Source organism: Hypomesus transpacificus, chromosome 26, assembly GCF_021917145.1.
Source record: "Hypomesus transpacificus isolate Combined female chromosome 26, fHypTra1, whole genome shotgun sequence".
Classification (NCBI taxonomy): domain Eukaryota; kingdom Metazoa; phylum Chordata; class Actinopteri; order Osmeriformes; family Osmeridae; genus Hypomesus; species Hypomesus transpacificus.
The window spans coordinates 3,719,111-3,790,386 of NC_061085.1; the positions used below are offsets into that span (position 1 = coordinate 3,719,111).

At 41.1% G+C, this 71,276-nt stretch overlaps 3 protein-coding genes, 11 non-coding genes and 1 pseudogene across 14 annotated transcripts; all 15 read left to right on the forward strand.

The window, feature by feature from the left end:
* Nucleotides 1–9,821: 9,821 nt before the first annotated feature.
* laptm4a (lysosomal protein transmembrane 4 alpha) lies at nucleotides 9,822–41,604 on the forward strand. Its single transcript, XM_047049819.1, has 7 exons — nucleotides 9,822–10,036; nucleotides 16,588–16,708; nucleotides 37,845–37,921; nucleotides 39,150–39,272; nucleotides 39,784–39,879; nucleotides 40,026–40,124; nucleotides 40,767–41,604. Exons 1-7 carry the CDS (start codon nucleotides 9,908–9,910, stop codon nucleotides 40,839–40,841), a joined length of 720 nt encoding a protein of 239 aa, XP_046905775.1. The 5' UTR covers nucleotides 9,822–9,907; the 3' UTR covers nucleotides 40,842–41,604.
* On the forward strand, nucleotides 24,094–24,306 carry LOC124487658. Its single transcript, XR_006958428.1, has one exon. It is a non-coding gene; the product is annotated as a small nucleolar RNA U3 (small nucleolar RNA).
* LOC124487699 lies at nucleotides 24,726–24,938 on the forward strand. The gene has a single exon (XR_006958467.1). It is a non-coding gene; the product is annotated as a small nucleolar RNA U3 (small nucleolar RNA).
* Nucleotides 25,359–25,571, forward strand: LOC124487695. Its single transcript, XR_006958463.1, has one exon. It is a non-coding gene; the product is annotated as a small nucleolar RNA U3 (small nucleolar RNA).
* Nucleotides 25,992–26,204, forward strand: LOC124487689. Its single transcript, XR_006958457.1, has one exon. It is a non-coding gene; the product is annotated as a small nucleolar RNA U3 (small nucleolar RNA).
* LOC124487702 lies at nucleotides 26,625–26,837 on the forward strand. The gene has a single exon (XR_006958470.1). It is a non-coding gene; the product is annotated as a small nucleolar RNA U3 (small nucleolar RNA).
* LOC124487684 lies at nucleotides 27,258–27,470 on the forward strand. Its single transcript, XR_006958452.1, has one exon. It is a non-coding gene; the product is annotated as a small nucleolar RNA U3 (small nucleolar RNA).
* On the forward strand, nucleotides 27,884–28,096 carry LOC124487723. Its single transcript, XR_006958485.1, has one exon. It is a non-coding gene; the product is annotated as a small nucleolar RNA U3 (small nucleolar RNA).
* LOC124487703 lies at nucleotides 28,517–28,729 on the forward strand. The gene has a single exon (XR_006958471.1). It is a non-coding gene; the product is annotated as a small nucleolar RNA U3 (small nucleolar RNA).
* LOC124487685 lies at nucleotides 29,150–29,362 on the forward strand. Its single transcript, XR_006958453.1, has one exon. It is a non-coding gene; the product is annotated as a small nucleolar RNA U3 (small nucleolar RNA).
* Nucleotides 29,776–29,988, forward strand: LOC124487656. Its single transcript, XR_006958426.1, has one exon. It is a non-coding gene; the product is annotated as a small nucleolar RNA U3 (small nucleolar RNA).
* Nucleotides 30,409–30,621, forward strand: LOC124487706. Its single transcript, XR_006958474.1, has one exon. It is a non-coding gene; the product is annotated as a small nucleolar RNA U3 (small nucleolar RNA).
* LOC124487712 lies at nucleotides 31,042–31,231 on the forward strand (annotated as a pseudogene).
* Nucleotides 41,605–42,698: 1,094 nt separating the features above from the next.
* On the forward strand, nucleotides 42,699–54,671 carry matn3a (matrilin 3a). Its single transcript, XM_047049780.1, has 6 exons — nucleotides 42,699–42,928; nucleotides 44,596–45,171; nucleotides 46,726–46,851; nucleotides 53,599–53,697; nucleotides 53,952–54,018; nucleotides 54,094–54,671. Exons 1-5 carry the CDS (start codon nucleotides 42,769–42,771, stop codon nucleotides 54,005–54,007), a joined length of 1,017 nt encoding a protein of 338 aa, XP_046905736.1. The 5' UTR covers nucleotides 42,699–42,768; the 3' UTR covers nucleotides 54,008–54,018; nucleotides 54,094–54,671.
* A 10,674-nt stretch (nucleotides 54,672–65,345) lies between these two features.
* Nucleotides 65,346–69,038, forward strand: ttc32 (tetratricopeptide repeat domain 32). The gene is made up of 3 exons (XM_047049937.1): nucleotides 65,346–65,562; nucleotides 65,708–65,874; nucleotides 68,686–69,038. Exons 1-3 carry the CDS (start codon nucleotides 65,450–65,452, stop codon nucleotides 68,811–68,813), a joined length of 408 nt encoding a protein of 135 aa, XP_046905893.1. The 5' UTR covers nucleotides 65,346–65,449; the 3' UTR covers nucleotides 68,814–69,038.
* Nucleotides 69,039–71,276: the final 2,238 nt, after the last annotated feature.

The following is a 71,276-nucleotide window of genomic DNA, read 5'->3' on the forward strand; positions in this document are numbered from 1 at the left end:
CATTGCATTACATTGCAAATGTGCCGGGAAATTGATTCATTGATACATTAACTCTGAACGGAGTTTCACCTTACCCAACTCCTTCACCACTACTGTAACGAAGCTAGCTGCTGTAGCTGGAAAATCAAACTTTTCCCGAACCCCGGCCGTGGGGAGGAGGGTCACAACATCATGGCCATCAACAAAACTCAGCAAGGAATGTTCTTGCTCCGGCTTTAACTTATGGATATTCTGCAGCATTGCCACAACCGCAGAATCACTTCGCTCGCATCTTTCTCCGCCGCCATTACTGAACTACTCAAACTAGTGCACGACATTAACGTCATCGTTCTCAGCCACTCCCTCTGTTCGCTGATTGGACCTACAAAAAATGTGTTTCTGAAAACTGACTTCAAAGTCAAACTCCCAGACCTAATACAGAGGCAAAATCCAAATTGAGCGGAAGTACGTAGGAGGGCAGAGCCAGTCTAAGATAACTATGTTACACGTACAATACATTCATAAAAATAAAAAAAGGACAATGATTACGTTTTTTGGGGTCTCGAAATATGCCATGAAATTAGTGCCAAGAGAGCAAGCTCAGTAAAAACGATTTGTAACTTGCAAAAAAGATTTGTGTCTCCGTAGAAAATGATTTGTGTACTTGCAAAAAAAAGTTGTGTCTCCGTAGAAGAAGGCAAGATTTGTGTACGTGCAAAAAAGATTTGTAACTTGCAAAAAAGATTTGTGTACTTCTATTAAATTGGCAGAACTACGCTACCTGCTGTTCAAATGTGTACCTGCTCAGTAACTGTAGCGCAGCATTTAATTCCTCATAGCAATGGAGGATTTTCTGAAAGGTAACGATGTGAATGCTTGTGGAGGACAATATAATGAAAATAACGTGAAAAGTATTTAAAGGTTGACCCAGGTGTTAGGTCAAAAATTTTAAAATTGTTCATTGGACACACAATTCTGCCTGGTGAATTTGTGAATAAAACCTTGTACAATAACAAAACGTTCAATGAAATGGTACATTTGTGTAGACAATATATAATGCAAATTGAACAAACCTGGTGTATTCTTGGCCTTAGACTATACCAAAACCTGTGTCACAGGTTGATATGCAGGACTCCAGTGACAAACTGAACATGGCATAATTGTCATAGTTTCCAGGCATCTTCAGGGACTGACACAACATGGTCTGGTTGTCTAATTAAATATCCGTATACATATTTACATTAAAAAAATATTCAACTTACTACAACCCTCATCCATTAGTTTATACTATTAAGAGTGTGTTAACTGAATAATCTTTAAATGTCGCATTAAAGATACATGCCCATGGATATTTTGAACTACGAAACGTTACCAAATGATTCGCCATTGAAATCATCAGCATTCTAGTTTTGTTCTTATTCGCTGACGTTCTTTGTGTGATAGACTGACAAAAATGTCCAATGATACTACACACACAAAGTGCTATATTTGATTGGCTTAGACGGTTTTGGGAGCAGTTTTCCCAGAGAATGTCTAATAAAGGGAGAACTCCCACCCTTGGGAAACTTCCGGGTTCTGAACTGGTTGCAGTTCCACTCTAGTTCCATATGAGGGCGCTAACGGTCGTGTGCAGAATGAATGGAGGTCTATGGAGCTATACCCCTCAAAATCCACTTTTCTCAGGATATGATTTTTTGTCTAGTAATTTGAATTCTGAATTCGAAAGAGGAGGCAAAAAAAATTAACACCACTGGGTGTTAGATTTTTTTTAAGTCGCCTTTCTGTTCTAAAAAGCCTTTGAAAATGTCATTGACGTCATACACATCGTACGACCGGAGCTATTGCTTGACGGCAAGCTCTGGTTACTTCCACTTTTCTCTCGAGGCATCGACAACACAGCTGACAGGTTAGGCTCTCCCTGTCAATACACATGCTAGAAAGAGTTTTGGCTTGCTAATGTTGTTGCTAATGTTGCTAATGCTCCGACATTTTGGTTCTGCTTCGGATGATCAAGCGGGATCTCTGGTCGTAGGCAGTCCTTCACTAACCAATCAGCATTTGTTAGCAAAATGCTAGCATATTATGGGCAACAACGACTTACCCTGTAAGAAATCGAAAGGACATAGGTTCTCGTTCATTCAACTTTTGACCTGTAATCCATGTTGAACATGCAAAAACTACAATCACATCTGAGATTTCTCTCAAGGACAATCAGGCGAAAGAGACAAATTTAGCCGTTTAGCTCCATAGACTCCCATTCATTTTGCACTCGACCGCGATCACTCCCAGTGGAACTCTGGTGGAACTGCAACAAAATTCGGTACAATGGGGCTTAATAAAGAGTGGGCAGGCTCTCCTTAAACAGGCTCTGAGTGTTTCCCTCTTCTTCTACGGAGACACAAAACTTTTTTTTCACAAGTACACAAATCTTTTTCTTCTACGGAGACACAACTTTTTTTTACCAGTACACAAATCTTTTTCTTCTACAGAGACACAAAACTGTTTTTTTTACGAGTACACAAATATTTTTCTATGACGGAGACACAAAACTTTTTTTTACAAGTACACAAATATTTTTCTTCTATGGAGACACAACTTTTTTTTACAAGTACACAAATCTTTTTTGCAAGTTACAAATCTTTTTTGCAAGTACACAAATCGTATTTGTCGAATTTTGGATATCAATAATTCATTGTTTAAATGATAAAATGGCTCGCCATAAGAGACAACACAGACATCATTGGCAAAGTTTGTCTACATTGTATGCTTTTCGGCAGGTGTGCCGAAAGGTGTGCAGCTGCGTTGGTCTGAAGATAACCACGCCCCTCTCGTTTGCATGTGAGATCGGAAATAAATACAGCACAGTAATAAATGTGGTGTTGAAATAAATGTGGTGTGGAAATATATGTGGAAATAAATGTGGTGTGTAAAAGTCTCAAAACATTTCTAAATGTGGCATTAGGAAATAAAAGTCCCATGAAATAAATAAATATTGTCTTTGCAAAAACGTCATTTTGAAATAAATAAATGTACTTATTTATTGATATCAGTAAATGGATTTAGCTATATAATTATTAGGGCTGTCAAGCGATTAAAATATTTAATCACGATTATTATCGTACATTATTTCATTTGATTAATTGCGATTAATCGCAAAATTATTCAATCTATTTAATATGTTAAAATCTTACCCCAATAAATGATTACAAAAAATATAACATTAAAAGGGTGTAGGCCTACTTAAAAACTTCAAATAGGCCTAACTGGATGATAATGTCCATATAACAAATTCAGATGGAACACAATTTAAATTGTGAGGGATTTTGATTCACTCACAAACTACTGCTGTAGGCCTATAATAAACATAATCCACAAAATTATACTTGTTCTGGAATACAAAATACATTTAAGACATGTTGTCTCATAGCCTACTACGATATCCTGCTCCACAATATTAAAAATCTCACTCAAACATACTTTAGATACTTTAGCAACCACAGATTGACCTTAATTTTGAACAATAGTTTCTATTTTGTTGAACCCAGTCAGCAGCTCGCTTCTTTTGTGAGTGTTGTCTGCCTTACATTACCGCAGCGAAAGCTGCTGCTACCGCTAAGGCTGCTAACGTTGCTGTAGCTGCTAGCTGTGTGCTTTGCTTGCATGTGATAGTTTAGGCTGGAAGTACTCCGGTGATAACTAAACTCAGCCTGACAATCAGTACACACAGCCTTAGTTTTGTCGACCGAGCCGTCACGCTACTATTTGAAATGAAACTTCCCATCTAAAAGCCCTCTCTCTCATTCAGCTACCGTCGGCAGTCGAAGTCATGTGACAACAGCTGATTCCCAGGGTCAAAAAGAAACATGCGTTAACAAAAAAAAATATGCGTTAAAGTGAGATTGCATTAACGTGTTATTAACGCGTTAACTTTGACAGCCCTAATAATTATATATTGCTATATTTATGTATTTATTGCCATCTTTGTTTTATTTCAGAGTTTATTTTCATAGCCATATTTATGTTTCTTATTTACTAGTGTAATAATTGGACCAATATGCTGTTCCTATTGGTCCAGAAGACGTTATCAAAAGTTAATAAATCTGTTTATTGACCTGCTGAATTTTGGAGAGGTAAATAAACGTTTTTAACTAACCAGAGAGTTGTTATATTTGTTATTGAAACTCCACAGTTGTTGATATGTTGCCTTGGAGATGTAGTGATGTCACCAACTTTGACAGCCCTAATAATTATATAATGCTATATTTATGTATTTATTGCCATCTTAGTTTTATTTCAGAGATTATTTCATAGCCATATTTATGTATGTATTTATGTATTTATTTACCTATTTATTTATTTAATTTTGTCTAACTCGGCGTTCCATGCTGCAGCACTCAAAAGAGCAGGCAAACTAAGCATTTGATTTGACATGGCTTGAAAATCTTGCTAGCTGACATGTCCAAAAACCGTTGAAATTAACAGTTCATAAGTAATCATGTACTTTTTGTACATTAAAAACATACACATAAAAATCTCAATTTTGACAGAAAACAATTTTCGATCCTTCATGGCTTATAGCCAACAATGAGCGGCCGCGACATCCATGGGTTGCCGCAGGCCGCCACACATAATTAAAAAATACAAGTTTATAGCCTGTTCTAAAATGGCCGTGGGGCAGTTAGGCTACATGACAGTAAACTAAAGCTGCAAGCCACCCAATGCAACTGCCAAGAGACTTGCGTACCACTATCGACAGAACAGTAACTGTCATGTACCAGTGGAGGTGCTGTCACGTACCACTAGCTACTGTCATGTACCAGCAGAGACACTGGCATGTACCAATAGCTACTGACACGTACCACTAGCTCCACTGGCACATACCACTAGGTGCCAGTAGAGGCACTGTCACGTACCACAAGCTACTGTCATGTACCAGCGAAGGCACTGGCATGTACCACTAGCTACTGGCATGTACCACTAGCTACTGTCACGTACCACTAGCTACTGTCACATACTACTAGCTCCACTGGCACGTACCACTAGGTGCCAGTAGAGGCACTGGCACATACCACTAGCCACTGTCACGTGCCAGTGGGGGCACTGGCATGTGGGTCAATGACAAATAAGGTTTCTAAAAAAGCAAAGAGTTTTCAAAATGGATTTCGTGCATATGTTTACATCTGGAGCAGTGTGTCTAAGCAACTTTTGTTATTTAAATAACATTTCAAAGTGGTTAAATTCCTTTTTTTCCTGTATTTTTGACTTCACTACCCAAAATATGTCAGGTGGCGCAACCAAATATTTGTTAATATATATTTATTTTCCAACTATTTATTTTAAGTAAATTATTTTCACAAGTATCCATTTGAATGTCTATAGTCTCTCACACATTATAATTTTGAGTTGGTGTTTTGTATTTATAACAATTTAAGATCATTGCATTCTAGTACCCCGGTATTTAGTATCTTTAGCATCTTATTTTGACATTTAAAGACAAAAAAAATATTCTACAAATCTATTAATGAATGCATTCAGTACAATAGCAATTCACATCATATATATCAACCATTTGTTTACTTTGACCTATTATTAATTGGTTAAATTTAACATTTTACATGGTCGCACCACCTGACGATTATTAGTTGTGCCACCTGACAACATTAGTAATGACAGAAAATATGCTGAAAAATATATTATAATTTTTTCAAATAAGTGAAACAAGTGTTTAATTCAACAGTTTCCATTAAAGTAAAAGTAGTAAATTGATCAAAAACAGGATACATCAGTATACAATAGATGCAATAGATTACATTCATACATTGTAATGGATTGAACAACAAATTCATGTTTCGGTTTGATTCACTGGAAAATAAACATCAGCTTCAGTTTAATCATAAAATTCATTTGAAATAAGCATCATAAAAAGTATTCCTAGAATTGTTTTATTTTTAAATTCATGGCAAATGGAATGCAATACTATGTAATAACTACATACAATCTTTTGCAATTGTGATTTAACAACAATGTAGTCATGTTTGACTACTAATTTCTAAACATTTTTTAACTGTTTGTTAAACACTTATTATTGCAGTTAAAATATCAATTATAAAAGCAGTCCCAGTCTGCATGAGTTAGCTGGGTGTGCCGTGAACTAAAAGACTCTGGCTCAGAGATTGCTAATGTCCGCTTTACTGAAACACATCGGGGAAAGGGGTTATAACATGCCGAAAAACACGATTGTCAGCTTTTCATTTGAGAACATTTACATTGTGCTGTGAACAGTATATTGTGAAAATTAACATTGTGTAGAGTCCGTAACGTCACATCCATATAACACATCATTAGAGTTTTTAAAAGCAACAAAGGGGCAAGATTTGTTAATTAAACTAACCATTGGTATAAAAAGCTTTGCACAGAAACTTTGGATGTTGTAGCATCGGCACTGTTTGAATGACATAAACTTATTCTACAAAACGTTACAGACGTGACTTGGCCATGGAACTCACTGACTCCTAAAGGCTTAATGCATTTAAGGAGTTGTGCTTTTAACTAAAGCTGAGCATACACAATGCTCTATCATTCCCTTGTCAATCAGGAAAATTGTAAAATTGTATTGAAAACTGGAGTCCATTTACCCCATTCTTGAAACGGTACAAAACTGCCATTTAAAAATGTTTATTTTTTTGCATGAGTGCACAACTTGTATATTATGTAAAAGAGTGCAATTGTCTATACATTTCGATCAGACTGGTTCCATGCAACAAAATATAGACCTAAGTGAACATTTGTGGTCTATCTATGGTAAGGGTGACCTTTGCATGGAATTGCCCATATGGCATGTGTACCAATAAACAGTAAACAAAGCAGCAGTTTTGCCACCTGACGCTGGTTGCGCCACCTGACTTTTGCAACTAATTTCAAATTAAACAGGCTTCTACCTGGACGCCTGTTTTAGCTTTCACCATTGCTAGCAAATTAATACACATAATTTTAAAATAGAAGAAAGAGTTTTATGGTAAAAAAAAGTTTTCCTTGTTATACATTGGTTGTACCACCTGACATGGAAAGTGTACCAGCCTACTATGAGGTGAAAGTACCTATTTTTATAAATTTTTGAGAGAGCTCTACAAACCTTTTCACTCAATGACTCGGGTCATTTGAGGTCCTCTAGATATAATGCAATATACTGTTTACTGTTTAGCCTGTTTACTTCACAATAAAGGTCCCATGTTTACGGTTGTGCCACTCTGACATTTGAGAACATACAAATGACCGGACAAAAGTTCTTCAGTTATCTCAATGGCTTAAAAACTATTGGTATTTAAAAAATGTGGTTCATTAAAAAGGTTTCAAACATAAAATCATGCCAAAGTATTTTATTTTGAATTCGTTATCATAAAAATATTTATATATCGTTTTCTTAGTCCCCTTATTTGCATGGAGAGTTGCGCCACCTGACATTCTGGAGGTTTGAGATGCCAAAGCATAAAATTATATTTATTATTTGAATGTACTGAAATGTATGACAACTAATAAGGTTTTAAAGAGTAAATTGATATATGTCATGAATTGATTACATAAAAAAAAATATATATTTTTTTTAATAATGTACTCGGACACCAAAATATGCATGTCATGTCATTGACAAATGTACCACTAGCCACTGTCACGACCACTCGCTCCACTGACACGTACCACTAGCTACAGTACAGTACAGTTTCGGTTCTAAGTGCCTATCCACAAAGTTCACATACATAGAGATTTCTTTTGAAAATCTTTTTATAATAATTGAGGAAATTTAACACGCCATAAATCAAAACAATGTAACGTATAGCTTCACTGAAAGAAGACCCTGGCCTCTCCAGCAGTGCGCACGGACCAAGCTTGCACCCTTAAAATAGCATCTGAATAAAGGCCGATTTATACTTCTGCGTCTCCGTTAACGGACAGACGCACGCACGGAGTCGGGCGGAGTCGGACGGATTGGTTGAATTTATACTACTCCAACGGCTCTGCGTGCTGAAAGCAATTCACCGCCAGAAGTAGATGGCGCTGCACTGCAATGCTAGCTAGGTTATCGAAAAGTCGGAGCAAATTTACAAATGAACCGTTTCATCAATAAAATAAGCACATTTTCAGCAACTACACTGCCCATTTCTCGTAACATTTTAATTCAGATGCTGATTTACATGTACTGTTAAGCTGAAATATGAATTGTAAAAACTTACAACAATGGCGGTCAAAGGATTCTGTTGTCTTGTTGGTCACGGCAACCCCGCCCCCACCCCTGACGCAAGCGGTTCTTAATACGGACCAATCACAGCCAAGGGGTATCCGTAAAATGACGGACAGACGGATAGTCAGGAAAATCAGGAGGTGCACGCAGAGCTCTGTGAGGGGCTCGGAGAGGACACGCAGAGGGCGTTCCCCGTGTGTGTGCGTAAAAACGCAGAAGTATGAATAGGCCTTTACTCGCCATTGACTTTGGACTACGTTTTTCCTGGTCAGAGGCGGAATTGTTTTTCTGAAACTGCAAAATAGCACCAGGGAACTTTTGCGCCGGAACACACCTCCTTTTTTCGCTGAACCGCCCCCGGGAGAGCAAAGTCATTCCCTAACTTACTGACGTGCGTCTGTGGAGGGTAAAGTCCGCTATGCGTCGAGTGCAAACTAGGAATGATACTTGCGTCATTGACAAAGTAAATTGCGCTGGGTGCAAGATATGGCCCTATGACTTGCTCCCGCTCCGCTTTTCCAAAAGAAAGGATCCCTTAGCTGCCGGAAGTGCCTGTCTGAGACTCAGCAATTGCAACCCTATTTGCCTTACAAAAATATTATGGTTGACATTATGAATGAACAAAACAACAGAAATTAACAAACACATAGTAACAACAATAGTATATCAGAGTAGTGGGGGGGGGGGGGGGGGGGTCCCATGCCGATTACTCCAACCTCACTGTGGGTCCCACACAATGCATCCCTGGCAAAAGCCTCCAGAAACTGAACTATATCCAGAACAGTGCTGCTAGAATCCTGATGAGGGTGCGCAAGCATGACCACATCACCCCTATCCTCAGGTCACTCCACTGGCTTCGTGTTTAATTCAGGATTGAGTACAAGGTCTCCCTCCTCACCCATCAGTGTTTCCACGGAAATGCCCCCCCCCCACCTCAAAGAACTTCTTACCCCACAAATCTCTACACGGACCCTCCGATCTGCTGCAAAACATCTCCTTAAACCTCCAAGGACTAAGCTATGTACCATGGGGCTTTCTGCTCAGCCGCTCCCAGTCTGTGGAATACTCTCCCTGATCACCTGAGGACACTACAGACTGTGGATGCTTTTAAACATGGCCTAAAACCCATCTTTTTAACAGAGCCTTTGGCTGATTGACTATTTTATTCTGTCCTATTTTCTTTTTAGTTTGACATGATTTTTTGGGGCCCTTTCTTGTTTTAACCTGTAGCACTTTGAGATTTTAGCTAAATATAAAGTACATTACAAATACTATTATTATTATTATTAATTAGTCCAATTGTTTGTAAACATACAGTTATTTAATCATTGAAACATTATTTGGCAGTTGTTTGAAGAAGAACAAAACCTATAAATTACTACAAACTGTCTAGTCCTTCAAAAGTAAACTGAGGATGATGTAGGACTTCCACCATTACAAACATCTGGATGAGCCAGCCTTCCACACGGGACAAATGAATAACTATTGATTAACGTAAAAAGAATGAGCTGTAAAGCGGACAATTGTTTCAATGCTGCTCAATCCTGCATGACTATTGGTCAATATGATGTTTGTCAAATAAGTATCACTAAAGTTCTCGTTTTTTCAAAATCGGGGTGGTCATAAAGTGGGCGTTCCCATATCGATGTTGTTGATGGTGAAGAAGATTTTCTTCATAGCGTAGATCTCCCGATGTTTCTCCCCACTTTAGAGGACGACATGCATACTTTTAAACCAAGTCGGGACAGGCTCTACACCACAAGATGTTGCGGTTGTTGCCATGTGAGGACGGGAACAATCATTCTTGGGACATGGTACATGGTACGTAAAATGGTCGACTAAGCTACAGTAGCTGTTCGGTGCTAGCAGAATAACGAGCTGCTTACCTTTCCTTCCTGTCCTGCCTTCTCGGTTCAGGCTACCAAAATCTGGCTCAGTTTTCACCATACATCATCAAGGATAGGCCTACTCTGTCTAGCCATTCTATTTGCCGTGCTAATCAAACAAAGTTTATAAATGTTTAGTTATTGCTACCCAATCATTCATTTTTAGCATATTCGATTTTGGATGAAAGCTATACTGTACTGACAGTTGACTGGCAGCTACCAAACTACTGTAGACTATATTATAGAGCTATATCTAGTAATAATCATCGATAATTTATTGTTAGTCTAGTAGCAATGCTATCTGCAACATGTCTCTAACGTTTACAAGACATTGCTTTGTTAGCCGACTACTGTATTTCAGTGTAGTTAGGGCTGAAGTAAAATAGCTGTCGATCTTCAATATGAGTGAGTCCCTTCCATATTTGTCAGATTTTTTACGGTACATGGTTGTCTTGAATTAACATTACGTGAAATACACCCGTGGAAAGGCACTAGCTAATAGTCGGACTGGAATTTATTATTTAATCCTAAGGGCATCCTATGTTACGCAACCGCTGCTGGCAGTATACCCTGCGTTTTTGAAACTCGTCTGCAGGCCTTGAAATTGAAGTAACTGTAGAGCCCATATGTAGTTGGTGGGCCGAAGCTCAAAATTGTGCATTTGATCGATCCCTGGCGATGGAGGAGCTGGATTTTTCTGTATCGCTTAAAACTTTTCTACAGCCCTTAAAAAATGTGTTGGCATGTCCAGTTCTTGCACAATTTTCAAGGAACAAACATGTTGTTTCTTTATCGACACATGTTTTCCGGACAACTATGGTCCGCATCCAATAAGAGGTCATATACATGACACCTTCATACAGAGGCGGCCTTACCTATGTTTCACCCGTTTCAATTGAAACGGGCCCCGCCCTCCAAGGGGACCCCCAACAGACAGCCAAAAATCCCATTCATTTTCTCAGCAAGATATTGATTGTCTGCCATAATGTTTAAACCAGTGCTTGAAGTTGGTGAAAAAAGGTGCCGGTACTCTCTTGCATTGGCAAATCGTTATGAAATTTGAGATTCCTACAGTTAAAAACAAAACTTGGAGATATTGCTGGTACAACAACAATTTATTGTTATTTATCAACAACATAAATGCATAGCCTCGGGAATATATTTTATCAGGGGGGTGGCTTAATGTTGCGGGACGGACTGGGAGTAAAATAGCCCCTGGACTTTGATCCAGACCGGCCCACCAGAACCGGACTTAAGAGTAAAATGTAGAGGTGCCGGTACTGCGTACCGGTGAGTACCGGCCCACTTCGAGCACTGGTTTAAACCATCCAAGGTAGACTAACCATGAGCTACGAGGTTGTGAAACGAAAGTTTCTGCTCCTATAAAAGCCAAGTCCGTATGAAATCAACCTTGGTATTTGCGATCTTCTGTTGAGATACTACACTACCCACAATCCTAAACATAACAACACTGACTGATATCTGATTGGTCAAACTCGCGGTTACCATGGCGACGTTTACCGCGACTAAGGTTAAAATGTTTGTTTTGAGCAGGAAAATAAATGAAACTTACGGTACATATGCCAGTGGTGTTGAAAAATTAAAGATATCGGACAACAATAGAAAAGCTTTATTCAGTCTACCAAAAGTGACCTCTTTCTTTGGTCCAGCATCTAGTAATAGTAGCTAGTACTAGTAGCGTTAGCCTAACCCTACTGGCGACAGCAGTGGTGCGCCCCGTGAGCTGCTCGTTGTAGAGTTATTAGCGTTAGATAAGTTTGGTTTAGTGTCACGTCAGACTCTTTTTCTTCTTTGCTTTTGTTAGATAGCTAAACATAATATAATTAATAATATAATATAAGTTAATAATATAATATAATATAACATAATATAATTCAAGTTGAGGGGATGTTTGAGCTGTTTTTTTTAAAAGTCAGCCCAGACAACTGAAAATATACTGCGCTAATCAATTAAGCGGTGAAGTTGCCGTGCGTGAAAGGGCGAGGCTTATTCCAACGTAAAACGCTGTATAATTAGTAGTATAATTAGTATAAGTAAACATTTACATGTGCATTTTGGTGAGCTGGTATATTGTCAGTGGTCGACTGGGCTTCAAATCATGTATGGAAAAAAGTAAAACAAATGGCTAATTCAAGTATTCTCTAAAGAAACATTGCAACATTCCACTTAAACGAGCATATTTGTTATATTATTGCGCTGCTATTAGTCATCAGAGCAAGTTAACAGTTAAGTGATAATGACATGTGCAGAACAGTGTTCAAATAAATGTACAGTATTGTTTTATGTGTGTGTTGCCTAAACATCAAAAATGACATGAATCAATAACATACGTAATTATAAATTAGCTAAGAGTAGGTATACGACATCACACTTATCATTACATATTGACAGCTCTGCAGAAGCCTGCTTATGACCAGTCATTTGAATCAGGTGTGTTGGAGCAGGGAAACATCTAAAACATGCAGGACAGGGGTGCCCTGAGGACCACGGTTGGGAACCACAGTGCTAGGTAATGCTGGATTTCACTAGCCTGACGTTGTCATACTCATAATTCTAGTCAGAATATGAGTCTGAGAACTCTCCGTTGGGCTTTGACTACAGGGCGTGTTTCAAACGAGCCTGGAAAACAAATGCCTCTTCGCTCAATTGGATAGATCTACAACCAATCAGAGCAACAGAGTATGTGACGTATGTTAAGCACCGCATAGTTGTTGTCAACAGAACTAAACCACAAGCAGACTTGAAGTATGCTTGAGGAATGAAAACAAACGATTTTTGCCGGTGTTGTAAAATTAATTTAAGGGTAGGGAGAGTACTTGTTCACACGGTCAACCTTTTTGAGCGAAACAATAAAGGGCAATGCATATACGAAGTTCTCCGTTTAGGATTACAACTCCATTGGGGCCAGCTGATAAATTAAACTTTTACCGAATCCCGTAGGAAGGACGGCAAAAACATATTTTCCATCGACAAATGCCTTGATTGCGTCTCTCTGTTCCTCTTTCAAAATTAATGCGCTGTCGATGTCTTCTAAAACAGACTCGATGGCAGAATCACAACATCCCAGATCTCCAGCGGTAGCCATGTTTGTTCAAAACGAATTCAACTTAAGCGCTCTTTTGTGACGTGGGTGATTACGTTACTGTTGATCATCTGTCCATCATCGTATAAAGCCCGCCCTGGCAATTTAATTGGTTCGCCCAGATTCTGGTTTTCTGTAGTTGGTCCCCAATACGAGACCCTCCAGACCCAATTTCCCGAACAAATTTCTTTTGGGCGGGGAGAAGTTGGGCTGGCAGCCAGGCTAGGATTTCACAGGGGTGTTACAGTAACTTCACCAACACAACAAATATAGCTAAAGCACGTAAGAGTGAAAATGCAGCTCTGGAGAAGGTTTCCTGTATGGCAAGATGTACAGTGGGGTCAGTGTATACAAATAACCTACTGTAAAATCTATTTTGCTGTAACAATCTAAATCCACCACATTTTATTTGAAAATTAGTTGATAGACATTGCATGCTTATTAAAAGCACAGACAGGACTAGGGATGGGTATCGAGAACCGGTTCTGTAAGTACCCGGTTCCACATTTCTCAAAACCCGAATATCAATAAGGTCCAAGCTTATCGATACCGCTATCGAGACTAAGTAATATAATGTAACGTTGACTTATGTCTCGAGAAATAAGTAATGTTATTTAAATCAAATCACTGGTGCACAAACATACAACGTTTGACTAATAAAATGACTAAATTCAATTGAATGGCCTGCCAACCGCCTTTAAACTAAACAAAGATGAATTTAATTGCCTCACGCGCTACTTCGCTTCATTTATCATTTTGTTGCTAGCTACGATGGCAGAACGGACGAAACGGTCAAAAGGCTTGGCTACATTTTATTAAAGCCAAAGATAAAGACGAAGCAAAGTGCAATATATGTTCTAAAGTATTTTCTTGTAAAGGGGGGAAAACAACTGCGATGAACAAGCACCTCAACGTTGTGCATCAGATAAAGATGAAATGCAGTACTTCGACTGTCTCCGAGTCGCAATGGTGCCAACTCCAGCTGCCTTTGCAGTAGCTACAATCCTCTGGTGAGCGCACCCCAACTTCGTAGCGAGTCTCCATCGTTGACAATAATAAGCCAATTCAGGGCTCAACAGTGCAACTATTTCACTCGCATATGCCCCTTAAATTTGATGTGTGCACGAACTGCAAAAATGATTTACGAGCACAGTGTGTGCGTAAAGACAAGGAACCCCCCCCCCCCCCCGTCACTGCTGATCATTCAAAACAGTCACCGCGAGCATGGCTCTGTGGGATGCTTAAGCATCGTGTTAAACAAAAACAGAGACAGAAGAAAATAGGGATAAGATAACGAAGGTTTGAGTTTGGTTAGCTGGTCATTTAGCTATATGCCATTTGTTGAAACGTGTTCAACTTTTCAGGAAGTCGATGTGCTTGACAATGCCACTTTTCGTCAACCAACCAATCACAGTCTAGTTACTCATCCAGGTTGTGGATAGTACATCTGTAGTGGAGAGATTTAGATTTAGCCAGAGTCGGGATCCATTGTCCCTATATATGCTCCTTTTAGCCAGCCTCCTCCTGAGAGCAACACGTTCCCCTTGTTCTATCTGTTTTACTTAAGAAATAGAAAAGTATCGAAAGTGGTATCGATAAAGACTCGAATCGTTAAGCAGTCTCGAAAATGGTATCGATATCGATAAAAATTAACGATACCCATCCCTAGACAGGACGGGCAGGGCAGAGAAGAGGATGGGCAGGACAAAGAAGACCTAGAATCTGATGTGGAATACCATGCCACTCTAGTCGTCCGAGTGTCTGCTCCCATGTTTTTTTCCATACGAGAAGGTAAACTATGCAAGATGCCTTTCTTCTTACTGGCTGGTTATGAACAGTCTGGAGGACACACATTTTGCATATACCTAAAGGTACAATCTGGGGATTTTGTTGCTCAGAGACAACAGGAGTATGGTTTTGCAAACACTGCCTGTGATCAAATCAAAGAGCAAACAGCCAACAGAGACTCAAACAAAAATTGGACTTGGGATTCTCCCGAAACAAAGATGCAGTGCATAGATGCACCGCATCACTCCAACACAGTGAACCATGCTTCATAAAAGAAAAGATAAAAAGGATATTGAAAACATCATGTTAACAATTAAATGTATGATCGACTGATTTAACCAGACATTGGAGGGAGAAAGTCACATAACGTCATGAAAACTAGCTTCAGATGCTGTTGTCAGTGACCTTTTTGAGGCTGAAGAGAGAGGAGACAATGCCTTTGTGGAGTTTGTACAATAAAGGCTACAGACTGAAGAGGTTAAAAAAATATTATCTTTAGATGTTGAAGGACAGCGCAAGAAAGACAACAAAGCTTAAAGGTCGGAAAATAACTTTTAGACCAGACCGAGACCTATCGCTCGTTTGATTATGTTGACACAGCTCAGTCTCCCATCTCCAGTTAGCTCAGGGTCCCTTCACCAGCCAGCTCAGTCTACCATCTCCAGGCAGCTTAGGGTCCCATCACCAGGCAGCTCAGTCTACCATCTCCAGTCAGCTCATGGTCCCATCACCAGCCAGCTCAGTCTACAGTACACTCAACAAGAGGTAGACACAAGACAGGTTACACCCTCTACCTGGAACACATTATAGCATTAGATGTTTAAAAACAGTCCAACTCGGATGTTGTGTATTACTTTTTACAGGGTTTTTGGGGATCACTTGCAAGGGCTACCCCATTCAGGGTCAGCCAGTGTCGATTTTAAGTCTCTACTAAACACAAAAGGAAGAGCCAAGACTGCATAAACACTTTCACCATGCTACATATTATGGTATTCGTTGTATAAAAACTTCTAAATAATGTTTCTTTGTGTTTTTTGGCTATCCTGAGCACAGCCAGCTAAGTCTCCAGGTCAGTTAAAGCTCACTGAGCTACCATTGTGGTGCCGAGACTCTTAGGCTTACTAGGCTAGCTACTTGACGCATGGTCACCTAGGTTGTTTTTACTATACTACGTATGTTTTATCAGCTGATCCTGTTACGACCCATTCGATTACCTAAAAAGATGATACACAAGTTCTGGTTGGTTGGAGACTTAGGTAGTTGAGACGATTGCCTGATAAAGTTGCTAACTTTGAACTAAGCTACAGAAAAAATGTGCAAGAATTGGATGTGGCAACAAACTAAAATGTTTCAAGGAAAAACAACGTTGATAATATCAAAAATCCAGCTCCTCCATCGACGGGGACAGGTCATTTAAAAAACTAAAGCAGATACGCGGGCTCGGCCCCCCACCTAATTGTCTTGTGTACCCGTTTGATTCTTGAGCCATGATACGATATTCCACCATAGACAATTATAATTTTAGTTGCGAGTCATTTAAAGATTTTGAGTTGGTAACACTTTATTAAAACCTCTATCAAAACCTGTCTCTCCAGGTGGTGAACCTGTTAATGGGCATCCTTCTAACAGTGGCAGTGACCCACCCGGAGAACGTGCCCACAGTGGACCTGCAGTATGAGGTCATCGAGCATTACTTTGCCTCGGACAGGGTGTCTGGTAAGTGAAGGCACTTCGACACTATACACACTCAAACTGTGTGCCACTGCGGTTGGGCGACATGATGAATATATTGGGATTTGACAGTGGGCTGAATCCATCGGTGTGTGCATAATTTTTTAAAATATATATAATACATTTTTGTTGGTTTTTTAAATGTAAATATATATCTTTGGTAGTGGTGGTAATATATGTCCCCCCCGCCCCCCCCCCTCCCGGAGACAACCTTTCACAGGTGTTCGCGCGTCTATCACTGCGTTAACATGGATTCAAATTACTGGCTTATTTGTCTGAAATAGAATTATCCGTTTCCTGTAAACACCTTTGTACGAATAATTGAGGTCCGACTACGATCCGATCAACACCCCGAGATAACTATCTGAGTCGGTTGATAATTCGGACATTGCATGCTTGTAGACGGTGAATTGGACTATGAACTGGACTCTGCGTCTTTGCAAATGCTTGAGATCCCTTCGCCCTCCCTCCCAGGTCGTGACCTGGAAGTCAAAAAAGACGATAAGTTGTCGCAAACAAACAACGCGAGCCAATAGCGCTGTTTGCATTCCCATTCTGATTCGCAGTACTCCTATTGTCATCATGCACGAAATGTAGAGGGACGTAGCTTCACCTTGCTCTCTGTTCGCCATCTTTCTCGAAATGTTGATGTTGTTGTTGGTAGTGGTGAAAAGGTCAAGCGGAAAGGGCTGTATCACCACTAGTTAAAACAGTGCCACGTATCGTACTGAGATATGACATGCTTTCGGCCAATGATTCAGTTTATTCACTGCCATATATATTCGGATAATAGCAGTTGCCCCAAAGATTTCGCATTATCCGAATAAAGCTAGATTCGAATTGATACCATCATGTAAACGCGGTGAGTTGTAACACTCACAGACGCGGGATCATTTTTCTGCATAAAAAAGAAGACATAACTTTGCTTTCCATGTATTGGGATATTACTAGTAATAACTTTATGCAAATACAATTATTTGGAAGGCATTTCAAGTTCGACATGGACTGCGGCTGCATGAAACGACCGGCGAGAGTAGCCGTTTGCAGTCGGGAGGAGTTAAAAACGGCTCTGTGAAGTCGGACATTTCAGCATCCGGTGGTTTGCCGCGTTGACGTCAGTCACGGACGATTAAGCGCTGTTTGTTTACTTTACTTTTTTTATAATTAAACGTAGTCTTACCGTTAGTGAAGAGGCGGAGTAAAACCTTTTCTTGAACACATTTTTTATTCAATTAAACAGTTTGGTCCGGATTTGAACATTGGCGAAACTGAAGGTGTCAGAATAATTACAAAACACGCATCAAAGTTGTCGTGGCCAATCATGAAATAGCTGTGTCATCATTAGAACCCATGCGGTTGCTCTTGAGAAAATGCGCTCTGCTAGCCTGATGTTGTCATTCTTATAATTGTAGTCAGAATATGAGTCTGAAACCTCTCCGTTGGGCTGTGTGGCGTCTTTTAACCGAACTCGTAAAAAAAAATGCCTCTTTGCTCAATTAGATATACAGTACTGTGCAAAAGTCTTAGGCACAATAAAAATAAAGTTAAAGAAAAATGCTTTAAGAAATAATGAAATACATTTTTTTACAAAAGGTTTAGCAAAATTGCACTTTTATACTGCTGCACAAATAAAAAATTTATATTACATATATTTCTTTGATTAAATGTTGCTTTCAAATCTGATACACTTAAACGAAAAAATTTTGCAACATTAAATTTAGATTTACTATAATTAATGTATTTCAACTACAAATAGGTACGGTACAAAACTTTCTGCATCACTATAAGCATCCTCATCTGCCTCCTCACCGACGAGACACCAGAGATGTCGCCTACTAATTAATAAACTGCGTTGCGCAATTCCTGTGTTCTTAATTACGAATGAAATATTAATAATAAAAGCTGCCTTCGTGTACACACCGCCCTCATCGAAACATGTAATTCAAGAAAAGCTGTAGCATTTCATTGAAGAAATACATTATAAGACATTATTTGTGTAAAAAATCTTGGGTGCCCAAGACTTATGCACAGTACTGTACCTACAACCAATCAGAGCAATGTGGTATGTTGTTTGTTGAAAACGAATTCAACCCAAGCGCTCTTTGGTGTCGTGGTTGATTACGTTACTGTTGAACATATGTCCATCATCGTATAAAGCCCGCCCTGACAATTTGATTGGTCCGAACAGCTCCTGTTCGGACATACTTTTCCCCAAAACTAGCGACCCCAGACCCCAGGCCGTCTCAAGTCAGACAAAAAGTCTAACCAGAATTCACTGTTTCAAGTCAGCCACCTGCAGCTGGCTGCAGCGCTGCATGAAGTCAGTCCATGTCGAACGCACCTATTAAAACATCTTTGGTGAACATCACGCGAGTAATTTGGCCAATCACAATCAAGATAACGGCAGCGTCTTCTTTGAAAAACCCTTGGCTGCAGCCATGGTCGGACTGGCCATCGGGAGACTCGGGAGATTTCCCGAACGGCCGGTCAAACAAACGGCCGCTACGGCCACGGCACTATTCAAGAAAACTAAATCCTAATAGTTACGCTCACTTTGAGGACCATTCAACTGTTTAACTGGAGTGATCCAAAATCCAAAGGGTGGGCATTTCCCCCGTGTAAACTTGAACGGTGTAGTCTACTTGTCCGTCCATTTTACAGATCACGATTGGTCAAAAATCAATCGTTTTCCGGGTACAGCCAATTCATTGGAGATATTTTAGTTAACATCGTTGTTTCTTTAGCAAAGAAATGGAAAGGAATAGAAAAGGAGGAAAAACAACGGGCACTGCAAGCAAATGCTGCACAATGTATAAGTATAGAATACATGTTTACGCCGTCAAAAGACGGAAAGAGTTTGCAGCCCGAAGATGCGGCTGTGCCAGAGGCGCCAAGTGCAAGCTGTAAGCTGCTGTATTTTCGACATTTAGTAAATTCAAATATCATTCCAAACCATATTGTTTTAATTTTTCTAAAAACATTATACATTTGGTATTACTGTTAGCCAATATATATGCTATACATTTTAAATGAAGTAAAAGAAATGAGCAAAAGAAAAGGGCACTCATCTAAATATGCACAACATGTTTTTGGCTTTAAATAATAAATGTGCTATGTGGCTCAAATGCAATTGTCTAGATTTTTTGTTCTGTGTATTAAAGCAGGCACAGGTGACACAGGGAAAGAGATGGAGGCTGCTGTGGTGACAGGGTCTAGTAGAGAGACTATGACAGGTGCAGCACTGCAACTGTACACAAGAGTCAGTCTGTTAACAGGGTTATTATATGGAAATTAGTTTGTTGAATTGATTGTTATTATTGAATATAGTTAACTGATTGTTGTTCTTTTGCAACATCAAATAGCAGATGCAGAAACAGAGACAAGTATGGAAAAAAGAAAGTGAAGCAGAAAGTGTGTGTGTGTGTGTGTGGGGGGGGGGGGGGGGGGGGGGGGGGGGGGGGGGGGGGGGGGGGGGCGGGCCGGTCTGTGTTTCAAAGTCCCGGGCTGTTTTTCAGTCCCAGCTTTCCCTGGCTGCAACTTACTCGCAGGTGAATTCAACTTTTCACATTACCACTACCAGGCACAGGCCGTTTATGGAGAACGTTGTTGTTGACATATTTAACGTTATCATGGAAAGCAAGCTTGTCGGCAAACGTAATATCAGCGAATTGTGTTGTTAGCCTACTTCAATGTGAAGGATTTTGGCAAGGCTATGTTCTGCTGCATTAGTATTGTTACCTGATTTGTTATGCATATCTTGTCGTAAGAAATTAGCTAAATGAAAACAAACACGTAATGAAACAAGACCCATTGATGCCTAGTTTAAAGGGGCAATTGATTGCAAAACAGATTTGACCTTTGTCATAGTTGAAAAATGACTGTTTGGTTTATAAAATAGACATTCAGTGAACCTCAAAGTCCATTGACGCCTCTTTCCTATGCAAATCTCACAATTTGTAACTGCTGCTGTGAAACGCAGACCTCAGACACTAGTTTATCTGCGCGCTGCTCTGTGTAGCTTACGTCCACGGGAATTGAAAGAAGAAAGTTTTCCACGTTTTTCTAAGGATATTGAAAATGGACTATGGTCGTAAATGCAGTGTTAGAGGCTGTACAGGGAATGCTGATAGTCTTCCCACGGAACCAAACACTCGACGGACATGATGGCAGATGTTGGTCTATGAGAAGATCCCTGTAAAGGCTCGAACCATTTCACCAAAGACAGTTTTGAATGAAAATCTTGGACAATATAAAGAAGAATTTGCTAAGCTGCTGTTGCTGAAAAGAGGTGATGTTCCAACCGTATGCTCATCACAAACACAAGCTGCAAGTATGATTTTGTCGCTAACAGTTAGCCTATTAGCAATGCTAACGTCTCCTGTATCTAGCATAGGTAGAATGCTCTTTCTAAACACATCAACATACCTTACTTAGCAAATTACTCAAGCAACACTAGCTGTAGTCGGCATTAGAAGGAAAGCTTCCAAAAAAATTGCCAGAAAACGAATAGCAGTCTAGCCTATTGCTAACGCCTGTCTACTTTCTCTATTTGAAAGAACTGGAGAAAGGCAGGTGCTAGATACAGGATACGTTAGCTTTGCTAATAACTGTTACCGACAAAATCATACTACAGCTTGCGGTTGTGATGAACATAAGGTCGGAACGCCCCTTCTTTCAGCAACAGCTTCATAGCAAATCCTCCTTTACATTGTCCCAGGTTTTCAAACCCGTCCTTGGTGAAATGGTTCGCGCAAATGTGTCGAGGGTCAAACTGCACAGGGATCTTGTACGCTACGGTATAGACAAACATCAGCCATGCTCATCTAGTCAATGTTAGCTAAACTCTAGCTTATCTGCTTTTTATTAACCCTGATTTGCAAGGAATGCTAAATAGGGAAAACATCTAGACTGTAGGCATGTAAATTTGTTTACCTTGCTGACGCTAGAGCATAGGTAGAATGTGTGATGATTTAGCCTAGTTTATTGGCAATGGGGCTAACGTTATTTCATGTTCCTGATTGTGTTTCATTCAAATAAATAACCTGTGTTGTCATGTACAATTCAAGATGCATGTTTGTCCAGATCTATTTTTCATTAAGATAGCTAGAGCTAACTGAAGCTGAGTTGAACTCAAATCAAATCAAATTTATTTGTATAGCCCTTTTTACACGCAAGCATGTCACAGAGGGCTTCACATGCGCCCATAGAACTGCCCCTCAACCAACCTAAACCCTCAAGGAAGACAAGGAAAAACTCCCAGAAAAACTCCCACCGGGAGAAAAAATTGAAGAAACCTTGGGAGGAGCAATTCAGAGAGGGATCCCCTCCTCCAGAGACGGTTGGTAAGAGAGAGGAGCAGAACACCAGCTAAACATAGTCATACAGTGTCAATGGGTTTTGAAACACCAAAATCCATTGTTCGACTTTATAGACGTTGGATGGGACCGGGAAACTCGCTGTTGGCCGTCATGGAGACTGGATTCCGGGTGACGACCTGGTTCAGCGTTGGCAGACCGACGACCAAGCAGGTCCTGACAGCTCAAACCCCCCACACCACAGGGAATGTGTGGGGGGGGACAGAGAGGAGAGCAGGGATTAGAGAATGCCAGGAGCAGCTAACAGTTACAGTCATAATAGAATGAGATCCCCACCGGTCAAGTGTGGACTAGTGCAGCAATTTAACAGAGCAAAAAGGGTATTTGATGCAGCCCCACACACCAAAACAACGACAGCCCCCCTCAGTTGGAACATGAAATCTGTTCCTAGGGGAAAGAACTCTAAAGTAGGTTATACTTATACGAATAAGGATGAAAACAACCAGTCACCCGTTGTCTCCAACTAGTAATAAAAACTATAACAGTAACAATATACAGCAACGGAACTATAATAATAATAATACTAACAATATACAGTAACTGGTTTACTTAATTTGTAACATCTAGCTGGGCAATGTGAACATAAGCTATAATTAAAATTTAAAAGTTACATGTGATACACACATAGGCAAGCACACACCCCAGGTTTACATAGAAAGTACACACATACTTCCCTTTAACAATCATAGAATTGACTAAACAAGAACGTTTTTAATCTAGTTTTAAATGTTGAGACAGTATCAGCTTCCTTAATTGAGATGGGTAATTTGTTCCAAAGAAGAGGTGCTCTATATGAGAACGCCCTACCTCCAGCAGTTTTTTTCTTAACTTTGGGTATTACCAGATAGCCGGCATTTTGAGATCTTAGAGTCCTTGCGGGGCAATAGGGTGCAAGGAGACCGGAGAGGTACAGTGGTGCCAATCCATGCAGAGATTTGTAAGTTAGTAGTAGAACTTTGAAATCAGCTCTGGCTTGGATAGGGAGCCAGTGTAAAGAGATAAGAGTCGATGTTATATGATCAAACTTTCTAGTTTTAGTCAATAGTCTAGCAGCAGCATTTTGCACCCGCTGTAAGTTTTTTAGGTAGGTAATTGGGAGGCCAGAGAACAACACATTGCAGTAGTCCAATCGGGACGTAACAAAAGCATGTATTAGTTTTTCAGCATCATCCTTTGAGAGGAATTTTCGTATTTTGGCAATATTACGTAGATGGAAAAATGCTGTTCTGGTGATTTGCTTAATATGGTACTCAAACGAAAGGTCTGGGTCCATTGTGACTCCCAGATTTTTTACCAGCTGGCTTTGAGATACTTTGACGCCGTCTAAGTCTAAGGTTAGATGGGATAAATTATTTCGGTGTTTTTTCGGACCAAAAATTTGAACCTCGGTTTTATCCGAATTAAGAAGAAGGAAATTTGCAGTCATCCAAGTTTTCAACCCGGAAACACAGGTTTCCATAGCATGTGGAAATTCTCCCGGCTTTATAGACATGTATAGCTGAGTATCATCTGCATAGCAGTGAAAATCTACCCCAAAACTTCTAATTATGTTTCCTAAAGGCAACATATAGAGTGAAAATAACAGAGGGCCTAAAACTGAACCCTGTGGTACTCCGTATTTTACAATGGAGCTCCTGGATGAGCAACCATCATAGTGGACATATTGTGATCTATCAGATAGATACGATCTGAACCACTGAAGTGAAGTACCAGAAATCCCAACATAGTTCTCCATACGTTCCAGGAGAATCTCATGATCTACAGTGTCAAAAGCTGCACTTAGGTCTAGAAGAACAAGGACAGAGCTAAAGCCCGCGTCAGAGGCTAATAATAGATCATTGACTACCTTGGCTAATGCAGTTTCAGTGCTGTGGTGAAGACGAAATCCAGACTGGAGAGGTTCATAGAGCATAGACCGTTCAGATGGCTTTGGAAACCAGAGGTGCGTATGCGCTCCTCGAGATATAAAGCCAGGTTGTTCCCAATCCATCAAGCAAGACTATACTTTCAGGGATCATTTCTATAGTTTGTTCTTTGAGAAATGTGTTTCCAAGGAGTGGTCTCGCTATCCATGATGAAGATGCAGATGTTCCCTTCTGAGCAGGAATCTGGTGGAAAGGTGTGGCTTTGTTCACTGTCCTACCACCGTTGATGACTGTTCCGAGTTCTTGAATGGAACTTGGATGAAGGGATCATGTTCTGAGTGGATTTACATTGATTGTACAAACGAAAATCAGTCACAGGAATGTTTGCTCTGTCTCATGATGTGCTGGACTGTGCGATTTGCGACACGGCTGTGATGTGGAGCGATTGCGGTTGCAATAACGGCCTTGATGTTGATCGATACTTGGATCCGTGCCAAGTTTAGCTGATTCCACAATTTGGTTCTCTCTATGCAAGGAATCCACTGATCCAAACCAACACTTTGGTTCTCTCTGCAACGTTTTGTCACGTGGAAGATTTCAGAAGTCTGCGTGAAATGTCTTTGACCAAGAGACAGATTTGCCGTGTCGCGGCTTCTGCATAATTGATTGTTACAGTCGTCGACCGTTCAGATGGCTTTAGAAACCAGAGGTGCGTATGCGCTCTTCGAGATATAAAGCCAGGTTGTTCCCAATCCATCAAGCAAGACTATACTTTCAGGGATCATTTCTATAGTTTGTTCTTTGAGAAATGTGTTTCTAAGGAGTGGTCTCGCTATCCATGATGAAGATGCAGATGTTCCCTTGTGAGCAGGAATCTGGTGGAAAGGTGTGACTTTGTTCACTGTCCTACCACCGTTGATGACTGTTCCGAGTTCTTGAATGGAACTTGGATGAAGGGATCATGTTCTGAGTGGATTTACATTGATTGTTCAAACGAAAATCAGTCACAGGAATGTTTGCATCTGTCTCATGATGTGCTGGACTGTGCGATTTGCGACACGGCTGGGATGTGGAGCGATTGCGGTTGCAATAACGGCCTTGATGTTGATCGATACTTGGATCCGTGCCAAGTTTAGCTGATTCCACAATTTGGTTCTCTCTATGCAAGGAATCGACTGATCCAAACCAACACTTTGGTTCTCTCTGCAACGTTTTGTCATGTGGAAGATTTCAGAACTCTGCGTGAAATGTCTTTGACCAAGAGACAGATTCCACGTGTCGCGGCTTCTGCATGATTGATTGTTACAGGTGTCGACCGTTCAGATGGCTTTAGAAACCAGAGGTGCGTATGCGCTCTTCGAGATATAAAGCCAGGTTGTTCCCAATCCATCAAGCAAGACTATACTTTCAGGGATCATTTCTATAGTTTGTTCTTTGAGAAATGTGTTTCTAAGGAGTGGTCTCGCTATCCATGATGAAGATGCAGATGTTCCCTTCTGAGCAGGAATCTGGTGGAAAGGCTTGGCTTTGTTCACTGTCCTACCACCGTTGATGACTGTTCCGAGTTCTTGAATGGAACTTGGATGAAGGGATCATGTTCTGAGTGGATTTACATTGATTGTTCAAACGAAAATCAGTCACAGGAATGTTTGCATCTGTCTCATGATGTGCTGGACTGTGCGATTTGCGACACGGCTGGGATGTGGAGCGATTGCGGTTGCAATAACGGCCTTGATGTTGATCGATACTTGGATCCGTGCCAAGTTTAGCTGATTCCACAATTTGGTTCTCTCTATGCAAGGAATCCACTGATCCAAACCAAAACTTTGGTTCTCTCTGCAACGTTTTGTCATGTGGAAGATTTCAGAACTCTGCGTGAAATGTCTTTGACCAAGAGACAGATTCCACGTGTCGCGGCTTCTGTATTATTGATTGTTACAGTCGTCGACCGTTCAGATGGCTTTGGAAACCAGAGGTGCGTATGCGCTCCTCGAGATATAAAGCCAGGTTGTTCCCAATCCATCAAATAAGACTATACTATCAGGGATCATTTCTATAGTTTGTTCTTTGAGAAATGTGTTTCTAAGGAGTGGTCTCGCTATCCATGATGAAGATGCAGATGTTCCCTTCTGAGCAGGAATCTGGTGGAAAGGTGTGGGTTTGTTCACTGTCCTACCACCGTTGATGACTGTTCCGAGTTCTTGAATGGAACTTGGATGAAGGGATCATGTTCTGAGTGGATTTACGTTGATTGATTAAACGAAAATCAGTCACAGTAATGTTTGCATCTGTCTCATGATGTGCTGGACTGTGCGATTTGCGACACGGCTGGGATGTGGAGCGATTGCGGTTGCAATAACGGCCTTGATGTTGATCGATACTTGGATCCGTGCCAAGTTTAGCTGATTCCACAATTTGGTTCTCTCTATGCAAGGAATCCACTGATCCAAACCAACACTTTGGTTCTCTCTGCAACGTTTTGTCATGTGGAAGATTTCAGAACTCTGCGTGAAATGTCTTTGACCAAGAGACAGATTTGCCGTGTCTCGGCTTCTGCATAATTGATTGTTACAGTCGTCGACCGTTCAGATGGCTTTGGAAACCAGAGGTGCGTATGCGCTCCTCGAGATATAGAGCCAGGTTGTTCCCAATCCATCAAGCAAGACTATACTTTCAGGGATCATTTCTATAGTTTGTTCTATGAGAAATGTGTTTCTAAGGAGTGGTCTCGCTATCCATGATGAAGATGCAGATGTTCCCTTCTGAGCAGGAATCTGGTGGAAAGGCTTGGGTTTGTTCACTGTCCTACCACCGTTGATGACTGTTCCGAGTTCTTGAATGGAACTTGGATGAAGGGATCATGTTCTGAGTGGATTTACATTGATTGCTCAAACGAAAATCAGTCACAGGAATGTTTGCATCTGTCTCATGATGTGCTGGACTGTCCGATTTGCGACACGGCTGGGATGTGGAGCGATTGCGGTTGCAATAACGGCCTTGATGTTGATCGATACTTGGATCCGTGCCAAGTTTAGCTGATTCCACAATTTGGTTCTGTCTATGCAAGGAATCCACTGATCCAAACCAAAACTTTGGTTCTCTCTGCAACGTTTTGTCATATGGGAGATTTCAGAACTCTGCGTGAAATGTCTTTGACCAAGAGACAGATTCCACGTGTCTCGGCTTCTGCATGATTGATTGTTACAGGTGTCGACCGTTCAGATGGCTTTGGAAACCAGAGGTGCGTATGCGCTCCTCGAGATATAAAGCCAGGTTGTTCCCAATCCATCAAGCAAGACTATACTTTCAGGGATCATTTCTATAGTTTGTTCTTTGAGAAATGTGTTTCTAAGGAGTGGTCTTGCTATCCATGATGAAGATGCAGATGTTCCCTTCTGAGCAGGAATCTGGTGGAAAGGTGTGGCTTTGTTCACTGTCCTACTACCGTTGATGACTGTTCCGAGTTCTTGAATGGAACTTGGATGAAGGGATCATGTTCTGAGTGGATTTACATTGATTGTTCAAACGAAAATCAGTCACAGGAATGTTTGCTCTGTCTCATGATGTGCTGGACTGCGCGATTTGCGACACTGCTGGGATGTGGAGCGATTGCAATAACGGCCTTGATGTTGATTGATACTTGGATCCGTGCCAAGTTTAGCTGATTCCACAATTTGGTTCTCTCTATGCAAGGAATCCACTGATCCAAACCGACACTTTGGTTCTCTATGCAACGTTTTGTCATGTGGAAGATTTCAGAACTCTGCGTGAAATGTCTTTGACCAAGAGACAGATTTGCCGTGTCTCGGCTTCTGCATAATTGATTGTTACAGTCGTCGACCGTTCAGATGGCTTTGGAAACCAGAGGTGCATATGCGCTCCTCGAGATATAAAGCAAGGTTGTTCCCAATCCATCAAGCAAGACTATACTTTCAGGGATCATTTCTATAGTTTGTTCTTTGAGAAATGTGTTTCTAAAGAGTGGTCTCGCTATCCATGATGAAGATGCAGATGTTTCCTTCTGAGCAGGAATCTGGTGGAAAGGTGTGACTTTGTTCACTGTCCTACCACCGTTGATGACTGTTCCGAGTTCTTGAATGGAACTTGGATGAAGGGATCATGTTCTGAGTGGATTTACATTGATTGTTCAAACGAAAATCAGTCACAGGAATGTTTGCATCTGTCTCATGATGTGCTGGACTGTGCGATTTGCGACACGGCTGGGATGTGGAGCGATTGCGGTTGCAATAACGGCCTTGATGTTGATCGATACTTGGATCCGTGCCAAGTTTAGCTGATTCCACAATTTGGTTCTCTCTATGCAAGGAATCCACTGATCCAAACCAACACTTTGGTTCTCTCTGCAACGTTTTGTCATGTGGAAGATTTCAGAACTCTGCGTGAAATGTCTTTGACCAAGAGACAGATTTGCCGTGTCTCGGCTTCTGCATAATTGATTGTTACAGTCGTCGACCGTTCAGATGGCTTTGGAAACCAGAGGTGCGTATGCGCTCCTCGAGATATAGAGCCAGGTTGTTCCCAATCCATCAAGCAAGACTATACTTTCAGGGATCATTTCTATAGTTTGTTCTATGAGAAATGTGTTTCTAAGGAGTGGTCTCGCTATCCATGATGAAGATGCAGATGTTCCCTTCTGAGCAGGAATCTGGTGGAAAGGCTTGGGTTTGTTCACTGTCCTACCACCGTTGATGACTGTTCCGAGTTCTTGAATGGAACTTGGATGAAGGGATCATGTTCTGAGTGGATTTACATTGATTGCTCAAACGAAAATCAGTCACAGGAATGTTTGCATCTGTCTCATGATGTGCTGGACTGTCCGATTTGCGACACGGCTGGGATGTGGAGCGATTGCGGTTGCAATAACGGCCTTGATGTTGATCGATACTTGGATCCGTGCCAAGTTTAGCTGATTCCACAATTTGGTTCTGTCTATGCAAGGAATCCACTGATCCAAACCAAAACTTTGGTTCTCTCTGCAACGTTTTGTCATATGGGAGATTTCAGAACTCTGCGTGAAATGTCTTTGACCAAGAGACAGATTCCACGTGTCTCGGCTTCTGCATGATTGATTGTTACAGGTGTCGACCGTTCAGATGGCTTTGGAAACCAGAGGTGCGTATGCGCTCCTCGAGATATAAAGCCAGGTTGTTCCCAATCCATCAAGCAAGACTATACTTTCAGGGATCATTTCTATAGTTTGTTCTTTGAGAAATGTGTTTCTAAGGAGTGGTCTTGCTATCCATGATGAAGATGCAGATGTTCCCTTCTGAGCAGGAATCTGGTGGAAAGGTGTGGCTTTGTTCACTGTCCTACTACCGTTGATGACTGTTCCGAGTTCTTGAATGGAACTTGGATGAAGGGATCATGTTCTGAGTGGATTTACATTGATTGTTCAAACGAAAATCAGTCACAGGAATGTTTGCTCTGTCTCATGATGTGCTGGACTGCGCGATTTGCGACACTGCTGGGATGTGGAGCGATTGCAATAACGGCCTTGATGTTGATTGATACTTGGATCCGTGCCAAGTTTAGCTGATTCCACAATTTGGTTCTCTCTATGCAAGGAATCCACTGATCCAAACCGACACTTTGGTTCTCTATGCAACGTTTTGTCATGTGGAAGATTTCAGAACTCTGCGTGAAATGTCTTTGACCAAGAGACAGATTTGCCGTGTCTCGGCTTCTGCATAATTGATTGTTACAGTCGTCGACCGTTCAGATGGCTTTGGAAACCAGAGGTGCATATGCGCTCCTCGAGATATAAAGCAAGGTTGTTCCCAATCCATCAAGCAAGACTATACTTTCAGGGATCATTTCTATAGTTTGTTCTTTGAGAAATGTGTTTCTAAAGAGTGGTCTCGCTATCCATGACGAAGATGCAGATGTTCCCTTCTGAGCAGGAATCTGGTGGAAAGGTGTGACTTTGTTCACTGTCCTACCACCGTTGATGACTGTTCCGAGTTCTTGAATGGAACTTGGATGAAGGGATCATGTTCTGAGTGGATTTACATTGATTGTTCAAACGAAAATCAGTCACAGGAATGTTTGCATCTGTCTCATGATGTGCTGGACTGTGCGATTTGCGACACGGCTGGGATGTGGAGCGATTGCGGTTGCAATAACGGCCTTGATGTTGATCGATACTTGGATCCGTGCCAAGTTTAGCTGATTCCACAATTTGGTTCTCTCTATGCAAGGAATCCACTGATCCAAACCAACACTTTGGTTCTCTCTGCAACGTTTTGTCATGTGGAAGATTTCAGAACTCTGCGTGAAATGTCTTTGACCAAGAGACAGATTCCACGTGTCGCGGCTTCTGCATAATTGATTGTTACAGTCGTCGACCGTTCAGATGGCTTTGGAAACCAGAGGTGCGTATGCGCTCCTCGAGATATAAAGCCAGGTTGTTCCCAAACCGTCAAGCAAGACTATACATTCAGGGATCATTTCTATAGTTTGTTCTTTGAGAAATGTGTTTCTAAGGCGTGGTCTCGCTATCCATGATGAAGATGCAGATGTTCCCTTCTGAGCAGGAATCTGGTGGAAAGGTTTGGCTTTGTTCACTGTCCTACCACTGTTGATGACTGTTCCGAGTTCTTGAATGGAACTTGGATGAAGGGATCATGTTCTGAGTGGATTTACATTGATTGTTCAAACGAAAATCGGTCACAGGAATGTTTGCATCTGTCTCATGATGTGCTGGACTGCGCGATTTGCGACACTGCTGGGATGTGGAGCGATTGCGGTTGCAATAACGGCCTTGATGTTGATCGATACTTGGATCCGTGCCAAGTTTAGCTTATTCCACAATTTGGTTCTCTCTATGCAAGGAATCGACTGATCCAAACCAACACTTTGGTTCTCTCTGCAACGTTTTGTCATGTGGAAGATTTCAGAACTCTGCGTGAAATGTCTTTGACCAAGAGACAGATTTGCCTTGTCGCGGCTTCTGCATAATTGATTGTTACAGTCGTCGACCGTTCAGATGGCTTTGGAAACCAGAGGTGCGTATGCGCTCTTCGAGATATAAAGCCAGGTTGTTCCCAATCCATCAAGCAAGACTATACTTTCAGGGATCATTTCTATAGTTTGTTCTTTGAGAAATGTGTTTCTAAGGAGTGGTCTCGCTATCCATGATGAAGGTGCAGATTTTCACTTCTGAGCAGGAATCTGGTGGAAAGGTGTGGGTTTGTTCACTGTCCTACCACCGTTGATGACTTGGATGAAGGGATCATGTTCTGAGTGGATTTACATTGATTGTTCAAACGAAAATCAGTCACAGTAATGTTTGCATCTGTCTCATGATGTGCTGGACTTTGCGATTTGCGACACGGCTGGGATGTGGAGCGATTGTGGTTGCAATAACGGCCTTGATGTTGATCGATACTTGGATCCGTGCCAAGTTTAGCTGATTCCACAATTTGGTTCTCTCTATGCAAGGAATCGACTGATCCAAACCAACACTTTGGTTCTCTCTGCAACGTTTTGTCATGTGGAAGATTTCAGAACTCTGCGTGAAATGTCTTTGACCAAGATGAAATAAAAATAGGATTAACTAAAAAAGAAGAATACAACAGTTTAAATCAGCTACCACTAACCAACAAGAGCAACAGTCTAAGCAAGAGTCATTGTGAACCTTGAGGAAACTAGCGTTGGATTCAGCAAACCATTCCTAAGTACCATTGTACTCCCGGAACAAGTGCGTCTTGAGCCTTCTCTTGAAGGTGGAGAGACAGTCCGTGTCTCTGATGGAGGTGGGGAGTTGATTCCACCACTGGGGTGCCAGGCAGGAGAAGAGCTTGTGCTGGGACCGGGCGGTCTTGAGAGGTGGGACCACCAGGCGGTTGTCTTCTTCAGAATCCAACGCTAGTTTCCTCAAGGTTCACAATGACTCTTGCTTAGACTGTTACTCTTGTTGGTTAGTGGTAGCTGATTTAAACTGTTGTATTCTTCTTTTTTAGTTAATCCTATTTTTATTGCTTTCCTACAGGTACACCTGCACTTAGAGATCAATGTTGTGTAATTTTAACTTGTTTAACTACATGCTCTTATGGTCTCTTCCCTTTAGCACTATTTTTTGGTTGTTCACAATATGTACTTCTTGTCTTTGACTACCCGCAATGCTGTGGGGCTATCTTGTTGTTATTATCAGTGACCTATGCACTTTGTGAAGCTCTCTCTTGGAAGTCGCTTTGGACAAAAGCGTCTGCTAAATGAATAAATGTAAATGTAAATGCAAGAGACAGATTCCACGTGTCGCGGCTTCTGCATAATTGATTGTTACAGGTGTTAACCGTTCAAATCAAATCAAATCAAATGTATTTGTATAGCCCTTTTTACACGCAAGCATGTCACAGAGGGCTTCACATGCGCCCATAGAACTGCCCCTCAACCAACCTAAACCCTCAAGGAAGACAAGGAAAAACTCCCAGAAAAACTCCCACCGGGAGAAAAAATGGAAGAAACCTTGGGAGGAGCAATTCAGAGAGGGATCCCCTCCTCCAGAGACGGTTGGTAAGAGAGAGGAGCAGAACACAAGCTAAACATAGTCATACAGTGTCAATGGGTTTTGAAACACCAAAATCCATTGTTCGGCTTTATAGACGTTGGATGGGACCGGGAAACTCGCTGTTGGCCGTCATGGAGACTGGATTCCGGGTGACGACCTGGTTCAGCGTTGGCAGACCGACGACCAAGCAGGTCCTGACAGCTCAAACCCCCCACACCACAGGGAATGTGTGGGGGGGGGACAGAGAGGAGAGCAGGGATTAGAGAATGCCAGGAGCAGCTAACAGTTACAGTCAAAATAGAATGAGATCCCCACCGGTCAAGTGTGGACTAGTGCAGCAATTTAACAGAGCAAAAAGGGTATTTGATGCAGCCCCACACACCAAAACAACGACAGCCCCCCTCAGTTGGAACATGAAATCTGTTCCAGGGGAAAGAACTCTAAAGTAGGTTATACTTATACGAATAAGGATGAAAACAGCCAGTCCCCCGTTGTCTCCAACTAGTAATAAAAACTATAACAGTAACAATATACAGCAACGGAACTATAATAATAATAATACTAACAATATACAGTAACAGGTTTACTTTATTTGTAACATCTAGCTGGGCAATGTGAACATAAGCTATAATTAAAATTTAAAAGTTACATGTGATACACACATAGGCAAGCACACATCCCAGGTTTACATAGAAAGTACACACATACTTCCCTTTAACAATCATAGAATTGACTAAACAAGAACGTTTTTAATCTAGTTTTAAATGTCGAGACAGTATCAGCTTCCTTAATTGAGATGGGTAATTTGTTCCAAAGAAGAGGTGCTCTATATGAGAACGCCCTACCTCCAGCAGTTTTTTTCTTAACTTTGGGTATTACCAGATAGCCGGCATTTTGAGATCTTAGAGACCTTGCGGGGCAATAGGGTGCAAGGAGACCGGAGAGGTACAGTGGTGCCAATCCATGCAGAGATTTGTAAGTTAGTAGTAGAACTTTGAAATCAGCTCTGGCTTGGATAGGGAGCCAGTGTAAAGAGATAAGAGTCGATGTTATATGTTCAAACTTTCTAGTTTTAGTCAATAGTCTAGCAGCAGCATTTTGCACCCGCTGTAAGTTTTTTAGGTAGGTAATTGGGAGGCCAGAGAACAACACATTGCAGTAGTCCAATCGGGACGTAACAAAAGCATGTATTAGTTTTTCAGCATCATCCTTTGAGAGGAATTTTCGTATTTTGGCAATATTACGTAGATGGAAAAATGCTGTTCTGGTGATTTGCTTAATATGGTACTCAAATGAAAGGTCTGGGTCCATTGTGACTCCCAGATTTTTTACCAGCTGGCTTTGAGATACTTTGACGCCGTCTAAGTCTAAGGTTAGATGGGATAAATTATTTCGGTGTTTTTTCGGACCAAAAATTTGAACCTCGGTTTTATCCGAATTAAGAAGAAGGAAATTTGCAGTCATCCAAGTTTTCAACCCGGAAACACAGGTTTCCATAGCATGTGGAAATTCTCCCGGCTTTATAGACATGTATAGCTGAGTATCATCTGCATAGCAGTGAAAATCTACCCCAAAACTTCTAATTATGTTTCCTAAAGGCAACATATAGAGTGAAAATAACAGAGGGCCTAAAACTGAACCCTGTGGTACTCCGTATTTTACAATGGAGCTCCTGGATGAGCAACCATCATAGTGGACATATTGTGATCTATCAGATAGATACGATCTGAACCACTGAAGTGAAGTACCAGAAATCCCAACATAGTTCTCCATACGTTCCAGGAGAATCTCATGATCTACAGTGTCAAAAGCTGCACTTAGGTCTAGAAGAACAAGGACAGAGCTAAAGCCCGCGTCAGAGGCTAATAATAGATCATTGACTACCTTGGCTAATGCAGTTTCAGTGCTGTGGTGAAGACGAAATCCAGACTGGAGAGGTTCATAGAGCTGATTTGAGGAGAGGTGCTCAGTGAGCTGTTTTGCCACAGCTTTTTCCAAAATTTTGGAGAGAGATGGCAAATTTGAAATGGGCCTGTAATTGCTAAGACAACCTGGATCCAGGTTTGGTTTTTTAAGAAGGGGCTTGATAATAGCTTGTTTAAAATCGTCAGGGACTTGTCCAGTTACAATAGATTCATTAATAATACTAAGCATGGGCGGTCCAATAATATGGAGAAGTTCCCTACAAAGTTTGGCAGGGAGGGGATCGAGAAGGCAGCTAGTGGGTTTCGAGGAATCTATCAGCTTGATGAATGCTTCCATAGAAATAGGGTTAAAGTGAGTGAGAGTCTCAACATGCAGAATGCTGGGTACAGAGGGAAAATCAGTGTTGATGGCCACTCCTCCAGGACTAGTCTGTAGTTTGTCCCTTATTGCATTGATTTTTTGGTCAAAGAAATCTAAGAAATCATTGGGAGAGAGATCTGAACTAACACAGAGTGTACTTTTCTTAGTGAGTTTTGCAACAGTATCAAATAGGAACTTAGTGTTGTGTTTGTTCTTACTAATCAACTTAGAGAAATATTCTGATCTGGACCTGATGAGGACTTGCTTGTACTCTATTTGGCTGTCCTTCCAGGCCAGGCGGAAAACCTCCAATTTAGTGGTACGCCACTTATGCTCTAATTTTCTATTGGACCTCTTGAGAGTGCGGGTTTCCTCTGAATACCATGGAGCCAGTTTCTTGTCTCTTCTTTTCCTTGGTTTGAGTGGAGCAACAGAACCACGATAGTTTGTTTGCTAAGCTGTAGTGCTTTTATTTCATGTTAACCTTCGTTGTTTCAGTGATTGCTGTGGCCGTGTTGCGTCTTTGCTCCGCAGCTTCACTCAACCAATCAGCGCGCAGCTCATCTATATATTCATGAGCATACCATAAAAGGAGAAAACCTAGCGTTTTTTCCTGGGAAAATTTCACTGGATGTATAAGGGGGCATAGGACAGCACCAGGGGCATTTTCACCAATGTTACATACCCTATTCGGAGACCTCAAGGAACAGTGTGAAATACCCCAAAAACCCTGTCAATCACCCCTTTAATGTTAATGAGTGATTGAAACACCTGCCCAGGCCAAAAGAGTATCTAAGATTTTTTTTTTACTCCCCACTCGACCAGTTTTAATGTTGTTTTGTGTTCAGTGGTGTTAATAAATGTTTTTTTACCTGAAGATTAAAAAAAAAAAAAATGTATTCACTATTTATTATTACTTATTAATATATTATATTTTCTTTCCGAAGGGGGGGGGGGGGGGGGGGTGTTCTGTATGTGTCACCTTTTTCAGCCCTTCTGAGTTTGCTGGTATGCAGCTAGCCTGGACTGTGTCTGCACTTTTTTTTCATGCCCCGTTCTCAACACACAATTGAAATTTAACTAGCTCCCTCTGTCTGGTGGTCCACAAGAAATGCATGAGTGTACGTGGTCACAGGCGATTGCGAAGTTGTGCATTTTCAATTCACTCATTAGCGCTTCAGAGTCAAATACATTGTATTTCACATGATGGTTAAACTTTGCAATTACACTACCTACAAATTGGCCAATACACCTGCAGTCGACGATTTGAAGCAGTGACGGTTGTCAAAAAGGACATTTCTACACCTAACCTTACAACAAACAAGCAAGCACGCACATTCAAAAGCCATTTTGGTGTTATTCATTCAGCCCCTCGCTCTTACACTGCTACGCTCAAGAACCAAACTTCTTTTAATGCAGCCCTGATGACTAGAAGTAAATGCCCAGTTCCTAATTATTGACCATGTGCTGAATGATTTAGCCATCTAGAGAGTTTGGTATATGTCTGAAAATGTTTTCCTATTTTTGGGGGGTTGAGTGAGCTCGGTGGCAAAAGGCCTGTGAATTTCCTAGAACTTGACTTACTCAGAGTTTAAGAGGTTGGTAACTTAACCAGACTTTACCCTCATCCGGCCAGAAGCACAGGTGAAGGTTAGCATGCACCAGTGCTACACAATGTCAGCATTCAGCAATCAAACTCATTGAGATCTCATCAAAGCCTACTACCAGTAACCTTCATGTGCCTAGGGTTCCTCAGTCAGCAATCAGTGTCAAACTGATGATTATGGGAGTGTATTGTTTACAGGGAAACAATCGTAACCTCCTAGGGTCCCTAATGGGAAAGCACAAATGAAAAACAAAAGGGCGTTGCATCAGAGAGTAAAGTGTATGAGATTAAAAAAAGATATGTTCAAGCCCCAAACAATGTTTCCCACACTTTTTCATAACATACCAAATTCTCTGTCTTAATTGTACAATTTTGTTTAACCTGTCTTTCTCTCCACTATTATATTTCGCCCAGGCAAAAAAATGTAAATACAGTTACATCCTGTTGGAAATACTCGTCTCAGGATGTCTAGACATATTTTAGTGAATGGATGGGGCCTACGAAGAGGACAGTCGAATATATATGTGAACCGGCAGGTTGCACCTGCATGCGTCGTATTAGACATCTGGCTTCACCCTCATTTGTGCAAACACATTTTTGGCCCTGCACCTCTGTGGAGCAAACGGTTGTTCTTACTCATTTCCAGCGGTTTCCCTGAGTTGTGGAAGGTGCTAAGCTGACACGCCCAGGAGGATGCGGATTACTTTATCTTCGCTAGGCCCTTGTACATCCTATGTTGACGCTGAATGAAAGGGTGCGAAACAGTAATGGCTCCCCATAGCTGGCCTTTTAGAAGAGAGTTAGTCAGCAAGTCACAGCCTGAGAGACTATCCAGTTACATAGGGATCAATCCTCCTACATGGACACACTGGGCTAAGTACTCTTTGGTAAATTAAAAGTAAGTACACATCCCCAATCTCTTTAAATTAAAATAAAAAAATACATATATAAAAGTTGTAGGTGGGGGATTTTTCATGAATTTTCATTTTCGAGTTTTCTCAAATGCTCAATATATTAACAAACCAATTCACACAACCCCCTCCTTGGACACGCCAGAGTACCTTGAAGGGCACAATTTCTTCAAAGGTCTTTCACCACAAAAATAACAAGGATATACCACTAAATTAAACAAAATAAGAGTTTTGCAAAGATTTGTCAGAATTAAGAACAGGACTGATGAAATAAGCCTAATATGTTTAACTACAAGGTTTTTGGTGTTTAGTTACCTTTAAAATGTTATCAGCATTTTTGGGTACAGCGCATTCCATGTCTTTGTGCATGTCTTCCCATCTCACTGTCCCCTACATTTCCTGTCTGTTCTCTCACTAGCCCAATCAAGCTGAAAAAGGCAAACTTCATAAAAAATACTTAGCAAAAATGTATTAGCATTTTAGTTGTTTATTCAGTCAATAAGTTATTTGTGACAGCACAACCAATGGTCTCTCTGTCTTGCTTGTAGAGAATGCCTGTGTTGGATTTGCCATCTCTCTTCTGATGCTCACCATCAGTTCCATGATGGTGTATGGAGCCATTACCGTAAGTGTGTGCGTGTGCCACACTTTAGCACAAGTGTGTGCATTTATTTTTATTAGATTTTTGTATTCATCTACATTTTGTCCACATTGGAATTTATGACACCTTTTAAAATTCAATTCAGTCATAATATGTCAGCTTGGGGAGATGAGACCTGCAGGATCAGATTGTTTGTTGTTCAAAATTGACTCAAATACCTATAAACCATACTGTATATGATCTTTGTTCTCGTGTCATCTAAAAACAGCTATGTGAATGTACCTATTCTAAACTTTGCCCACCCTGGTTTTTGTTATTTTGTGATTTCAAGATTCAAACATATGAAGGTAAATTAGGGTATGAAAGATAACCTGTATATGAACTGTTTAATCCAACCATTCAGATGAAGGTTAAGGAGAGTGAGTTAGACTAGTGTCATGTTTATGATATGATCTTTGCTTTCCAAGCCTGCTTGATGACATCAACACACAACAGGTTGGATGGCTCCAGTATTTGATATAGACCTCATCCTAAGCGCTAGTTAAATTAGCCGGGTGCTGCCAACCCATGACATCTTGCTGCTGGTCTGGGTCAGTGGTCTGTGCTAGCGTTGTGCGTTTTCTGCGTCAGCTACATTCTCTTAGGTAACCCCTGTGGATACCCGTATTCACCATGACAAGCTCTGTTGCTGTAGAGTCAACGATTCCCTCCACAGTTGTGACCCATAGCACTTATAGACAAATTCCTTAAAATAATATCCAATGTAATGCTGTTCCATTCCTTTATCTGCTGCACTTTGTAATGCTCTTTTTAAATATTGCTTTGGATACAAACATATGCTTAAATATTGTATTTTTATTTATTGTATGTATTCTGAACTCTCAACTTTCTTCTAATACCCAGTAGCTGCTTCCAATAGAATTACGGTAGACTCCAGAATCTGACCTCACACTCAACACTTGCTAGAACCAATTAACATATAACAAAGCACTCATGCATATCAGTGTGGTACAGCAACATCTGTATATGCCTAGAAACTGACACTGAAAGCATGGTCATATTTATCCCCTTTTTCTTACAAAATCTTTTGTGGGTCAAGGATCTGTTTCTCTTTCAAAATACAAATAACCAAACTAGTTTGTTCCAGTTAAGAGCTTGTTAGTTTTGGTGACGTGTTGTACAGTAGGGCCATGGGTGTATGAAAAGAGGTTGATGATAAGATGTCTCCCTGTTTTCTTCCCCTTCTTCTCAGCATCGTGATGGCTGGCTCATCCCTTTCTTCTGCTATCAGCTGTTTGACTTTGTCCTGAGCTGCCTGGTGGCTGTCAGCTCGCTCACATACCTGCCCCGCATTAAGGACTACCTGGACCAGCTGGTCAGTCTCACCCAGACACGCATATGGAGAAATATAGAGTTGGAAAAAAGATTTAATTCCACAGCAGTGGTGCTCTTAGACAATGGATGTCTCTTATAGTGCAGTTTAACATGACTCTGTAACGTAGGAATGGACAGTGCATCCGGAAAGTATTCACAGCGCTTCTTTTTTTGCACATTTTATGTTACAGACGTATTCCAAAATTGATTAAATACATTTTTTTCCTCTGAATTCTACACACAATACCCCCTAATGATAAGGTTTAAAGTAGTTTTTTTAAATTTCTGCTATTAAAAATAAAAAAACTACAGAATCAAATGTTTCAAATATTCACAGCCTTTGCCATGGCACTCAAAATGGAGCTCAGGTGCATCCTGTTTCCACTGATCATCCTTTATGTTTCTACAACTTGATTGGAGTTCACCTGTGGTCAATTCAATCGATTGGACAGGATTTGGAAAGCTTATCGCTTGGTTATCTTTTGACTGTTTCCACCTCTTCTCCCCTCAAGCCGGATTTCCCCTACAAGGACAACCTCCTGTCCCTAGACTCCAGCTGTCTCCTGCTCTTTGTTCTAGTCTTCTTCGCTTTCCTCATCATACTGAAAGTAAGAGTGGGACATCCAAACCTGCCAGAGTCATTTCGTCATTAAATCATCTTCAAGTATCTGTTTAATAGTTTATGTTCTCAGGGCATGTAGCCTAGACTGGTCACTATACCAAGTCACTCAACATGGCTGTTTTTGATTTTCAGGCTTACCTGATCAACTGCGTGTGGAACTGCTACAAATATATTAACAACAGGAACATGCCAGAGATCGCTGTATACCCTGCTTTTGAGGCCCCCCCTCAGGTATGTTTCTGAACCTCTCCGGTTCTTTAGAGGCCAGTGCAATTTACATATTGTCAGTTAGCAGACGCTCTTATCCAGTGCGACTTACAGTAAGTACAGGGACATTCCCCCGAGGCAAGTAGGGTGAAGTGCCTTCCCCAAGGACACAACGTCATTAGACACGGCCGTGAATCGAACTGGCAACCTTCAGATTTCTAGCCCGACTCCCTAACCGCTCAGCCACTTGACTCCAATGGAAAATGTGTGATGTAGGCATTTAAATATATAAATGTATTGCCACCATTTTGAGCTGCCTGAGAATTCAAATGTTCCCTGATGGGCACAGACTCCAATTGAGTTCACACCGAATCAACTCACAGATATCTTAATCACAAGCTGCACCACAGCCAGTGTAACAGTAGATCAAATGAGAACAGTCTTTTAGGCAAATGGCTGTGTTTATCCAGTAGGGGGCATTCTTTTTTATCCTTTTGAGAATAACCCGTTGACATGGTCATATGGATTGATGCAGGTCAGCTCGCATGTAAAGATTGCTTTAAGGCGATTTGAAAGCTGAAGTTTGGGTCCACTGTGAAGCATGTTGTGTAATCTTAAAGCATTTGCTAATACTTTTGAATCCCATTTTTTCTTCTGCTCCCTCAGTACATCCTGCCCACCTATGAGATGGCCATGAAGATGCCAGAGAAGGAGCCTCCGCCTCCCTACATGCCTGCTTAAGCACCCCAGACACACACACACCACCACTTTCTCCACTTAGTGCCCTCCCTCACCCCCCTTATCACACCCACCATCTACTGTGTATGTGGCCAACAACTTGTTTTGACCCTGCCAATGCTGTTCTAGAGAAAAGGGTAGTTACCCTTCTGTTATTCAATCCTAACCTCACAGTCTTGTTGATATTGGAGAGGGGCAGAAGATGTGTATATAGTATTAAAAAAACAAGCTGTTTTATATTTTCCTCCATGTCTTGGTAAAAGGAAAAAAGGGGGGGGGGGTTTGTGAAAGTACCATCACTTGAATGCTTATTGTCAGTTCTTATATTGATATGAGTAAAACATATGAAAAGAACTACACAATCCACTTCTGATAACTGTTGAATCATGCGTTAATTATGTGTTAAGATTCTAGCTTTAAACAAGTTTGATGGGGAAGCTTGTAGCACTTTTTCCTTGTCTACCATTATTTAGGCCTACTATGCCAATATATGTCCCATCAGTCCACCCACTTGTGTGCCATGTTCATATTCTCTCTTTTGTGATCCTGTGTTGTGTGGCTAAACTAATGAGTAGTGTTTCAGCATTGAGGCCTTACACTGCTGGTTAAGAAGATAGATGTCACTGAAGTTGCTTCCCAGGAACCTGAAGGGGAACAAGTGTTGTGAACATTAGTGGATGCATGCAACGTTTTCTTCCTTTCTTTACTTTTCATGTGTTTCGATCTTTGTGGACAACAAATGGCTTTAATAAACATTTGTACCCATTGTCTGATTTATTGACGGATATTTTGTGTTAATTTGTGTGTAGTATGTTTATACAATGTACGGGGCTCCAGGAATTTTGGGCCCCATGAAAAAAGAAAAAACAATAAATCATTTCTAATAGACTAATAGATTTCTAATAGTTTTTCTATTTTTTGGGGCCCCTGTTAGATTGGGGGTATTAGTCAATCGTCCTAACTTTTCCCCCTATACGGCGCCCCTGACAATGTGTTACTTTTCAGATAGCACAACTTTATGGCATACAACAAAATAATAATCTACACAGAATCATGTTTTAGAGGATCTGGTAGAGCAGTTTTTCTATAAATGACAATCATAATCCTGCATCTTGCGAATTTGTGAAAAAAGCTAATTGACTGGTAAGGCATAAATTAACTAGAAGGATTAATTGTTGACTAAATGTTCAGTACAAAAATTTATTGAGCCAATTGTGTAAAACTCGAATGGATCCTACATCCATATGAAATTGTCATGCAAGACATTGAGTTTTGTATCAACCAGGAAAGTTGACTGGCACCATCATTTGGTACATACGGGGTTTATAATTTTGTGTGACAGGGAAACGTGGATAGCCTTTAGGCACAGTTGACCTAAAATGCTTGAAATACTTTGCCTTGCAAAATACTAATTATTTTTGGTCAATAATAATAATTGACCAACCTTTTTCAACATTAGTCTTATAAAAAATTATTACAATAAATTGTTCGATGACAAGGCTACCCCATATTGACAAAAGTTTTTGCCAATGAGACATTTAGTATTTTATTTTCTACATTTAGACTGCAAGATTGAAAAGGTTTATTGTTTGAAAGGGGGTGTTTTGCAAGACACAACCCTTAAAATTGGACAAAAGAGCTTATTCTCAAAAGGTGTATTGCAACCCACGTTATCAAATAGGTTGTCTCTTTGATGTTTAAGTGTTTAAGTTTGTTATGAAACTACATGAGAAGTCTCAGAATTCTTCTATCCTCAAGAGCAAGTGTGCGTCAAAACTTGTAATGCATCTGGATTGGACAAGACTTTCACACGTGCTATGGTCCATGACCTTCAAATTGGCCTCAACGGTACAGCTGGGTACACAGAGGCCTGCGTTTCTTGAGGAGACTAAGCTAGAAGTTGAGGAGACGTGAGAAGAGCGCTGGCACAATGCAGTCCTTGTTCTGGAGCCTCATCTACTGCTTCTCTGTGTCTTCTGTATCAGCAACGTACAGACTAAATGGAATGGACGCTCTTCAGATTACAGCTCAAAGTCATGCTCAAAGCAGAAATATTGCCCGACCACCGCAGAGGACATTGAACATTGCAAGTAAGTTTTTATAGAAAACTGTCACTCCCGTACAGCTTTCTATTATCATGTGTCACATTAACATCCAAAACTTGATTGTCTGTAGGTCTAGTGCTGGATTGTTTAGCCACAAATGTGTCATGAAAGCCATCAGTCATGCAAAGATTTAAATTGTTTAGAAAGTGGAAGTTTGTAAAGCAGTCATTGAATAACCTTAGTGAATAGCCTAAAGCTGTCCCCTTTTAGTGGTAACCATAGATAGGTTTAGGTGATATTGAATTATCCTGTAAGAGATGGTGATCAGTCCCCTAATGCACAGACATTTATGGATAAAGAAACATTATAAATGGACATTGATGTTAAATTGAGAGGATGCCATTCAATTGTTGGCTAAACAATTACACTCAAGTTTAACATACCACACATTTGACAAAAAACAAACAGATTGCATGTACATCATTTTAAGGAGCGTTTCACAAGTGCAACATTCCCTTGTTCGAAACGAGCCAAGCGGCTACCATCTGATATTTGTACTTACATGTTTGCTTTCTAATCAGTTACCTCTTCTCTGAAGTAGAAGACAAAACACAACAATGTGTTCATACAAACTCACTTCTGTCCCAATTGCTGACTTTAACTAACGCATTTGCCCTACCACTTCTTCTTTCTGGTGCTGGTCCTTAGTTCCTCACAATGGTTACAACTACAGATTTTATCACTACCGCCATCTGCCACCACAAATGTCCCCTCCAGTGGTTTACCATCACTCCCTCCCGCTTTCTCCACCCATGACTTACCAAATACCCTCTGCCCCCTCGCCACATGGGCCTTACCATCATCAATTTAAAGGGCCAGCACCACCGCAGGTGTACAACATACACCAATGGCCTTCTTCACCAGTAATCCATCACAGGTTCAAAGGTCCCTTCCTACCGCGTAGCCATCACAAATTCAAAGGTCCATTTCCACCGGTGGCTCTCCCAAAGCCTACAGTGTCAACTACACCTATGGTATACCTATACACCACCCTATCAACTCTGCCAGTGACTACTCTGGCGCCAGTGACGAACACCTTGCCAGTGGTGCCCACCACTCCCACTCCGCTGACGCTACCGGTCAGTACCCAAAGCGGCATCATCACCAGCGTCAGTGCTGTGGAGACAGGTAGAACCTTTCTAGTCAGGTTTTATTCAATTCAAACAATTCACACAGCAAGTTGTACACACACAAGCAATAGCAACAGGCAATTAAATTGTGTAAGGAATAAGAGATACTGTACACACCTTGATCATACATGGATTTATTTGGAAGTGTAAAAATACAAGGGGTTATTGTGGAGTGATCCTACAATGTTGAAGTGTCAAAGTTTGCTAAATTAGAAAGAATATGTTTAGTGAAAATATTTATCTTACCCCCACATGGGGCTCAAGATACTAGTAACCTCTGCTTCAGTCTAACCATCATAACCACTGAATCAATGCACAACTCTCCCCACTCCTGTTCTGCTAATCCCCAGGAGTATCCCACCTTGCTGTCTAACAGAATTGTTTTCATGGAACCAATACCCAGTAAATGAATGTACTTTCAAATGTTTCATTCTAACAGTAAAATTTTATACATTCTCATGTTTTAACTTGCTGTGGAAATGTTACGGCTTGTAAAGATCTTGTAATCTTTTGACCCTGTAGAAACAGACTCTCAGTGCAGGAGCCGTCCTCTCGACCTGGTCTTCATCATTGACAGCTCTCGCAGTGTGCGCCCCGGCGAGTTTGAGAAGGTCAAGATCTTCCTGGCAGACATGGTGGACACCCTGGACGTGGGCCCTGAGGCTACCAGAGTAGCCGTGGTGAACTACGCCAGCACAGTCAAGATTGAGTTTCTGCTGAAGGCCCACCTAAACAAGCCGGACATGAAACAGGCCATCTCCCGCATAGAGCCCCTGGCGGCAGGCACCATGACCGGACTGGCTATCAAGACGGCCATGAACGAGGCCTTCACCGAGCCATCTGGCGCCCGGCCACGGTCCAAGAATATCTCCAAGGTGGCTATTATAGTGACGGATGGGAGACCCCAGGATCAGGTGGAGGAGGTGTCAGCAGCTGCCCGGGGTTCAGGCATCGAGATCTATGCTGTCGGGGTAGACCGTGCCGACATGCGTTCTCTGCAGCTAATGGCTAGCATCCCTCTGGAGGATCACGTCTTCTACGTGGAGACGTATGGCGTCATCGAGAAGCTCACCTCCAAGTTCCGTGAGACCCTGTGTGGTAAGACTGGGGGGACATGAGATATGTTGTCTTTTTGGGTTTTTTCCTAGTACTGAAGTTGAAGTTTTAGTCGTAGAATGTGTTGAGGGCACCTATAGTCTATGAGGGTTGAGACCTCACATTAAAATGTATCCTTGATCATAAAAAAATGCTTTAATTGGTGGACAAAAAAGAATTCTGACTGGTGGACAAAAATGTTTTAGACATACAAACAGTATATTAAGAGATAAGACATGCATGTACAGTACCAGTCAAAAGTTTGGACACATTTTCCCATGTGTACACACAAACACACATACACACTTACATGCACACACACACAAGCAAAACACAGGTTGGCAAAGTATCACGTTGTTCACATCACGTACGGTACCAGTCAAAAGTTTGGACACATTTTCCCATTCCATGTGTCCAAACTTTTGACTGGTACTGTATATTAACATATTTTGGAGCAGACATATTGACACCCTCATGGACTGCAGATGTCTGAACAATGAGGAGCTGACAAGTATCTCATTAAAGTTTTTAAATGTCTCGACTGTTTGTGTAAATAAAATTTAGGCAGCTTTCCCTGAAATAAGGTCTTTAATTTTAAATTGTACTTCATCAACTGCGTGTTGACAGAAGTGAACAACTTGTCAACATTTAAAATAATTGATAAACAGAATATTTTATCGTATCATGTTTAAAATGATGTAATGCAAGTAAAAAGAAATGTAAATGTATTTTGTAAATGTTAAAAAAATACTAATATTATCTTTACTATTGCAGCATAATGGATCCTTAAACATTCTCAACATTAAGATGCTCGATCATCTAGCCTCATATTCAAACCTTCAAATATTAGAGAAAGCTCACTAGCTTTCTGTAATATTTAAAGGCACAGGCCAAGGCACCTTCCAATTAGCACTGATAATTAGCACTGAAATTTCAACATTATATTTTCTAATGAATATTTCAAGAACCACAACAGATTGGAGTGTATTGTTTGATTGGAATAGAAAGCTTAATGTTTAGAATGTGTGCCCAAAGATCTGTGAATGTTACAGTCCACTATTACTTGAGTTGCTTTGTGTTACCAAGGACACAGATTTAAACCTGGCAGTATGCAAAGGACCTTGGCTGAGGTACACTGAAGGTGTACAATTTACAGTCACATCATATGACATGCAAAAATGTCAGGAGATTAGATGTGCTTTCATACATCTTGTTAAAGCTTGCCAATATTGCAGTTAGCACTCAGACAAAACATGTGTCCATTGCAACTACTATTTCATCAAACATGGCTATGACAATAATTATTCAACAATATCCTATTCTATTCTGGTTCAATTTGTGATGCTATCAACACATCTTTAGAATTGCCACCCAAATATAGATGTGTAGGAACAGAAATGTACTTGATAACAATTAACTACATGAGTTTGAAACAAGATGTTTCAGAGTTTCAGCCCTTTCAAAGAATGCTTCCACACAAAAACAAACTGCCAGCCAATGAAATTGTACTCTTGCTGCATGCTTGACAGCTTCCTCCCTAACCCTGGCTTATTCCAGGTCTGGACCCCTGTGCCATGGGACACGACTGCGAGCACATATGCATCAACAGCAACTCATCCTTTTACTGCAAGTGCCGGAACGGCTATATCTTGAACCCGGACCAGAAAACATGTTCCCTGAAACGTAAGAGTCTGAAGTTCAGTTATGACTTCAGTTACAGTTAACAGTCCAATGTATTACACATGTATATGCATTTTAGAGGCTTATCAGAAGATGATGTGTTTGATGTGAATGTAGATATAGAATCCCTTCAAACATTTTCTTTTTAACTGGAAGTGAATTAAAAAGCTTCCATCAGCTCTTAAATCCAATTGGTGCACAGTCAAAAACACTTTGATTCACCATTTGTTTTCCATTACAAATTGTAACAGATGCAGAGTTGCTTCAACGTTAAGTGCAACATTGTTATAGCAGTGTGTTATTGTCATGGCCACGCAAATGGAGCATGCAATGGCGGGTCTAGAACATTTTACATGGGGTGGCAAAGGAGTGGCAAGAGGTCCTGGCATGGTGGCATTTGTAATCGGTACGTGGGAATCCCTATATATGAATGGCTTTAACAAAACAAACAAAAACAATTTTTTTAACTACAGTAGTTATTGTTTAATCATGCCCTTACACACCAGCGTTTTTAATTCACAACAGGAATAAGCCCAGTCAGGGCCAGAGTGGGACCCATTTTCAGCCTGGGAGTGTAATGGTCAAAACCAGCCCATCCCCACCAGGGGCCGAGCCATACGTTGAGCATTCTGGGCTTAACCCGGATCTAGGACCTAGTCAAGATTTTGATGTGAGGTAAAGTCGGAACTTTACATTAATGCGAGCGCGCATAGATTTTTTGCATTATTCAGTGCAAAATCGTTTTTGGGGCTTTATGTAATATAAAACATTACGTTGGACTCATATTGTTAGCTATATTTTTCGGAAAATACAACCCACATTTTTACCTGAAAGATTCAGGGCTTTTGAGAAAACATGTTTTTCCCACCCTTGCTGAAACCTAGATTTATGAAGTGACAGATCTTTCTTTTTTTACCAGGCTTTTTCAGTTCCTCCTGGAATCTTTTTCCCATCCATTTTATTCTTTTCGCATCAGCTTAATCTTGCTAACTCCCTCCACAACAATAAATTATCGTTTAGGGTTGTCTCCATGGCAACAACCTTGGTACACGCACTTGTGTTTGGGAAAGAGTGTCAGGAGTGCCAAAACAAGAAAACACATCGAGGGCCTCTGGTGGCCAACAAAGGGTCACAACCCTGACAGGTCCGTCCGTCCGTCTAGGAACGGCTCCTGACGTTCCTCCTAGGATGGTCAGGGCAACGTTCGTGAAAATCATGAATCAAGGTGGGGTCCAAGATGTCCCGGAAAGAGACCCAGGCACGCTTCTCTGGGCCGTAACCTTCCCAGTCCACTAGATACTGAAGAGAACCCCTTACTCTGCGGGAATCAAGTAGCCGATGCACCCTGTACGCAGGCCGACCTCCAATACACCGAGGCGGGGAGGCGGTCTGACTGCAGGAGTAAAAGGCAATGTGACTTCAGGCTTCAACAAGGAAACATGGAAGGTGGAATTTATCCTTAGAGAGTTAGGTACAGACGGTAGGCGACTGGGTTCACTTGTCTGGCAATGCGGAAAGAAACAAAACTTTGAGCAGAAGGGACTGCAACCTCCGCCTCCTGGTCGGGAAACAGTGGAGGTGCAAACCCAAACTGACACTCAAAAGGGGAGACATCAGACCATTGTGTTTGGCCATCAGAACCCAATTCTGGGCTAAGGCAGCCTCCTGACGAGCAACCGCTCCAAAAAGCTCCTGTGCTCTGGCTGAAGCCGCTGGGTCCATAGTGGCTTAGTTTTTCGGTCAGGAGTAGAAGTGTGGACCCAAAAGCAGACTCAAAAATATGTTCTTTCCTTCTTTTATTGGAAGTAGAAATAATATACAAAAAGCAGATCGTCAAAAAGCAAAACCAAGGAACTCTAACTCTGTGGCATGTGAGAGGAAAACACTAAGCACAGAACTAAGAATCCAAGCCACTTAAAAAGCACAGAACAAACAAGGCACAGGTGAAAACAATCTGTAATAATGAGAACAGATTAACTTAACCAAAAACAAGAAAACATAGCAGTGTTTCCCACGCATAGACTCATTTGTGGCTGTGCGCCCATATAATAAAGTCCTGTGTAACAAATTATTAACGAAGGGGTTGTTACCCCTCCCAGCCCCCCCGCCACAAATTGCTTTCTAATCTGTGGAAAACACTGCACAGCGAGGGCCTCTGGTGGCCAACGAAAGGTCACAACCCTGACAAAGAGAGCATGCACGACAACTGAAAACTGCCCTTTTTAATGCACGGTCTAATTATGCGTTTATTTAAATTAAATCAGTGTTGGGGGTAACAAGTTACAAAGTAACGGATTACACTAACAATATTACTATTATAGGTAACGAAGCAAAGTAACGCATTACACTCAAAATATTGGTAACTACACGACTTTACTAGACCTCAGGAACGCGCTTTCCTGCGTTACCCAAGCCATTTTTGCCGGTCTGAAAAGTTCTCTTTTAGTGGTGCTTGCATGCTTGCCTGTGTGCTTGCTTTTCTGGGCACCGTTGCCACAGAGACCGATTTGAGTGATGCAGCTGCTGGTGCGTAGACATTAGGCGCGTTCGACATGGGCTGACTTCATGCAGCGCCACAGCCGGCTGCAGGCGGCTGCCTTGAATCTGAGAATGCCATTGGCTGCTTCAAGTCAGCCGGGCTGCAGGCGGCTGCAGACAACGCCGGCGCTGCATGAAGTCGAACGCACCTATTGGCAACCCAGTATCACATGATGCTAGTTTGGCGTAGAAGGAGGGAAGCGGGAAAATGGATGAGATGGAGACAGGAGGGTTCAGCCAGTAGCGATATTCTCATTATTTTAACTTTGTTGCTCGAAAGGACAAACATATTACAGTAAAATGCACTCCATGTCCAGGCGAGAGGTGTCTTTCAACTGACTGCAGCAATGTGGGCCATGAGGGAGAGCTCGTCATCCATGGTAACCCCAAGGTTCCTGGCAGAGGATGAAGGGGTCACCGTCGCAGATCCCAGGGTGATTGAGATAGATAATACAACCTTATTTGATTAAAACGATTATGTATATATAATGTTACAATTATACAGCGTTTTACGTTTGAAGAAGCCTCGCCCTTTCACGCACGGCAACTTCAGCTGCTTAATTGATTTGCGAAGTATATTTTCAGCTGTCTGAAATATCTGTCCTTGGTAAAACGGCGGTGTGATTGGCTTTGTGGGAGGTTAAACTCCTTTATCTGAACGGGACCGCTCCTAACAATTCTTTGGTCATCGACAATATGCTTTGGCCAGCACCCCGGGTCTGTCTCTGTAAACGGGGCTTTTCTCCCTGGCATCTCCCTCACCTGTCTCATTGATAGGAACTTCATCGTCATGTTCTTGTTCTACTAACAATGTTTTGTCATCATTATTGCCAGCAGTTTGAGTAGAAGACGGATTATCTGTATTTTGGCTAGCATCCTGTGAGGGGGGTTTGGGTGCTACTGTCACTTTTGGTAGACCTCCTTGTGTTTTTGTTTTGTTCTCCGATATCTTTCGTTTTTCAGCCCCACTGGCACATGTACGTTTCATTTCTTTTCCTACTAAAACTAACATTTTAACCTTCAGATTGCTTAACGCCAGGGACATACTGGCTGTGATCTGCTGCAAAGCGCCTGGAAGCGCTGCCTTTTTTCTTTCGACGCCCATGTTATCAAATAGGACCGACCACACTGGCTGTGAAGCGCCACAATGGCGTACGGTGTTTATTTTAAGACATCCTCAAATCTCAGACTCAATACGGGTTATGCGCAACATTCTTACGGGTTCTACGAAACAGATGTAACTACTTCCGGCCGGCCGCTTTTGAGGTAAACACAGCGTAGTAAAGGCCACCTACTATAGGCGGTGTTTAAAGGAGCTACCCTTAATTACAATTTCCATGTACACAGGATTGCCAAACGGACTTCCAGAGCCCCGAGTACCCTGGGGAGTAGCCTTTTTTTTTGCTCGCAGACGATTAAAACAGTCAAACGAAGACTGTACCTGTAGAAGTCCAAGTGGACTCAAAGAATTCAGTGTTTGGCAATCAACTGCAACAACTACCAGTGTGACAGTATTTATTTACAGGTCAATTTTGTCGGTAGCGTAATCTTATACACCTGCTAACTTTAACGTTTTTTTTGGCCTAGTAGTAGGCTAGTAAACGTAATTCCTTCTAGGAACGATAGATCCTAGCTATAGAAACCAGAATAATGATATGGATATGACACTAAATTAAAATGAGCTTCTTAAATTAATTTGCTGAATTCATATATTTCATTGATAACTTAGCACTAGTTGTGTAGCTATGTAGCCTACTGTAACGTTGTAGGTAATGTGTAGAGCTAGTGTTAGTGCTACCTCCTGGGAAACGGTCTACCGTTAGGCTATTATAACGTTATATGAACTTATCACTTCATTCCTGTCACACTTACCCTAATGTAGAGAGTAATACAACTTATAAAATCCTTGAACTTCCCTGTCAATATAAGTTATTTGGATCACCTAGCGCTGCAGATGTGTACAGAAGTGAGAAGCGGAAACGATTACATCTGTTTTCCGGTTCGAACGCTGAGCACTCCGCATAACCCCTATTGTCAGACTCAAACGAAAAGGCGTCAGGTCTCAGACCAAAAGTCGTCAGACTCAGGCGAAACGGCTTCATTCTCAGAAAAACCTCTGTCATTCTCAGACAAAACGCCCTCAAACTAAACGCTGTCAGAAAAACCTGTCATTCTCAGACAAAACGCTCTCAAAACAAACGCTGTCATTCTCAAACAAAACGCTCTCAAACCAAACGCTGTCATTCTCAAACAAAACGCTCTCAAACTAAATGCTGTCATTCTCAAACAAAACGCTCTCAAACCAAACGCCGTCATTCTCAAACAAAACGCTCTCAAACCAAACGCCATCATTTTCAGACAAAACGCCTATTTCTTTTTGTATTTTTCGCCCCCGACAGCTTTTTTGCTTTAACCATCTTTTTCCATAGACGACAACTCACTCCTCGTACCTGCTCACTCAGCGCTCAAGGCGCCCCCGCTCCCAATGTAAAAATTCTATGATGGAATCTCATGAGATAGGGCGTCTACTCTGGCCTGTTAGTCCTCTAAAATGTTATATTACAGCAGCTACATATAGAAAATACAAAAAAATACACATGTGCGATGCTACGCTGTGGGGCCCGCTTTCGAACGATCACATATGTGCGACGCTACTACTTAACGGGTTAACGGCGTTAACGCAAACCCATTTTAACGGCGTACATTTTTTTTACTTAAGATTAACGTTATTTTTGTCCAAGCAAACTTTGTAATTTTTTACATGCTGTTGCAGCAACTACTGACGTTACAAAAACTATAACACCACACCGGATCTAGCTAGACCGGAAACAAAACAACAGGCTCGCCGCACACACTTGTTTGGGTTTGCGAGCCGGCTAAAGAGTAGTAGGCTAACGTTTTGAGTGGATGGCGAGCGCGAGACGCCAAAACGGATGCCAACAAAATTCTGAATGGAACATTTACTTTTAAAAAGTTGCCAAATGGTTCTATAAGACCAAAGTGATCTGTGTGTTTTGTCATTGTAAACTGAGCTATCATCGCAGCACGTCCAGTCTGAAATACCACTTGATGACCAAGCACACAGCTGATGCGAATTCTCTGCCCCCTCCTCAAAGTCAGGCGATTGCAATGTTGTTTTAAATTTAAAAAAGACATTTGCACTAAGCAATCCGATCCACTTTTCCGTGTTGATAAGAAAATATATAAAAATATATAATAATGATAATAATAATGGGACAAAAAGAAATCAATGGACATTTAGAATAGCTAAAAATTTGCGATTAATTGCGAGTTAACTATGACATTAATGCGATTAATCGCAATTAAATATTTTAATTGTTTGACAGCACTAATTTTTTCCTCACGGCCACACGCCTTACATCCTGCACGGTGCCGGAATACTTAAAGCCCTTCTTTAAGCTCTTTACAGGGGCACGTGCCCCAGTAAACAGGGTCTAGCGACGCCGCTAAAATACTGGCTAGCTAACTAAGAGAAATACTATATTTAAAGTGGATAGTTTATTTTAGTGAGTATAGATGGAAAGTTATTAGCCACAATTAGTTAGCAATGCTGACTTTCAGCTTAACATTGAATCAACTACTTTCCTTTATGGATGAAATGCTGGCTAGCTAACAGAACGACAATATAAAGTGGATACTTTCAGTAGCCTAATAGATCAGTCAATTATGTTATATAAATGAATGTGTTTACTGATGACTAAATTATGTTGAATGTGTTTACTGATGACTAAATTAATTTAAAATGTATCTAAATGTAAATTGTTACAACTGAAACGTAAAATTTTACTTGGGCACAGCAGATTTATACTGGGGCACGTGCCCCAGTAAAAAGGGTCTAACAATACCCCTGATGTGGAGGATTACACAATACTTCAGAGATGACAGAGAATTTAAATTGTGATCTGAGAAATATAGGTAGCCTACCAAACCCACTGAGAAGAACTATTATCACAAGCATCATCACGGGCACTGTGCCCTATCTATAATTCCAGGAATCTCTGTGTGTCCCACCAATATTATCACGGGCACTGTGCACTATCTATAGTTATTCTGTATTTGTGTGTTTCACTGGCATCTTAATCACCAACTGCATCACGGGCACTGTGCACTAGTTATGCTATATTATGATCGGTAAAGGGAGTGGGTGACCTGTTACATTAATGTAAAATGTGGCCTCTCACTGGTGTAAAGAGGTGAACGTGGAGGTGGTTGAGGACCCCTGTAAGTGTGAAGCCAGATTGGCCTTCCAGAGACAGACGCAGGCTGCCCTCCAAGAACTCAATGCCAGACATATCCTTTCTGTTATTCCACCATAGGTGGAGGTCAAACAAAAACAAACTTTCCCCACCGTCCCACCGTCCCAGTTTGCTTAAGGCATGGGCTGTTTTTTTAATGCTTCAGGGAATATATGCTACTTTTTCAAAAACTGATGTTAAAGATCAGACATATTAAGAATAATTGAATTACATTACAGTTATATGGGATTTTGTCAACTACTATAATTGTCATGTTCAATGGAATAGTATTGCCTTGACTGTTTTCACTAGCTGACATGACAGGCAGAGTGAAACAGCTGGAGGGGATGATGGGCCGTGCATAGAAGACACAGGCGTAAGTACTCACGATACACCTTTAGAAAGGAAATTCTCCCATATTTGAGACTAACCTCTGCTCTTTTATCTTCAGCTGGGTCAGGAACGCCTGAGACTTTCCTGCTAGCGTCACAGCCATGGACCGTTGCAACACAGGCATTTAGCCTCCCACCCCACCCGTCATGTAGAAGTAATCTTCCCATCCCCTTATGTGTCTTGGGCACTTGATTTCCACCAGAAAATCTTTAATGCTTGTTTGTTTATTATTTACTGTATATGTTTAGCAGTTAACTAAAAGTTAACTGCTAAAGTGGTTGTAAAAGATTGAATTTAATTGATTGTCTCAATAATTTCTTTAAGCTACATCTGTGCATAGGGCATTATGTTTGAATGGTGTTTTCGGAAAACCTAAAGTACAAACTGTATAAAAAGTAATAAAATATATTGTTTGTTTACATTGTACGCATTGTACATCTAAGAGTGAAGAATATACAAGGGAGGTACAGTTTGATCTGCCATTATAACTGTGTTCATTCATATGTAATAGCAGCATTACTGTGTATTTCAGGACCTACAGTATGCTTCTCTGTCAATATAGAAAGTCAAATATCTTCCTCTAGAAATGATTTTTCTGTTAATACTATGTTAAAATGTACTCTGAATATACGAAAACTGTGTATCTTTTCTGAAACCTTTGGCTCTGATAGTAGAAAAGGATTTCTCTAGTCAAATACCATAATCTATGTACATAATATTCACTATTCATTAACATTTACAACAATCGCATCCCGTTAAATCATGCTTTGCAGGTGTTCACAACTCAGTTAATGTGATATATTAATCTTGGCAGTGTACCCACCAGTGTACCAAACAGCAATACTGAAATGGATAAAAACTCAGTGTCCTTTTAACATCTTGGTTGTTGCGAAAAATCCTGAGAACGGTTCACATGTTCTCTCCAGAATGAATATTTTTCTCATTTGTCAGACACCCACTGGACAGTGGTTATTCTGTCTGTTATGTCTGTGTGAGGTACTAGGTCAATACTCTAACGTTTACTTTAAGTCTGCTTTGGATCCGTCTGAGTCCTCTCACTGACCATCAGATTCCCTTTTGCTCAAAATGTCAGGGGCTTCATATAGTTATATTTTTGTCTTTCTCTGTCTCATTATAAATCATTATGTATGTCATACTCCTCTGAGACGGGAAAAAATGCTGATAGTTTGACCTTGTAATACAAAGTGTTACTTAGGGTATAAAGTCTACAGCAGGGGATTTAGCATCCATCTCTCAAAATTCTTGGGGAACCATGACATAACTGTTATGGTTCACAGGCGAGTCTCACCTTTACTCTTTCCTTCACAACTCCAACACATGCCTCACAACCAAAAAACTGATGTTGCATGTCATTTGGTGAGATCTCTACAACAAATAAGGAGAGCAGCAAATCCCAAATTATAAACACATGGCCCCAACACAACAATACCAGCTTTAGCGCCATTTCATACACATACACTCACATTCTCACACACACATTATCACACACAGCAATGCCTTATTTCAATACAAGACAGCATAAAGGACACCAGAAGTTGTAAACAATTTTAAAACAATTTATTAGGCTGTTTTGTAGATGTCAGGAATAACATACAATGAAGCACATAAATAACAAATCTCAACTGGCTTCAGACATTCTGGCATCTTCACTACTACATTGTTTTGTAGATTACAGTTTTTCACGATTGCTAAAACACATTTCTTGAAACAGTCAACCATTTTCTCAAAACTGTAAACACAAAACCAAATATTCAAACTCAATTTCCAAAACCTCCGACTCTTCTGGCAAAATCAAACACTCGCCCATAAACCTTGTAACCTGTGCTCAAAATCAAACAATGCTGTCAGATCATAAACACAGCAAATCAATATATAAACACCATGGAGCAATCATTAGACACGACACATAAAAATAGAGAACACAACATTCAGGTCACGTAGTTCCATGTAAAGACACATTTGTTTATGTATACATAGTAAATGCAGTTACGTAGCAATAAAGAAAGTTGATTTTGGATTTTGAAACACTGGATTTTGGTGTTTCAACACCCATTGACACTTTCCTGATGTATGACTATGTTTAGCCTGTGTTATGCACCTCTGTTCTGCCAACCATCTCTGGAGGAGGGGATCCCTCACTGAATTGCTCCTCCCAAGGTTTCTTAATTTTTTCTCCTCTAGTTAGTTTTTCTAGGAGTTTTTCCATGTCTTCCTTGAGGGTTGAGGTTGGCTGGGTGGCAGTTCTATCAGCGTATGTGAAGCCCTCTGTGACATTGCTTGTAAAAAGGGCTATACAAATACTGTGCATTTGATTTGGTTTGAAAATATTACAGTAACCATCACAACTTAATACTGTCAACAAAGAAAAACTGGGTAAAAACCCTCTGGTGTGCTGGATCCAGCCTTGAAAACACTCCACACCTATGTCACCACAGGCCAATTCCATTGCCTGTAGGAGATTTACCCTGGTATATGGGTTTTGGTCATAGACCTTTCACCGCCACACAGAGAAATACTCTTCAATTGGGTTGAGAAAAGGGCTATATGGTGGAAGGTAAACATTTAAAGTAAAAAAAAGGCTATTCTTCTATATAGACACCACGGTGAAAGCTGACATTGTCCCAAACCACCATTAGAAACGAGTGTGAACAATTTTGAGTCATTGTGTTTTACAGATGACAACTGTGTGGTAGTTGTGTTTACTGTTTGCCCCCTGTGTTTACCATTTTGCGGCACAAGTGCATCACAGTGCAAAATGTGTTTAGTGAATGAGAATGTGTTTAGAGTTTTGCCAAAAGTGTCTGATTTGACAAATTGGTTTAGTTCACTGAACATTTGATTCAGAGAATGGGGTTTGTTGTTTTAGCAATTGTGAAAAACTGTAAAATGATTGTAAATATCTTCATGCTCATCCAAGTTGCTATAGACTCCACAGATTTGGCAATGCCTTCAGGCAGGTTGACCTCCACACCATAGGCAAGGGTTTGTGTGTCTTGTGAAGGGAGTTTTTTTCAGTACCCCCAAATATTGTCGTTTGCTGAGAGAATTAACATAGAGTGTCAATGTCCACTGCTGGTCTGCCAGAAATAAAGCAGCGCCCTAACCTAGGCAACAGCCAGTTCTCTGGTCTCTTCTTATAGGTGAGTTTTCTCTTTGATCAGCAAGGCAATTACACACGCCCGAGAATCGAACAGGCAACCTTCTGATTAATAGCCAGATTCCCTAACTGCCGATTCCCTAACCGCTTAGCCATCTAACCCCATATATAGTAAGTGAGAGATTACAGTTTTTCACAATTGTTAAAACACATTTCTTGAAACAGTCAACCCTTTTCTCAAAACTGTAAACACAAAAACAAATCTTCCAAATAAATCTCAAAAACCTCGGACTCTTCTGGAAAAATCAAACACTCACCCCTAAACCATTTAACCCGTGCTCAAAATCAAACAATTAAATAAATAAAAAATGCTTTCTGATCATAAACACAGCAAATCAACATATAAACACTAAGGAGCAATCATCTGACACAACACAAAAAAATGGAGAACACAACATCCAGAGCATGTAAAGACAAATTTGTTTATGTATACACAGTAAATGCATTTAGCAATAAAGAAAATAGATTTTGTTTAAACACCCATTGACACTTTCCTGATGTATGACTATGTTTAGCCTGTGTTCTGCACCTCTCTTTTGCCAACCATGCTCCTCCCAAGATTTCTTCAATTTGTTCTCCTCTAGTAAGTTTTTCTCAGAGTTTTCCTTGTCTTCCTTGACGGTTGAGGTTGGCTGAGAGGCAGTTCTATGGGTGTTGTGAAGCCTTATGTGACATAAGGCTATACAAATACTGTACTTTTGATTTGAAAATATTCCAGTAACCATCACAACTTAGGCCGAATCCCAATACTCCCCCTTACCCCTTCCCCTTAGTTTTGCACGTTCCCGTGAGAGCTAGTGGTGTACCAATACTCTTTTAGAGCTAGGGGTAGGGCTAAGACTAAGGGGTACACACCCCTTAAAACCAAGTAAGATCGGGAGCTTACTTGAAACCTAGGGCTATGTGAATACTGCGCGACCGGCAACAATGGCGGGCAGATCATCCAGAGTCCGATAAATACAATATTTTCGGCATAATTAATTGTTAAAAAAATTATGAAAGTCTTGTTTTGTGTTATACTCAGTCCTGAACATATATATTTGTAACAGTTTTCTTAATTGAAACGTTTCTAAAAATCGCTAGTTTTGGACGCTAATGTTACAGTGCTGAATTGCACAACAGTCTCGCATTTCTCTGACTAGCATGTGTACAGTTTTAAGTAAACTCCATTAGCAGCGAATTTCGTTTAATATCAGTGCATAACACTACTTGTTTTGGAGATATTGATGCGTGCTAGATGACGTACCTGTAAGCAAGTGGCGTCCCATTTCTTAGGGATATGTAGCCCTTACCCGGGCTACCCTCAGTTTCGAGGGCCAAGGGCTATGGGTAAACTAAGGGGAAGGGGTAAGGGGGAGTTTTGGGATTTGGCCTTAGTACTGTCAACAAAGAACAAAGGAAAAAAGGAGTAAAAACCCTCTGGTGTGCTGGATCCAGCCTTGAAAACACTTCACGCCTATGTCACCACATGCCAATTCCATTGCCTGTAGGAGATTTACCCTATTATATGGGTTTCGGCCATAGACCTTCCACGTCCACACAAAGAAAAACTCTTCAATTGGATTGAGAAAAGGGATGTATGGTGGAAGGCAAACATTTACAGTAGAAAAATAAGTTGATGTTGAACTATTCTTGTATATGGACACTGGTATATGGGTTTTGGTCATAGACCTTTCACCGCCACACAGAGAAAAACTCTTCAATTGGGTTGAGAAAAGGGCTATATGGTGGAAGGTAAACATTCCAAGTAAAAAAAGGCTATTCTTCTATATAGACACCACGGTGAAAGCTGACATTGTCCCAAACCACCATTAGAAACAAGTGTGTACAATTTTGACTCATTGTGTTTTACAGATGACAACTGTGTTGTAGTTGTGTTTACTGTTTGCCACCTGTGTTTACCATTTTGCAGCACAAGTTTATCACAGTGCAAAATGTTTTTAGTGAATGAGAATGTGTTGAGAGTTGCCAAAACAGTGTCTGATTTGATAAATGGGTTTAGGCCACTGAACATTTTTAATAAGAAAATGGGGTTTAGTGTTTTAGCAATTGTGAAAAACTGTAATAGCATATACTTTCTTTCTTTTTTAGAAGAAGGACATACTTTTTTTCACCTGGAGGTCAAACTGGGAATTGATCATGATAATGCTTATGAGGCTGAGGTGTTGAAGAACTAAGCAGCAGTTGAGTTGTGTTTCTTCTCTGGGAGTTTAATGTTTCTTTCCATCATCCTTCCAAGCCGGCAATAATTGAGACATAGCTTACAAATCTTTCTGTTGAGAAAAAAAAAGGGAAGAGATCATTTGTTTGGAAATTCTCTGCCACATAGCTGTCCTTGGTTCTACCGTGCCACCTGCTGGCCACATATTTGGAATATGGAGCTGCGTCACATCTTTCAAGATGGAGAAGTTACACAAGTTAACGCTAAATCCCAGGGGGGCCGCCATCATACACATAATAAAGAGTAGACGCTGCTGGGCGTGAGAAATGCGGCCACCATCTTGGAAAGGTCGAATTCATAGTTGTTTAGCATCAGAATAAACAAGATACCAGCACTGCGCAGCATATTCCTGCTCAAATCGGCGGACAATCGCAAACAGGGTCGGGGGATTACTTTTCACAAGTAAGATTTAACATTACCATACTATAGGTTTTATTTTGTGAAAATAATAACCATGTCCTGTATCATAGCTACATGTATGACCTTTGCAGCAAAGCAAACCCTGTGAAAATCAGTTCGGTATTCAGTTCGGTATGATTAATTAAATGCGCTGACAGCTCATTGCCCCAGCCAAACAGATTACACTGAGTGGAGCGAGTGACCTTTCCAAGATGGCGGCCCCACGGCTCGTCAGCGCCAGTAGGCAGTAGCGGTCAATGCGGCGTCTACTTATTATGTCTTTGGTTCTCCCTACATTAGACATTGGGTGGGTTCGACTTCATGCAGCACCGGCGGCGCCGACAGCCGGCTGCCTTGAAGCTAAGAATGCCATTGGCTGCTTCAAGTCAGCCGGGCTGCAGGCGGCTGCAGGCGACGCCGGCGCTGCATGAAGTCGAACTCACCTATTCTCTGAGTCTTTGATCGCGACTGGTTGTCGCAAAGTATGACGTGTACAGCTAGTTGCAAGCGTGCACGAGTAGGAAAAAGGCGAGCCAGTAGGTGCGTTCGACATGGACTGCGGCTGTATGAAACGACCGGCGAGAGTAGCCACTTGCAGTCGGGGAGGAGTTGGTCCGTGAAGAGGCGGAGTAAAACCCTTTCTTCCATAAATGTTTAATTCAATTAAAAAGTCTGGTCCGGATTTGAGCATTGGCGAAACTGAAGATTTCAGAATAATTACAAAACACGCATCAAAGTTGTTGTGTGTGAGTCTGGCCAATCATGAAATAGCTGTGTCGTCATTAGAACCCGTGCAGTTGGTCTTGAGAAAATGCGCTCGGCTACATAGCCGGCAGTTCTCGAATCGATCTCACGGTATTGTGATGGCTACGCCACAGTGACCCAGCCTCGGCGCCGTCTCAAGTCGGACAAAAAGTCTAATCAGAATTCACTGTTTCAAGTCAGCCGCATGAAGTCAGTCCATGTCGAACGCACCTACTGTTATACCGAGTCGGAAGTGGAAAGATGGCGCGGTCCGGTTTTGCGCTCTCGCTTGCCTCACTCATAGAGTTAATATAACTAGAGTAAGCTACTTTTGTCTTCCAAGATGGCGTCCCCATTCATTTCTATGAAAAGTGCTCAGTGGCGCAGTGAGGCAAGCGAGAGCGCGAGACTGGACGCGGCCATCTTTCCACTTCCGACTCTTCCGGTCTAGCTTTAAACAGTGGCTCTTTTTTTCCCTAGATCCGAGACCTCGTGCACGCTTGCAACTAGCTGTACACGTCATACTTTGCGACAACCAGTCGCGAGCATCGATTTATATGGTTACGAGCGTGTGAGCTAAGGCACTGCAGTGGCAGAATGGGGTACAAGTCCGATAAGAATCAGAAACATGATGCAAACTTTACGGAAATGTACGCTGTCACTGTATAGTATTCCTTTAACTTGGTTTTTAGAAATAGGCTATAGGGCTAAATATAGGGCTATTCTATATCAAACTCATCACTTATGTTGCTTTTTTCATTTTAATATGAGTATGATTTTCAACGCATTGCATCGTATGAAATAAACTGTTAACATGAACAGCTTCGTCGTTGTTCTCGCCAGGCAAAGAAAGCTAAATAGTTATTTTGATATCCGAAATCTTCCACAATGCAGACTTACCATAGCTTACTGTCAACTTTATATTCAAACAAAATGCCAAGAAATTCACACTGCCTTCAATTTAACATCACATGTGGCCTGTGTTTTATATGTTCATCCTACAAAACCAAACGCCTATTAATGGATATAACGTGATCTAACAAGGTAATAATGTAATAAATAAAAGCTTGAGAACTGTGTCTAAAATATACTTTATTGAACATTTGCCTTTGAAAGGGGCATATTCACAGAACCATAGGCTACAAGACGTTTCCATCAGATGTAAGTGGGGGTGAAACATAAAGTCACTGAGGACCTTCATTGTCCCACAAAAGCAGTCTGGCTTAATGACATGATCAAAAAAAGAATAATGGGTGTGTTTAACAAAAGCTTCTGAAGGCAAGACTAATATTATTTAAATATATATAATTTCCTATTGTGGTTAACAGTTAAAGTATTACTCTTCGTCTTTGCTCCAGACATGTCAACAATCTATGCTCGCGCTTAATATAATATATTTGCCATCATGTCATGAACGTTTTTACGAAATATCAAATCTGTTTTAAAATAAAGGGAATAAACTATATTAACAACATTTCATGTATGTGTGACAACCATTTGCTAAACTAGCTACAACAGGGCAGGCAACTCAAGCCATTTCTCCTTGTGCTCATTCAATAACACTCTGTTAAACCATCTGATGTATGCAGACGATTTGGCAATTATGACCCCCAGCACTGTTGGTTTCCAGCAGCTGTTGGATATATGCTCCGAGTATGGGGTCGATTTTGACGTACAGTACAATGCAAAAAAGAGTGTTGTATTGATATGTAGGACCAAGGAAGATCAGAAGCTACATTTTCCAATGTTTAACCTGTCAGGGCAATCCCTCTGTGTATCCAACTGTGCGAAATATCTTGGGCACATCATCACTGACAATATGGAAGATGATGCTGACATGTACAGGCAGAGACAAATTTGTATGTCCTTGCAAACATGTTGGTCAGGAAGTTCCACTGCTGTTCTGATTATGTGAAAGTAAGCTTGTTTCGTGCTTACTGCACCCCCATGTATGCAGCCCCTTTATGGGGCAGCTACAAAAAGGAAACCCTGCACAAACTTCAGGTAGCATATAATGACTGTCTGAGGATACTGCTGAAAAAGCCCAGGTGTAGCAGTGCTAGTAAGCTCTTTGTTGACTCAAGGCTAAGCACTTTACAGGCTCTATTGAGGAACCTGATGGTTAAGTTTATGTCTCGACTTGATGAGTCACAAAACTGTATTATAATGATGATCACGAGTCCCAGGTGTAGCTCGGTCAGATATCAATCATATCTGTGGAAACATTGGTATGGGTGCCTTTTAAAACTCTCATGAATAAGAGTATGTTTGTAAGTGTTTATGTATCTGTTCTTTTTTTATGGTGTATGTCTTGCTATTGGGCCTAGAGCCTGTAATAAAGTTTAATAATAATAATAAGTCTATGGCTCATTCAGCTCAATGTAAATCGGCTATCGAATAGGGTCCAATTGCAGTGCTCCCTCCTTAGGCCCGTCTAAACCGGAACTCTCTCCTTAGGCCCCTGAAGCCGGAACCAGAGCCTGTTTAAGGAGAGCCTGCCCACTCACTCATTTTCTCAAGACCAACTGGCAAATGCACTGGTTCAAATGACGACACAGCTATTTCATGATTGGCCAGACTCACGCACGACAACTTTGACGCGTTTTGTAATGTTCAGACACCTTCAGTTTCGCCAACGCTCAAAAAAGTTTAATTTAATAAAAAATGTGTTGAAGAAAAGGTTTTAGTCAGCCTCTTCACTAACGGTTAAATTATAAATAAAGTCAAGTAAGCAAACAGAGCTTGATCGGCCATGACTGACATCAACGCAGCAAACCACGAGAATCTGGAATGTCCGACTTCACAGAGCCGTTTTCAACTCCTCCCCGACTGCAAGCGGTTACTCTCGCCGATCGTTTCATGCAGCCGCAGTCCATGTCGAACGCACCTAATAGAATAAAAATGACAGGAAGAGTCGGGAAGCTAACCGTAAATGGAATACCACCTACATCCACCGGGGCCGTTGCTTCAAGCCGAGGGGTGGGGCCTGGCCTCATTGTGCCACTGAGCACTTTTCATAGAAATTAATGGGGACGCCATCTTGGAAAACAAAAGTTGCTTCTTCTAGTAATATTAACTCTATGGTGTAAACACAGCGATGTCGATGCTGGCTTGGGATCACGGTTCTACTACTTTGACTGGATATGGCATTACTCTCCCCCACCCGAATTCAGTGCAGAACTGGGAGGATAACATGACGACGTGGCCCTAACGTGCAGCAAGATTTGCTCCTACTTCGTGCAATCCATTAGCCTGGTCCTAACCAGACCCTCGTACATTTCATTTGTCCAGAGGGTCTGGGATCTCTCCATTGACAAACGTTAACTTCCTTGAAGGCGGGTCCTCTTTTGAAGTTTAAAACTATTGGATCCGCCCAGAGCCACTCTGATTTGCCATAACCAATCGCAAGCGTTCGCCTGAGCCAACTCCTTCACCACTACTGTTACGGAGCTAGCTGCCGTAGCTAGCTCCGTAACGTAGAAAATCAAACTTTTCCCGAACCCCGGCCGTGGGGAGGAGGGCCACAACATCATGGCCACCAACAAACCTCAGCAAGGAATGTTCTTGCTCCGGCTTTAACCTATGGATATTTGGCAGTGTTGCCACAACCGCAGAATAGTTTCGCTCGCATCTTTCTCCGCCGCCATTACTGAACTACTCAAACTAGTGCACAACATTAACGTCATCGTTCTCAGCCACTCCCTCTGTTCGCTGATTAGACCTACAAAAAAATTGTTTCTGGAAACCGACTTCAGAGCCGAGCTCCCAGACCTAGTACAGAAGCAAAATCCAAATTGAGCGGAAGTACGTAGGAGGGCAGAGCCAGGCTAGCAATCCATGGCAATAAATGGAAAAGCAATGGACTGCATGCATTGTATTTTTTAATATTATATGAATATTTTCATAGTGATGTAATTGTGTGGGCTGCTTTTGTATTTTACTTTTTAATACATGTTAGGATTAAACACGCAATCTTTCTTGTTGAAGCCATTTGTTTAGTTTCTTCAAAACAATGAATTCATCCAGTGTTATTTATGTACAGTATGAGTTTACTATGAATGAGGAACTGTGTTAAAAGAAATTGTGGCACTCTAAGGAACATAAAAACTTTATTTTTACTCAAACAGTACAGACACAGATATATTGCACAGCATAAAGAGATAATGTAAATTGTGCATTATGTAAACAACGAACATCTGTTGGCTCCTGTGGGCATGACTTAAATTAGGCAGTTTATTTTGTTTTTAAAATGCTGATATTTTCTGCAGAACTGTAACCTTCCCTCAGCAAAATCATCAACAATTTATGGGAGCATGTGGGCAAAGTAGAATGTGCGCCGGCTTATGATATCCCCCCGGATAAAGCCTTGGTTGTAGGGTAGGCCTACTTCGATTTCTAGGTGCTCAGTTTTGTTCCATATCACCAACTTGCAGTGCCGAAGCCCTGTGCAGTGCATCCCAATTTGCACCTGCATGTAGTAGCCTTTTGGACCATTGCAGGCAATATGGTTGCGAAAAAATGTAAACACTGGAGCGCAAAGACTTTGCCTTATCTTAGCTGGTTGGTTGTGGCACTCTCTATCTAACCACTCGTTCAGGTGTTTTCTCGAGTGTTTGCAACCAACTACTATACACGTCGTTCCCGAACCACTTTTCTTCATGTTGTAAATTGTATATCCTCTTTGTCACTGCGATATTAGTGCTTTGTCGGCACAACGGAGCTAGCTAGCAAAACAAACCCAGCCCGCTAGAACGGAAATGCTATGCATCGAGGGGAGGAGTTTAGGATGTAGAGCGGAAACGGCTTAAAAACTTGTGAGAAAAACAGTAATATTTGCAATCGCCTAAAAGGTTACCCGTTCTCCCATCATTTATGGAACAAGATACTCAAACTCTTGAACATGCCCACGTTGAGTTCAAAAAACGCAATTTTAAACAGGCAGAGGATCTATATACAACATTTATTTCATCCTGTTTGCAAACAAGGTAGGCTAGCTAGGCCAGACTAGCTAACTCGTGTCTCTTGTGTTACAGGCAAGTTTTAGCCTAGCTAAGCAATTGCTTCTCAGAAAGTGTTCTCGTCACATGCATGCACTATATCTATATATAATATATATTTATATATTCACAGAAAATGTGAGGCAGGTGCTCTCGCTTCTGCTCTAAACAACCGTGGACAAATTAAGTACTTCAGAGTGGACTTCAATGAGGCAATTGAAGACTACACTTCTGCAATTAAAGCTAATTCTCAGTTTGAGATACCATTCTACAACAGAGGACTCATTCACTACCGATTGGGTAAATATCTTTAGCTACATGTTATGAAAGAACTTGGAAAATACAGAACTCTTGCTCATATATTTTTGATATCCGTGTGTTCATACACACTCACATTGTCCTATATGGGGGGTGTTCCATCAACGTCGCTAACGCAAGTCGCGCTTACACGAATAAGTCTCACTTGGGTAAACGTCAACTTGGACTTAAGCCTCAAGCCGTTCTACTAACGTTCCGTTCCACTCACAGGCAACGCTAATTCAAGCTAGACCTCAATAAGCTTAGACTGTGCAGCACAGATCAGGCGATCGTCGAAAAGAGGAGTTGTGTTGCAAAAAGTAAAGCGTAAAGCAGCAGTGGGGGGTTGTTTCAGCAGCGTAAATCGATCTTTTGAGTTTTTTGGGAGTTGTCCCAAAAAAGGGCAATATGTTGCCGCAATTAACATGGCAAGGGAGACAACTTGTCAAACAATTACGACTGTTAACATGCGTAAATTGTAGACCTATAAATCAGGTCTACAATTTACGCATGTTAACAGTCGGAATTGTTTGACAAGTTGTCTCCCTATATCTGCATTTAGGCCTACTGATAATTAGCGTAATTTGCTGTCCGATATTCTCAACAGGAGATTGAGAATAGCACAAAAAAGAACGTGGCAGCAATTGAAAATTGTAGGATAAAATTACAAACACTGAAGAAGGCCATAGTTAATTGCACTTGATGTGGGCTAATAATGTTTTTGTCTTCACATCTTGAACAAAATCAATAAATTACTTCAAAATAACTTTGCCACACGCACTTATTAACTGATAGGCTAAATGCTGAGATTTAAGACAAAAGGGAAAGATAACCATGACTAAAATAGGGATTCACTGAAATGACTAGTATTGCACAGATCCAGCACTGACTTTTTAGATCAGAAGGTGACCCAAACTGCACACTTTGTTAGGCAGAACAGTCATTTAAAATTGCTCAGCATAATTATCATTATTATATTACGAGTATTTCCAATTAACATAGAATGCCTCCGCAGATCCAGAGGGGGCTTGGACAGTGACAGACTGTGGCTGTGCCAAGTGTTGTCACAGCCTCACTTTGGGAAAGCATGCCCTGCTGGGAACATTAGGGGAGACTGTTGGGCACAGCATCTAATTGTCTTCTTTGGAAAGGGCAACATTTGGGTTATGTAGGGGCAGCATAAAGGGCACTTCATAACAGCACCCTTTTCCATTGGAAGTAAGGGCATGGGAACAGTCCAATTTAGGCCAATACAAGGGCACCTTATCACTGCATCAGATTTTCTATATCATAAAGGAACTAATTAAGACATGTTTTTACATTTATAGAGGGCACACTGTCATTTATTGCGTGGGGCATCCTGGGCACTCAAGAATATTTCACAATGTGAATTGCAGACAGTAGGGCACTTGGTCTAATTTTTGCCACTCGAGGGCATTTTAGAAACACTTTCAACCATGGGGGCACCAGGCAGTCACCCCCTGAGTCTTCCAATGGGCCTGGATACACCACTGGGGACAGTATATTGCACCTATTTTATTGGGGAAGCCATAGGAGAGATAATATAGAGGCTTGTCAACATATAGGCTACTTTAAACAATGAAAATACTTTATACAATTGAATAAAAAGTCTCCTTGATTCTTTGTGTTTCAAGATTACCTGAAAAACTGATGATAATATTCAGGTACTGCTCTGGAGCAAGGCTTACCCATATTTTTCCAGGCATAGTTCAAGAACATCCCACATGCAAATACATAGACAGATGCAGACAGACTGAACAGTGTCAAGGCTTGGCTACAGTGGGTTTGCTTCCTTGTGTGTGATTTCAGCAGACGACATTGTCTAGGCCTACCTACATAGACTGCAGTCTACTACCCTACTTTGTACTATTATAGTCTACTCCCCTTTCTATTACTTTCTACAAAGGATGGTAGGCTTCTCTTATGTGTTCATTGCCATCCTTAAGAGTTGCTAAAGTGTTGTTATATATATATAATTATTATTATTTTTGTTTTTTAAGAATGACAATTAAATCTATCTAGATAAACTATGCTGGGTCTGCTGAACCTATACTTCTTCCACAGATACTGGTCAGGGAAGCATTACTTCTGTATCTGAAGACTCTTGGGGCTGGTGGGATAAACGCTCTTTGTATAATCTGAGCACCTTCATCCACCACAGGCTTGTCAAAGAAAGGATACGCCATAATTGATAGAAACTGAGCAGAGCGTCAAGACATGTTACAAAGGCCTTATTTTATGTCAATTAACCAATGGCTTTTGAAAACAGATAAAATGACATTATTTCTTAACTTGTTAATTTAAATTAATATATATTTTGGAGATTAAGTAGGCCTAAACATGTGAATCATTCATGTCTGCACTTCAAAAAGTCTGAATTTACGTTTCCGAACATGGACTCAAGTGCTTTGCGAGCAGGAATTTACTTGACGGAACTGTCTTTGGAGATTCTGTTTCCGCCTGTTTAAAATCATTTGCAACACATTTTAGTTTAGCTTGACTTTTAGCCTGACACGGATCAGGTTAAAAACCTTGGTTACGTAGCTAGAACTAGAATAATCCACTTTAATGGAACGGAACTCTCGCTAAAGTAAGTGAGACTTGGCGAAATAAGTCTCGCTTTCCCTTAATCGATGTTGATGGAACACCCCCCTGCTCACTAGATGGAGTTGTTCATTCATATTTGTCAATTAGGTTATTCCATGGAAGTGCCCTGACAATTATTCTGACCGTTGTAGTTTTGATTGAAACATTCATGTTTGTTATTGAATATGATTTAACTCTGTTTTACAGGTTTTTCCCAAAAAGCTGAACATGACTTCAAGAGAGTACTAGAGCTCAACGCTAATTTTGAAGATGCCAAAACAAGCTTAAAACAAACTTTATTGGACCGACAGCACAAGATTGATAGAGGATATTAAGATTGTAAACTTTTTGAAAATAAATCTACCCAATTAGTACCTCTGATACAACACATTTCAATGGGTCCATAATTGTAGAATGTTTAAATTGTTTTACTTTTTCTGAGTAACATAAATGCTATAACAATGGATAACTAATTGCTACTATGACTGTAATATACAATGCCGCAATTTAAACTGGAACAAATGCACTTTTAAATGAACATAAATACGTTTGACAAATTGCTATGCTCAAATCATTTCATAGTTATAGAATCCTCTTGCATGGGCAAACTCGAAAAGCTTGTCTAGGTCTGTAGGCTTGTGTAGTTTCTAATAGACAAACATGACAAGGGGGTAGACAGGACGGGAAGATAAGGTTACATTTCAGCATAACGTGAGGAGAGAGAGGAGAAATAAGGCAACCCCCAGACTATGCTCCTAGACGAGTACAGTGTGGGAACAAAAAAGCTAAAAACACCTCAGCACATAAGCACATACATTGTAAAACATTACAGAACCACATGACTTGCAACGGGGAAGAGGGGTGGGGTAAACAAGCAGCATCTGGACCGGCAGCCATAGTAGGCGCTGGTCACAGACCCGCCAGCCACACCGGGGGAACAAGCAGGCGAAGGCGTTGGATGGGGGAAGGGGTGTGATAGCATATCTGTAGTAGATGAAAGTTAGTGTATGAGTGTGCCTGGGTTGGCGCCTTCGCCTAGGCCACAATCAGTCAGATTCTCAGTTTGCAGATAGTATTGCCATGGAGACATCCTTGGTCATGACCCAAGACAGAGAAGCAATCCACAGGTGTCTATGGGAGGGGGAAGGGAAGAGACTACAGAGTCTCACTGCAGCGCTCTCCAGGGGAGTTGTTGTTCCAGCAACGGCCTTGGCCAAGGCCTGAGCTGGTTCCGGGGCCGAAAGTAGATAAGATTGGGGTAGTTGTTTGGTCAAGTAGGCGCCTTCAATTCCACGTCTACTCATCATTATGGTAAAGGTTACAGTACTACCATCCTATAGTATGTTAGACGAAGTATGCCCTTACAGTGCGTCGAAATATAGCATTTGGTTGCATTTCACATGGTTCAACCCATTAGTTGAAAAATGTATCCCCCTCTTGTCCTCCAAATATATACTTAAATATCATCGTACATATTAATAGTGCTTCCTGTCCCAGTACTGAAGGTGTGTTAAAGTACTTTTAAGTGATTACGCTTTCCTTTATTTTTTTTTTCAAGATGTAGCCTATGACGTAATAGGGCATGCTACGAATATGGATGCAACGGGTAATAATAATTATCTTGAAGACTGCTTAGTTCAGGGGTGTCGAGCTCCGGTCCTCGAGGGCCGCTGTCCTGCATGTTTTAGATGTTTCCCTGATCCAGCTCACCTGATTCGAATGAATGGTCGTTATAACAACCCTTTTAATTGAATCAGGTGTGTTGGAGCATGGAAACATCTAAAACATGCAGGACAGCGGCCCTCGAGGACCGGAGTTCGACACCCCTGGCTTAGTTCATCGGTAACGTGTACTTTTCAAGTCTGGAATGGTTGGCTTATCAGCGATGCCAAAACTGGACCTCCATACATTGGGCCTACCTTGGTCCCTCGTTTTCTTAATTCCTGTTCTCCTGTTGTCTCCTTTCAGATAATATTTCTAGGTAGTATATTATTTCTGGGTAGTAGTCGAAGATTAAGAGGAATCGGGAAAAGGTTTTGGAGGTGCCCTTAGTCAGTCCTCTAATAGTTAACTACTAAATCTGGGTTTCTAATTGCTAATGATCTGCACCTGTATGAACTGCTGCCAGAATAAAGTGTTGGTGAGTCACTGTAGCAATCAGTGTGGTGAATTTTGTGTGGGGCAGTGTTGGTATTTCTGACTAGAGCTCTATCTCTTACAAGCAATTTGCTCTGTCTAATTTGATATGATGCATTCATTTGAATATCAGTAAGTAACTTTTTAAACTACCTTTATTCTCGCTACAAAGAATATATCATGTATTTTGTACTTTCTTAGCACAACATGGATTGTGATGCTAGCTGTTGCAGTTTCTGGTCAGAAACAGCCAGGTTTAAGTCAGTCTTCACAACCAAGTAAGGGTCTGTTTTAAGAAGCTGCACACATCACATACACCATGGTAGCTATATTTGTATCTAACCCAACGATCTTCAGGCAGTGGTTTGCGGGCCAACTGTCTTGGAAATGTCATGCGGCTGAGTTTGGATAAGTCTCTGGCTGTTGGGAATCTTCTTGAAGTTGATGCTATCAGTAAGTATCTTGTGTTTTTATGATGTGTTTTGAGCTATGTCTGTTTTGAGCTTCACCCCTGTATGCTATCCTTTCAGATGGCACTGATGTCATACCGCTTACACCCAGACTGGCTGCACAGTGTGGATACAGCATGGAATCTGACCCATGGGGCAACACTAAAATCTATTCCTCCTTGTTTGGCTGTTATGCTGGAAGCAAGGTCATTT

What these genes read in the sequence shown, in the direction of transcription:
- laptm4a (XM_047049819.1), top strand. Translation starts at nt 9,908, where the DNA reads ATGTTTCTCCCCACTTTAGAGGACGACATGCATACTTTTAAACCAAGT. An exon ending in TGGTGTATGGAGCCATTACC is followed by an intron (nt 37,922 to 39,149) that starts GTAAGTGTGTGC and finishes CCTTCTTCTCAG; the next exon opens with CATCGTGATGGCTGGCTCAT. An exon ending in CTTTCCTCATCATACTGAAA is followed by an intron (nt 39,880 to 40,025) that starts GTAAGAGTGGGA and finishes TTTGATTTTCAG; the next exon opens with GCTTACCTGATCAACTGCGT.
- matn3a (XM_047049780.1), top strand. Translation starts at nt 42,769, where the DNA reads ATGCAGTCCTTGTTCTGGAGCCTCATCTACTGCTTCTCTGTGTCTTCT. An exon ending in GAAAACATGTTCCCTGAAAC is followed by an intron (nt 46,852 to 53,598) that starts GTAAGAGTCTGA and finishes ACTGGTGTAAAG; the next exon opens with AGGTGAACGTGGAGGTGGTT. An exon ending in CCAAGAACTCAATGCCAGAC is followed by an intron (nt 53,698 to 53,951) that starts ATATCCTTTCTG and finishes GACTGTTTTCAC; the next exon opens with TAGCTGACATGACAGGCAGA.
- ttc32 (XM_047049937.1), top strand. Translation starts at nt 65,450, where the DNA reads ATGGAACAAGATACTCAAACTCTTGAACATGCCCACGTTGAGTTCAAA. An exon ending in TCATCCTGTTTGCAAACAAG is followed by an intron (nt 65,563 to 65,707) that starts GTAGGCTAGCTA and finishes ATATATTCACAG; the next exon opens with AAAATGTGAGGCAGGTGCTC. An exon ending in ACTCATTCACTACCGATTGG is followed by an intron (nt 65,875 to 68,685) that starts GTAAATATCTTT and finishes TCTGTTTTACAG; the next exon opens with GTTTTTCCCAAAAAGCTGAA.